General features: G+C 33.3%; 6 protein-coding genes across 9 annotated transcripts in view; 1 reads left to right on the forward strand and 5 right to left on the reverse strand.

Moving 5' to 3' along the window:
• Positions 1-1,196, forward strand: part of LOC147390449 (zinc finger protein MAGPIE-like) — a 2,822-nt gene extending 1,626 nt beyond the window's left edge. Inside the window, exon 4 of the mRNA XM_086459400.1 lies at positions 1-1,196. This exon is cut by the window's left edge and continues 71 nt beyond it. Coding sequence (XP_086315526.1) covers positions 1-809 — 809 coding nt within the window. The 3' untranslated portion in view covers positions 810-1,196.
• Positions 1,197-12,462: 11,266 nt separating this feature from the next.
• LOC147390450 (glutaredoxin-C9-like) lies at positions 12,463-12,891 on the reverse strand. Its single transcript, XM_086457881.1, has one exon. It carries the CDS (start codon positions 12,889-12,891, stop codon positions 12,463-12,465), a length of 429 nt encoding a protein of 142 aa, XP_086314007.1.
• Positions 12,892-24,699: 11,808 nt separating this feature from the next.
• LOC147390451 (MLO-like protein 2) lies at positions 24,700-30,490 on the reverse strand. The gene is made up of 14 exons (XM_086458868.1): positions 30,306-30,490; positions 29,697-29,751; positions 29,427-29,581; positions 28,806-28,922; positions 28,219-28,279; positions 27,677-27,765; positions 27,491-27,565; positions 27,309-27,397; positions 26,433-26,482; positions 26,292-26,332; positions 25,656-25,829; positions 25,493-25,528; positions 25,279-25,407; positions 24,700-25,144 (listed from the first exon to the last, which is right to left on the reverse strand). The coding sequence occupies exons 1-14, from the start codon at positions 30,441-30,443 to the stop codon at positions 24,830-24,832; spliced, it is 1,524 nt and encodes a 507-aa protein (XP_086314994.1). The 5' UTR covers positions 30,444-30,490; the 3' UTR covers positions 24,700-24,829.
• A 4,296-nt stretch (positions 30,491-34,786) lies between these two features.
• On the reverse strand, positions 34,787-42,086 carry LOC147390452 (auxin response factor 3-like). Of its 4 annotated transcripts, XM_086458659.1 has the most exons (13): positions 41,418-42,086; positions 41,022-41,078; positions 40,750-40,929; positions 40,559-40,643; positions 40,387-40,477; positions 40,154-40,318; positions 38,048-38,176; positions 37,888-37,963; positions 37,613-37,769; positions 36,231-36,755; positions 35,956-36,116; positions 35,692-35,882; positions 34,787-34,995 (listed from the first exon to the last, which is right to left on the reverse strand). In XM_086458659.1, exons 1-13 carry the CDS (start codon positions 41,721-41,723, stop codon positions 34,938-34,940), a joined length of 2,181 nt encoding a protein of 726 aa, XP_086314785.1. In that variant the 5' UTR covers positions 41,724-42,086; the 3' UTR covers positions 34,787-34,937. The 4 variants fall into 4 exon arrangements, with proteins under 4 accessions (XP_086314785.1, XP_086314783.1, XP_086314784.1 ...); XM_086458657.1 differs by having other exon boundaries at positions 35,956-36,755; XM_086458658.1 differs by having other exon boundaries at positions 35,956-36,755; positions 38,048-38,167; positions 41,418-42,085.
• Positions 42,087-57,266: 15,180 nt separating this feature from the next.
• On the reverse strand, positions 57,267-58,592 carry LOC147390453 (uncharacterized). The gene is made up of 2 exons (XM_086459407.1): positions 58,151-58,592; positions 57,267-58,075 (listed from the first exon to the last, which is right to left on the reverse strand). The coding sequence occupies exons 1-2, from the start codon at positions 58,319-58,321 to the stop codon at positions 57,554-57,556; spliced, it is 693 nt and encodes a 230-aa protein (XP_086315533.1). The 5' UTR covers positions 58,322-58,592; the 3' UTR covers positions 57,267-57,553.
• A 3,016-nt stretch (positions 58,593-61,608) lies between these two features.
• LOC147390454 (uncharacterized) lies at positions 61,609-62,709 on the reverse strand. Its single transcript, XM_086459409.1, has 2 exons — positions 62,495-62,709; positions 61,609-62,423 (listed from the first exon to the last, which is right to left on the reverse strand). The coding sequence occupies exons 1-2, from the start codon at positions 62,663-62,665 to the stop codon at positions 61,899-61,901; spliced, it is 696 nt and encodes a 231-aa protein (XP_086315535.1). The 5' UTR covers positions 62,666-62,709; the 3' UTR covers positions 61,609-61,898.
• Positions 62,710-70,983: the final 8,274 nt, after the last annotated feature.

Here is a 70,983-nt window from a genome sequence, read left to right on the forward strand (position 1 = left end):
CATCTAACTTCAACAACACAATGGCTGCTGCTGCTGGTAATATCAATTATCATTTAATGGGAACTTCACTAGGACCCAACATGGTGCAACATTTTTCTTCTATTTTCAAACCGATCTCAATCAACAATGAAGATATCGATCAGAGTAGATCAGGACTCTCTCTTTGGATGGGCCAAGGATCCCAAGATAGCGAATCATTAAGAAATAATAACCTCCCTCAATTACATCAAATTGGGTTGGGAAGTTCAGGTACATTATATAATCCTGATCCATTTGCTTCATGTTCAAATCCTCGTCAACAATCGGATTATCAATTGAATTGGATGTTTGGAAGTAAGTTCTCATCCACAAATGGAGAACTAACAAGCACTTCACTACCAATAAGCAACATTAAAGAAGTTGATAATCCTCACATTGCAAGTGCTCCTTCTTTATATAGCACTCAAAATCACCACCAACCATCTTCGACGAATATGTCCGCCACAGCTTTACTTCAAAAAGCCGCACAAATGGGCGCAAGTTCCACCGACCCATTGCTCCTTGGGAGCTTTGGAGTGAAGTGCAACAACATTCATGTTCAAGAAGGAAACAGATACAATGGTTTCTTTGGTCAAAACCCAACACCCATTAATCTCAGAACTGATCTAGAAAACTCCGTAAGTGATCTATCAACGTTGAACCAATTACAGATGTACCCTGCAAAGCGTCGTAATGTTCAGAAGGATGATATAGAAGGAGGGCAAACAAGGGACTTCTTAGGGGTTTCTCTTCAAACTCTTTCTCCATCATCAATCAATGGATGGATGTGATTAGATGATGGTTTCATGAATTACATATTTCTCAAGGCCAAGAAAAGTTGATAGTAAAGTGAGGTTGGAGGAGGGAGAGATTAATATATTATTTAGGAACTTTGCAGAGAGGGAAAGAAGGTATATAAGTGCTTGATGGAAGCTAAAAGATGTGATTAGAAAACTAAACAAGTTTATTTAAGTGAGGAGATCCATGCATATTCTCCTGAACATGAAAGCTGTTCCCTTTAAAATGTTTGCTTTTATTTTGAGAAAAGGGGATGGGTAGTGGGGGCAAAGAAAGATACCCTTTTGAACTCCATTATTGCATTGTATCATCTTTATTATGGTTGTTGTCTTTTCAAAGTTCAAACTAAACTTAGTATTTGTGTGGGAAAAAAATATGGATTTGCGTTCAAATTAGGCTAAGGTTTTTATTAATTAACTATATTATCTATCAATCTTTATTTCATATAATCATGATTATTTGTGTTGGGTTGTATATGTCTTGAATTAAGATCCGGGTCAACAGTGGATACTGTTCATCAAATACCCGGAGAAATTCTAATAGGGGTATTTATGTAGGGGAAAATGTAGCATTTAATTGGATTTCGGGAGAGGTGGGTTTGGATTGGAAAACCTAAGTTAGTAAGGATTTCACCTTTACTAAGGGTCCTTGGGCTCACCTCTTGGCATCCAAAAACATGATCCAATGCTTTAGAGTTGTAGAGGAAGAAATTCTATGAAAAAAAAAAAAAAAAATCACAGTTGAGTTTTCTTTTTAAGTTTGGGAGTAATGTGGAAATTTTTCATACATTTTCAAAAATTTGGATCAAGTTCAAAATAAATTATTTTTTGAATTATTATTATTTTATCTGAGTTTTTATGATACGTAGAGGGCTGTGGTGTTGGAGTGTTGGATTTCTAGTGTGGTAATCCATTTGAGCAAAACAACCCTTAGTAAGACGCAAAATCTTAGTAAGGAAAGGGTTTCACTAATGTATTCTCCCATTAATGAAATAATATTACCTTTTCCAAAGTTTATTAGAAAAGGAATATTTCAAAATTATGTTTCTTAACCATGCAGTTAACATTCGGTCCAACAGTTGAGGCACACTTTGTCATGGTATCAGACTTTAACTAACTTAACAAGCTTCCTAGTTCTATTTGAGCTAAACTGACTTTATAACAAAAACCAATTGGACCCATTCGGACCATTTAGACTCCTAGTGAATTTATTGGGGAATTATCAGGCTGGTGTCAAGTGGCTTTGTAGCTAAGTGGGAGTTGCATATTTGCCAATTAATTAAATTGAGAAAATAAGAGATAGAAGTTTGGGACTTGCAATGGTCGATGTCACTCCCTAGTGGTTGATTAATAATCAAATATAAGATGGGATGCATTGTAATAAAGTATACTGATGCACCATATATATCATCTTATCATGAAGATTTGACTGATTATCTTAATCTTCATGATAAGATTATTGAGAAAATATAAAATCAGAACTAAAACAAGAGATAATTCTCTTCTAATTCACTCTGTCATTTTTCATATCCTTCGCTTATTTACATTGTTCTTATTTATAAGTAAATTACATTGGATCAATTGACGATAAGAATGAGTAGATTTGAATGAATTTCCTATAGATATTAGGAAACTAATTTATCTTTAGAATTAATTTGACTTAAGTCCTCTTGCAATGCCACAGATGAATGCTGTTTCAGCAGCGTTATCTTGAAGAGCATAATTAGGAGAAAAATCAGCAGCAGCTACGTTATTTTGAGGAGAATCAGATTGAGTGTTGTCTTGAGAATCAACAGCGGCTACTCAGATTGAGCTATGTTATTTGGATCAACTTGGTAAGTCCTAATAGCAGACGCTTGATGTTGAGCTACGTTATTTGGATCAACTTGGTAAGTCCTAATAGCAGACGCTTGATGTTGAGCTACGTTATTTGGATCAACTTGATGAATCCTAACAGAATTAGGATCATCTGAATAATCTGCAGCAACATTAGAATTGTCTGAATAATCTTTATCAACAGGCCCCCTCAAGCTGGAGAGCGGCAACAGAAGAACTCCGAGCTTGGATCTGATTGATTGAAAAGAGCTTCGAAGAAGTGGTTTTGTAAAGATATCAGCAAGTTGTGCATGAGAACGTACAGATCAAGTAATTAAAGCTCCCAAAACAACCTTTTCTCGCACAAAATGATAATCTAGTTCAATATGTTTAGTTCTGCATGAAAGAATGGATTAATGGATAATAGAGTGTGTTAATATTATTACAAAACAATGTAGGTGGAGAAGCTAACAAAACCCTAATATCTCTAAGTAAGAAGGAAATCCAAGTGATTTCAGTAGTACCAGACGCCATACTCCGATATTCAGCCTCAGCACTAATTCAGGCAACAATAGGTTGTTTCTTGGCAGACTAGGAAATGCAATTACTACCGAAGAAGATTGCATATCTAGAAGTAGAACGTCTAGTAATGGGACATCCAGCCCAATCAGCATCAGAAAAATCATAAAGAGAAAGACAGCTTTGTGATTAAATTTGAATGCCAAAATCCAATGTGCCTCGAATATAACGAAGAATTCATTTCACAGCTCTAAAATTAGCAAGCGTAGGATTCTGCATATGCTGACATACCTTATTGACTGCAAAAGTAATATCAGGCCTTGTAAACGTTAAGTATTGTAAAGCCCCAACAATACTTTGGTAGAAAACACCATCAACTAATTGAGCTTCATTAATGGTAGTGGTATCCTTTACTGCAATAGGAGTGGAGATAGCTGAACACTCAATCATACTAGCCTGATCTAGAATATCTTTGACATATTGTGATTGAGATAAAAATAGTCCTTCTTGAAGAGACTTTACTTCAATTCCTAAGAAGAAGTGAATAGGACCAAGATCCTTTAATGTAAACTTTGAACTGAGTTGTTTAAGCGAAGAAGGAAGGTTTCATCATTACTCGTAATAATTATATCATCAACATAAACAAGTAATAAGAGAACCATTCTAGAATGACGAAGAACAAATAGTGACGGATCAACCCTACTACACAAAAATCCCAACTGAAGTGGATAGTAAGAAAACCGATCAAACCAAGCACGAGGTGCTTGTTTCAAGTCATATATTGCCTTCCTTAACATACATACATGGTTTGGAACCAATGGATCAATAAAACCTGGAGGTTGCTCCCTGGACACAGTTTCCTTGAGATACCCATGTAAGAAAGTTTTCTTCACATCGAGTTGTCGAATTGACCATTGAAATGTAGTGGCGATGGAGAAAATTAATCTGATTGTAGTTGGTTTAATCATTGGAATAAATGTTTCTTCAAAGTCAATACCAAGTATTTGTGTGAAAACTTTAGCAACCAATCTGGCTTTGTATATTTGAACTGAGCCATCAGATTTTAATTTTGTTTTGAAAGCCCAGTTAGAATCGTCTGAATAATCTGCAGCAACATTAGAATTGTTTGAATGATCTTTATCAACAATTATATGGTGTATCAATTACTCCACATCCTGCCTAATACTAGCTAGTCAAGATACCACAAAATCCACAAGAAAAAGAATATTTGTTGAGAAAATATATAATAACTACACCGTTGTAGTAAGATTAATTTACGCTTATACATTGAAAAGAAATATGGCTTTCACTATGTTACACCAAAAAATCATTTTCCATCAAAGCCGAAGCCAAGAAAGTTTTTGCCATTGTTATAAAGGTCCTTTGAGTGCCTCATGGCTATGTCATAATAGATCTGAACACTTGTCCTGGATCGACTTCCAGATCGTAATTGCTCCAATGAATAACAGTGTATTTTACCAAAATGGCCAAATATTTTGCAAAAATTATTGAATCAGCTGGGTCTTTTAACGAAAGGGGGTCATTCTATTTGCACTCACTATTTATACTTAGCGCACCCACTTACTTCTATACATCCCACCCCAAAATGTGGTTTAAGTGGATGAACACAAATGGTGGGTGCAATTAGACTGGCCCTAATAAAAGTTACAAATACCGAACTTTTGAGAGAAAAATCAAATAAGGATTTTTTGAACAATGGAAATAGAGCAATTTTACTCTAACTGTCACCTCCGATATTATAAGTGGTCAAAATCCTCATTGTTTCATCTGCCAAAAATAATTTCTCTCTCTGATTTGGGATTTGTTGACATTATGTAATTCAACAATTACTGCATAAAACTACAATTCAAAATTAAGAGCAAAGCAACACTGGACACCCATGGAAAATGGTATCTATAATAACCTATTGTAGCTCTTGTTAGTAGTATCTCAGCATGATCATCGAACTGGCTTAGCCAATGCGAATCATGAATTGGGGTTTAACAACATCAACAACTCGATTACAACAATCTCTTCTGGAGGAGGGATATATGTTGAGACCAGGTTCTATCAGACCTGCTGAGGAGAATCTGCACATCAATAACTACCAACTTCCAACTAACAGAATATATATGGTAGGCATTTAGGCCTTACCATGGGAAACCTTTCGCCCATTTTATAACTCCTTTGCAAAGGGATTGCTTGCCTAGTGAGATTAACAACAATATGGCTTGTGGGCTGAAACACCAATTATATTACCATCTTTCGACAAAACCACCTCAATTTCAAAGGGAAAAAGCAACGTACAACACATATAAGAAAGGTCATACAAGCAAAATTATCAACGAAAGAAAATGGTGCATAATCCCTACAACTTTCTATGACAATTTTGACAATTAACCTCTAATTATATTCAAATTTAAAGGTATTTGAATATGGACCTTATATTTTACTTCTAATCCCAGGATTACATATCATTTTGTATTGTCAGTTCAATTAGGAAAAATGAACTAATGCCCAATTATCATATATATAAAAAACAAAAACTTGAATTTCTAGTTCCAATAGATGTATATAAATGCATTGGAAGTATTGAATTTTTCTAAATAACCAAGTTGTTTAAATTAATATCATACTGCTTAATGATTTATAAGAATCAAGGGAACATGATGTGGAGCTGAACCTACTATTAGGACGTGAAACTCGTAATTCAAACTATGACATTACAACAAAGAGAGGTCAAAAAAATATTAAGAGAAAAAATGATATCAAATGACTAATTTGATTTTATACTTGAAAGATTAGTCATTGAGGTAATATTTTTACTTAGACAAGTAATTGTATAAAATAGGTGCAAGAAATAGAGATAACAATCAAAATATGCCAATCAAAAGTTAAAGGGAACACACAACAAAAAATTTACACGGTTCAACAAGATTGCATATGTCATCAATGATGATGAGGTCCTCTCATAATTTTCGTGAACCTCAGAGTCACGATCTCACTTTTTCCCCAAAAAAAATTTAGAGCCACTACTTGTGTATAGTCCACATAAAAGTGACTACATTTAAATGTTGAACACATGCTAGGGTGGTTGGAATGTGCGACCCACCAAACAAAAAAAAAATATGGTCCATTGTACCAATATGATCATATCCACAAAATACAAGGCACAAACATAATAATAATGGAGAAGTTAGAGATGGGAAAAAATTCTCATGTCAATTTTCTTGACAAAGAGAAGGCACGTGACAAAATATCTAGAGAACTAATTTTATTGGTATTGGGAAAGAAATGCATCTCAAGTTAACGTAATGGATATACATTTTTACATTCATCTTAAATCTTAAGTTTCTATTTATTAACACTACATGAAAATTGGGAAATTCATCAGGCCAAGGCCCACGGATTTTTGAAACTAAATTTCGACAGCCCAAGGCTATTGAAATTTCTCCCATCCTCCAGTAATTTGACGGTTTCGTGTTGTGTACCTTTCGAACCTTAAGAAAAATATAAGGTTTTTCGGAGGACTAAAAGACTATAGAATTTTGAGTATAGAAAAATCAAGGGTCTCATATAGGGGTGAAGGTGAGATTAAAAAGGATGGTTTAAAAATGAGATTGAATGGATTAAAAATAATGAACAGATTTTTCGTTATAGGTTGAAGATGATGGCATATTTATGTCATTTTGCTTAGTCTACAATAGAATACCATGGTCAAGGGGGCATGTCATTAGGTTGAATATATAAGGGGTATCTAAAATATTCTGGAGCGGGTATATCTAGATTGAGGCAATCTATCCACACCCTTTATAAGATTGGTGTGACAATAAAAAGTTGGTGTGGAAATAGAAGTTCATAGTCTCTCTCTACAGACTACAGAGCTGGTGATCGAAACCCTAACTGTAACCAGTGAAAGTTGAGTAAATTTCAGAGCTTCAACTGCATTTCCTTCCAATTGGAATGATTATTTCAGAGCTTCGCTTCATTTCTCGATTTTTTCTTTTGCTTGGTATGTATGTCCTTGTACCCTGTAAATTTTCTACCAAATATATAAAAATCGTTGTTTGATATTTTATTTTGGTTGATTAGATGTGAACCTCTCATAGTTTGAAAGATTTGTTTGATTTACGTTCAATCTGATAAAAAATCGTTAACATAAACTCGTAGATCAATTGGGGATAATTGAGGTAAAAATGGGTTTTTCTCGCCCTAGGGTTTTACTTTTTTTCTTTGGAATGAAAAGTTTTGTTATACTTGCAATCATTTTACAGAAATTACCAGGTCAATTTACCAACAAAAAAAAAAATTACAAGAACATTACCTAACATTGAGTCCCATTAAGATGATCAATTTTCAATTTTCCTAAGTGGAAAATTTGTTCATGTATTGTTGTACATTCGTCTTAGAAAATTAAGTAACTTTCCAATATTGGTAGTTAGAATTTAGAAATTAAGTAATTCTTTATCAAGTAGGCCTTCTTTACTTTAACAAAAATGAAAAACAAGGGAATTTAACAACATATAGAAGAGCAAAAACCTGAATGAGGTGTTTAGATGTCTATATCATCGAATCTAATCGTGAATTTTTAGAAGCATATATAACAGTTTGCTATTGATGTAATGAAACCCATTGCTCATATTTAAGAGTAAACCAGCTTTCCATGTTGTATTTTCTTTTACATTGCATCTTAGTGTTGTTCCTTGACCCTTAGATTTTTTACCAAATGTTGTTTAGATACTCATTTGTTTTGGTGCCTTATCTTGGATTATTGATTGAACAAATGGTGTTCTAAAAACATGGATAAATTCAGTGTATTTGTCACAAGAATTCAGATTCAATCCATTGTACTATGGAACAAACTTTGTCAGTAACTCATTATGATTCTCGTGTTGAGGGTAACTATCTGTCTAAAATTATGGCAGAAATTTGGAAAGTAACGGAAGAGAGACTTAAGTCTTTGAACCAATAGTCTCCCCTCCCCCCACCCCAATTTAAAAGAAAATATGACTTTTGGATTTAACCAAAACAAAAGATTACTTTAAATGATATATCATTTTACAGAACGATTACAACTAGACCAACTTCTCTAATTTAAAACCAACGTTCTAAAACTCCATCTATTTCATATTACTTTGGTGGTATTAAAACTTCAGATTTTCTAGCAATTGATGCATTCCAATCAAATTAAGAAAATGTATGAGATGGTATCATGACCAGTATGCTTTAAGAAACTACATGTTCATAGATTGAGCTTAGTATAAACGAGGATGCTAAGATAGATGAGTGAAAGATACCAACTTTGTGAGGTTATAAAGTCTGTTATGACACATATTGCATACATCTGATCAAAACCTTGTCTTTGTCTACATAAAGGCTGATTACAAGCCAATTATGAAGAATTTGCAAGTTGAATGTATTAAAAGGGTGAGAACGAGACCTGAAAGAGCATGGATTGAGGTAGTAAGAGCAGATATGAACACACTATTATTAACAACATACATGGGTTAGACAGAATTGAGTGGAGGAATAAGGTAAGTTTGGCTGATCCCCCTTTTTTTATATAAAAATTTATCCAAAAAGGGAACAATATAGAGTATAAGAGGCAGCTGACCACAAAGTATAGGATTAGGCTTGATGATGTTTTTTTGTGGTTTTACATTGTCTTATTCACAAACATTTTTCATGTCAGATGCAATATGATTGTCACACACATCTTATGCATGTCTTTTAAGTTATTTTCATGGAGAGAAATTATGGTTCTACCATAGTACAAATCCAGGGAAACATTAGATGGTTTGCAAGCTATTTTAGTGAGGTGGTCAGATGATCAAAGCTACTTTGCTATTTATGATGGATCTGTGATAGTTACCAAATCAGCTATTTTGCATTAGTTTCTTTATATTGGCTGATATAACTTTGTAATGGATTACAAATTATGTCTCGGATCGAATGTTTTATTTTGGTAAGTAAAATTTTTTATTAATAAGAAATGAGGCTGGGCGAGATGACCAACCACGAACAACCGATAACAAAAAAGGCTACTCAGATCGCAAAGAACAAACCCTTTCCCAATTTACTACAAAGTTGTCAAAGACAAGCCCTCTAAACTCAACATGAGCCTTAGACCAGAAAAAGAGTAAACCAAGGATAGAGATGATAATTGCTTGAGTATCCAAAGCCTTTCCTTCAAAGACGCGTCTATTTCTTTCTTTCCAAATTTCCCAGTAACTTACAAACAGGGTGATTGATGTAGGACATCTACAACTCTAAGTAATTTTCTAATTCTATTAGGTTTTATTTTTATTTCTAGTTCTAATAGGATTTCTATTTCACAGTTATGTTCAGAGTACAATTCCTTGTTAGTTTTTAATTTGTTTTAAATACGTTTTTATTATTTAGACTATAATTAGAAGTGTTTAGAAGTTTCCAATTTGAGTCAAATAGAATTAGAAAGTTAGTATTATGTTATAGATAAGTTAAGGAGTTCCAAATCCGAAAATCAATTATCTTTTCTCTTTTAATTACTTTTTAACTTTATGCTTTATTTCTTTGAAGCAATTATTTGTTTATCAATTAAATCTATTGATTCAAATTGATTTTGAGTGTTTCATTAAACACTACCTATCGAATCTATTAATTCACATGCTTGCGCTACATCAGTGATACTCCACAAGATCTACTTTGCCCCCAAGAAAGCAAAGCCCGAAGTAAGCCACGTCACAAAGAGAGTTCGCACTGAACCCAAAAGGCAACTAGACACCCCAAACAAGCTGAGAAAATGTGTCCAAATCTGAGAAGCCAATGGGCAAAGTAAAAGCAAGTGATCCACTGACTCTCCCGCTTGAAGGCACATAATGCAACCATTTACCCCACAAAATCCACGACGCATCAACATATCCATCATCAGAACCTTGCCTAGGGCGCCATCCAAGTGAAGAAAGCTATCTTAGGAGGCACTCTTGGCCCCCATATAGCTGCAGAAGGGAAGGTGGAATTCTCCAAAGTGCAAAGAGAACAATAGAAAGAACTAACAGAAAATAACCCGTTTTTCCCAAGTTTCCACACTAGTGCCCTCCCTGTCATCGTGCACCTGAGACGAACTCACAAGGGTGACCAACCTCCCAACTGCCTCTAGCTCCCAATCATTGACACCATGTGAAAACCGAAGTCCCAAGATTGCATACCTTGAGATCCAGAGTCCCAGATTCGAATGTTTGCCTTGGAATGTATATGGGCATTATTATAAATTATTGTTTTAAATTCTTTGCAAATCTCATTTATTGTCTTTTAATTAACAGTGTTACGAGGGATCAAATTAAACCTCGCCCATTCTCTCGCATTGTCTGTTCTCTAGAGAAATATTCATATTGTCAGTAATGCCTAATACAGTGTTTGGATTGATTGAAGATTGGTTTTCTTAGGCTCTCTCCCCTTGTCGATTTTATGGAACTTCACTCATGTGATTTGTTTGTGCTTATGGGTATAACATAATACTATTTGAATGTAAAAAGTGATGTGGAAGACCGTCCGGTGGTGTGCTCCATCATACATCAAAACATGAAGGAAATTCTCTTCGAAGATTAGATATTCAAATGGAGGGGAGTTTTTCTTTATGTCATATCTTGGCCTTTTCCTTAATTCTTCTCCTGTTGCAATGTAGTCTGGTAGGAACCATGGTCTAAAATATCGGAATGTATCGGTGGATATGTATCGGTTTCAACCAAGATCGATATGAAACATTGACCCCGAAACATTGAATGTATCGAGTATGTATTAGAATGTATCTCGATCGATATCATATCAGTTTTTTCATTAACCAAAACATTCAATAGATACAATATTTTAAGCAATGGTAGGTAACAATAGTAGAAGCAAAGCTTTTCAAGGATTTATGTGGGTCGACAATGTCCCTATCAACGGATTCAAAGTTACAATCCTAGAGATCTCTAGCAAATGAGAACAAGAGAGAATGTTTCTCCTTTTTTCCAAAATAATAAACCTTAGAGAACATTCCCCAAAATAATAGATATATACCCTGAAAAAAAAAATCACTTTTTATAAATAATTGAGTTAAGCTCCATTTTTTTGAAGACACCTTGAGTTTTCATCTTCTAAATCAACCATTTTAAATCTTGAGCTACTATCCACTTCAAATCTCAAGGTAAGATAGGATTATCTCTGTCTATAGTTACGAACTGGGTCTGTTCTAAACCACAAATTCAAACTCGAACTCCACCAGATCAAAACTTACACTACATGCCCTCATTAATAACAAATTTGTGGGTGATGTTTAACTATCATATTAGATCTCTCTGACCCGACTTGTTTTATCCAAAACGGATCTGAAAGACATTTTGATTGGATCTTCTTAGGAGTCCCATGATCCAGATTCCAGACCCTAAATTACCAAACTGGATCAGATTCTTATTCTGATCAGATCCATTAATAGCTGGTTACTTGGGCAAGCGCGTGCCAGAGTCAAAAGTGTGAAATCTGGTGCACGATAAGAGTGTGAACACATGGCGCATATTAGACTATGCAGACTCTTTAAAAAAAAAAGTAGAGATTTGGCTGTCTGGAAGGCATTGGATTTCTCTACTGGAGGTAGACAAGATTCCAAAGAGACAAAAGATGAACCTTGAATTAATTAATTTCTCTTGACCAAAAAAAAAAAGAAATTAAATATCCAAAGAAAATATATATTTGATGCAAGAAAGCTCAAGCCGTACAAGGTAGAGTTGTTTTAAGATATGAGTCACAGAAATCTGTACCACTTAATCTGGTTTTGTATACTAATCCCGATGAATTTTGCCTCAAGGTGACGTATAATCCCTCAATAAAACATTGAGTTGTGATTATACGACCCCGTCTGACACACGCACCCATCACAGAATCATAGATCATTTACTTCAGGATACACAAATTTTTTTTTAATATTATGCGTATCCCAAAGCAATGATCTATGTTATGTGATCGGGGCGTGTGTCAGGAAGGAAAGGGAGAATTAAAAAATCATTACACTAAAACATCTTATTGGAAACCCAAATTTATCAAATCATTTACTTCTTTTTTTTCTAAGAAAAAAAACATATATAAAGATCAAAAAATATATTAAATTCTCCAATATAAGAAGAAGAAACATAATTCATTAATTCTTGAAAATCCAAACAGATCAAACCCAAGGATCCACACATAAAATTGCAAAATTCTCCAAAGGGAAAAAAAAAGATCAGCATTCCTTTCTATAAAATTTGTCAAAAAAGGAAAACAACAAAGAAAAAAAAGACGAAGAAGAGAAATTGAAGTAGACTCAAAGCCATAAGGCCCCGGCTTGCTTCAATATGGGTATCAAATCGCCCGAAATATGAGCCGCCATAAGCCGATCCAAGCCTCCGAACAATCTCCCACCTATGAACAATGATGGGAATTGCGGTCTAGCATCCCTTCCTCCATCGATTGTCGCCAATTCATCGATCACAACAATCTCATCTTCTTCATCCACCTCATACATGACCGGGTTCACCCCAAGTCCAAGTAGCAATCGTTTAATAACGTGGCACATGCAACATCCTCGTAACCCAATTACTAATACCGCATTCTCGGATACCATGTTTTTGATCTTTTTACTTCTTTTAATTATATCTTCTTTCGACGCTCCCTTGAGATTGTTGAGAGTAGAGACAATTGGCTTCTCGATCGGACCCGAGAGCCATGTTCTATAAGGAATTGCTTGTTGCATATTCGAAAGATAGATGGATGGATAAACAAATTGCTAAATGTTTGATTTTTTTAACAAAACAACTTAACACGCTTCGAAAATTGTGATAAAAGGAGGAAAAAAAAAGAAAGAAATTCAAGAAATCAAGAGAAATTCATGATAAAAGGATTGATGGATGGATAGATAGATTTATCAATTTTCAGGTAATAGAACGACTTGACACGCTTCAAGAAAGATTTAGAGAGAGAGAGAGAGAGAAAGAAAAAGAAGAGAGAGAGTGTGTGTGTGTACGAGATGCCTATTGAGGGGTCGAGGGAGAGTCTTATATGAGTAATGGGGCTGGCGTTAGGAGTTGGAACTGTCCGACGTCAACGGTAGTTACGAATTTTTACGCGTAATATCTCAAATGACGTGGAATGATGTCATTCCTTGTTGGATGAGCTGTAAGTAGGTCCCACTGACGTGGATTTCTTACTTTATTATTATTATTTTTTATTAGAAAGATATATGGTCAAAGACTTTTTTTATGGTTTAGGTTCAGTAATTATTACATCACAAGGGAAGTATTAAAATTTTTCACTTTTTTTTTTTATATATTGATTGGGTTAATTCAAGTTATTTATAAGAGGGGAAAAATTAATGTTGGAAATATGATTAAATGGAAAATGTTGGAGTGAGTGTGAAATGCAGTCACTTCAGCATCACTCTAATCAAGTGGAGGAATACGATCGTTCAACTTTCTCCCAAATCTTGGGGATAAAGTTTTAATGATGAAGATGATGAAAAATCATATGTTTTAGTTTGTTATTAATAATATTTTTATTCTAAAAGAATCAAACCTGAAATCAATCCTTATGATATAATAACTTCATGTATACACCGAGAATTTGGGTTTGTATAAAGATCCAATTTGATAACTATTAGATCAACCATGTCTCAATCAGATTGGATTTCAATCCGATAAAAACTAGAAACCATATAAATGTTTAGATTAATGAATTTCTGACTTGAAAATCTTCACTTAATCTTTACTCGATTGACGTGACAAATGCACATAACCGTAGATCTTTTTTTCTTGTGTACCCTAAAGAGAAAGATCTATGGGATTCTGTGCACTTGTCCCGTCAACCGAGTACAAATCTAGTGAAAATTTTAAGGTCAGAATATCATGATTCTAAATTGTATTATATATTTTATTCAAGAGTAATATTGAGGTGACATTGGGATTTACTATGATTCTCACATTTCTAATTTTTACTCCTATCTACGGCTATCACATCAATGTAATGAAAAACAAAATCCTACAGAATTATCCTTTATTCAAATATGTGGAATTTATTTATATTTTGCTCCAGAATAAGATTTGATATGATCTAAATCCAATTCAATTGTTACTTGACAAGATTTGGATCCTAATCCAAGTGAACCCCTATGGACCCTAGAGTCATGAGGTCAAACTTCAGCTATTAGGGAACTATACTCATCCAATTTTATTAGTTGGGTCTAACTTAATTCACTTGAAATGTACAAGAAAAATTATAACAAATAAAAAAGATTAAAATATTATTTTATTTTATATTACAATATATAAATTATTTCAAATGCTAAATGTATCTAAGAGTATTTTCTAATTAAAAACACTTGTCTTTTTATCATTATAGACTCTAATGATATAATATAATAAATACACATTAACGAATCTATACAAATGTATTTTTTTTTTTTTATAATTACAAAAAAATTAATTAATGTAAAGTTGTGTCACTAATCTCGACCCTATTATCATTATAATGATATATTTTTTGAAACATGATATCCCCGTTGGTAGAGAACCAAGACCTGGTCTATCCGACAATTCATAAAACAAGCTTAACCCAGGTTTTTCAACCATAACCAACTGGACTAACCCAGTTTGCTCTTTTGTATGAAATGCCTATAGAGGAGTAAATTCTAGTTGTTGGTCTTACCACTGAAACACACCCCTAGTAGGTATTATTATAATGACATATATAGATGTGAATTACACTCTCCATATACTAGTTAATAATTTCAAAATCATATAAATACAAGCCTCATCAAATTGGATTTAGTATCATAAAATCATAATCAAATGAATTTAATAGATGATCCAATCTTTAAAATCACATCCCATCAAATCCAAGCATCCCATGTACCACCCATTTCTACCAACTACAAGCAATTGATGCCTCCATCCATACTTGCAATACTACTTTATACTTTATTTTTCTCAACTCCCAATTTATTGATTTATTAATTAAAGTCTCATATAGAATATGATACTCTTGTCTAGCTTTTTATTTGGATGGCATCATGATTTAAGGTATATGATGTCATACTTAGGTTAATTCATGTGCACGCAATCAAATGCAGCTATCATCATTTAGATCTTATCTTAATTTTCATTTTTTTTTTTTAGTCAGCAACGTGACTCTCATTTTGCCTCAGATTGGGTCCATGTCATGGACTAGACATTATTATTATCATTTTGGTTTTGTTGTTGTGTTGTAAGCATGAGGTATTAACTTACATATATTATTGGATATGTGACAAAATCCAATCCAATTAGTAAATCTGGCTATATTGTTCATCAAATCTTTACTATTATAATAAGAGAAGGTGGAACAGCGGGGTTCAACAAAAAAATTTGAAAGACCAAAATTACCCTCATTAGAAATCTTTAGGGAATATCTTTCTATCTCTACCATTTTTTTTAGAATAATGATTTTCTGATACCCCCTCAAACATACATCCTCTGACGTGGCATGTGTTAGAATTATATATCTTTTTCCTCGAGATACACAACTTTGCATATTTATGAGGAAATCTACTATTTTGACCTATGTCACATCAAATAGCGTATGTTAGAGGGAACGTCAAGATGAGGTTAATATTTATAGCATGTATAGACATTATTTGGTTCAAAACTTTAATGAAACCAAAAGCCATAACCTACCATATATTATTGTATTAGGCGAAATCGTATCGAACCAAATTATTGAGATGAAGTGTAGACAATGATGATTTCCTAGTCTTAGACCAATCTTAATTTGATTGTTAAAATGATCGATCTCATTACATGAAGTCCTATAGAGATCATCAAATGTGTCCCCATATAATTTATGATCTAGAATAATTAATGCACATGTGACCAAATTGGGTTCTCAATCTTGGTGCTCCATACCGACAAAATGCGGTAGTTGGCGTAGTGATCCAAAATTACATGGACCCAACATTTAAGTTGTTCCATTAATATTAATGGCTCTTTACATTTTGCCCGTACGATTAACCATATGGTTAGAAATTTTCAATTGTGATAGATATTGATCACTCATTTAAGTGCTGGACCCACCAATTGTGATTCATTTTAATGGCCGACATATTCCATCCACAAAATCATCATTTTACTTGAAGAGTATAAATATCTCTATTTTAAGATTTTTTTTTTTTCCTCACTTAAATGCTGTTTCATACTATTCTAAGTAAATTTTACTATTTCATGGAAAATGCAAGTGATGCGAACCCCGTTTGCGTACAAAAGATATTGACCTTACCTACAAAGTAAGAGTGCTACTATTGCCACACCAACTTTTACTAATGCCACACCAATTCTTATATTAATCAACTAAAAAAAATGAGAATAAGTTAATAAGATTTTGTCTGTGATTGCAGTCAACTTCTTCGTCTAGCTATTTATGATTAAAAACATTTAAAATAGAAATTACTTGAGATACACTTTTAGGTAAATAATTATTTGGTAGGACTTATAAACTAAGTCGATCAACAACAATTGATCCATATCATAAAGGGTATGATTATAATTTAAAAACCTTATGAGGGCAAGATGGTAATTTTTACATGTACATTTGTTTTGTAATCAATTTTCTATTCTAGGGGAAAATTGGAAGCAAGCTTCACGAAATCACCCTTCCAAATTCCCACTGAAGCGAGATACACAACACGATTACATTACCAAATAGGATCTATATGAATTTTCAATAAGAAAATTATTCCTCAACATGAAAATAAATGTGTATATAAAAATAGAATAAGTAATTATATAATTTTCTTTAAAGAAAATACTAGTCTCAAATGATTTTTTTAAAATGAAATTAATCAAATATAAGGTTGAGAAAGGATGACATTCCAAGGATTAATAAAAATAAATATATCTTTAAGAAAATTTCAGTGAATTTTAGAAAATTCGTTTATTCTTCCTCCCATCTCTCTCTCTCTTACACGAGATAATCTTCGGGACCATAAAAAATTCAAACGTCAGAGGGGGCCAACTATCATGTGACAATGGATGAGGTGGTCGATATCGTACATTAAATCACATCAAAATAGGATTGACAATTTATCAAATTAATCTGGTTGATGTCTCCTCAAAATTTTGGTACCTACAATTGATATTATACATTAATACATACATGTATATAATATAAGTAAATGTATGATTAAAGATGCCTAAATTTCTATTTTAATAGAGTTCAGAAATTAATTCCAATCCAAATATAATCCATCTCTTTATGATCAGATCATATTCATTCAAACTCGACTCAAACCAACTCATGGACAACTTTACATTTGATGTTTTTAAAAGTATACTATTTAAGTTTTGAGAGATACTATTACAACACTAACTTTTACTAACGCCACCTCAATTGTGTGAAATTCTTTGTTGAGCAATTGGTGTGGCAATAGCATCTCTCTCTAAGTTTTTAAAGAAAATATATTCAAATTTACAAGGCCCACTTTGAATAAGGGGACAAGAGCCGCTTGCGGACGGTGCGCAGTGCAGACGTAAGCGAAAGGACGGCCTTGACATCACTCATGCACTAATTGCATTTTGTATGACGTGTCAAGATAACGTTGATTTACCAGACTCTAGAGTCAAGACTTCTGATGACGTCTGTACCCATAGTTTTCAGTCACGTGGAGGCAGATGGAGATGTGGCCCACAGTGACGTTGACATGACGTATACGCGCGAGCCACAGTCAAGAAAGTTCGCTTCTTGTCATTCTCTTCCCACGTTTTCAAGATTCTATAATTGAAACTGTTACTATACATTGCGTACTACCTTATTAGCATGTACGAAATCTTGGTTGGAACATCTCCATATCTCCAATGGAGATGTTAAATTCCACTAGTTTAATTTTTAATTTTAAACTAATAAAATAGTTATTGTAGAATATTATTTTCGAACACATTAACAAGTTGACTTGATTAGCCAAACTATTAGCCGTAGTTAACACACACATTGGCATCTGACACCTTTAACAACTCCACTAGCTTGTCCAACGGAGCAAATTTGCTAGTTAAATTTTAGCTTTTGATGTTAACACGTCTACTAACTTGTCAATTGTGGATGCTCTTACATAACATAGACACTTCTGACCTACTACCTAATATACCCGTACATCAAAAATATCTTAAGGAGTCCTCTAGCCTTATTAAGTTAGTAAGAATTTCACCTACTAACTTAGTAGTTCTTGGGCTCACCTCTTGGCATCCAAAATTATGATGCGATGCTTCTGGGTTGTAGAGAACAAAATTTTATGAATTTTGAAAAAATAAAATTATTTTTCACCATTAAATTTTATTTTTAAGTTTGGAAGTTACTTAAAAGTTCGAAAATCATTCATTTTCAAAATCTAGGATCTATTACAAAAGAAATTATTTTTTGAATTATTTCTTTTTATCTGAGGTTTTTTATGAAATTTTGATGGTCGTGATGTTGGATTTCTGATGTGGTAATCCATTTGAGCAAAATGACCCTCAATAAGACTCAAAATCTTACTATGTTGATAAGGAAAGGGTTTCACTATACTAACAAATAAAACTGTCAATTGGGTCCATTTCAACTTAACGTTCTTACTCTTTAGGCAAGGATATTTCCTAACAAAGTGCGGATGGATTTAATCTAGTCAATCATTGTGTTGTATAATTGTATATTATAAATAGTTATGTGTATTAATTTTTGACAAAAAATAATTAAACATAATAAGTTCATTATTTTTAAAATAGGATGGATATCATATCACATTTTGATACAATGAATATCAAACAACTCTTAGATTTGTAATAATTTAATTATTTTTATAAAATTCAAAAATCGACCTTGACAATTTCCAAGTTTGGTATAAAGACCTCAACCAACATTCATCAATCTGGTAGAGTTGAGTTTGGGCTTAGTCAAATTAGGTCCAAGAGTAACAGAGAATTGGTCTAGGGTACAAATCATTTCTTTAGGGTCAAATTAAGGCTCAACCAAATTCAATCCCAACCCATCCTGATTTCTAGTGTAATGGATTTTAGAATTTCTAAATCATGATTAAAAAAATTCATATGTTACAATTTAAGAATCTAATCCAACTTTAAAATAAAAATGGAGGGATCCATCATCCATGACCATAATTGATATGATTAAAATGGGTGAGCCCACAGGACGATACCTTCGTGGAATTTTGAGGTGGGTAAAAAGGAAAAATAAAATAAACAATCACTGACTCACCTCACAATCCTTTGGGGTGACTTGTAAGGGTGTCAATGGGTTGATTATGGTTTTTGTCAATTTCGGATCCGATTCCAAAATAAATGAAATCGAAATCGTAACTGTCAAAAATCAAGGGTACCCATTGGTTTCGGTTCTCAAGAATCGAATGAGAAACAAAGTATTTTAAATCATTATAAAATTTATTTCCTTTCAAAAAATTAACATATTATCAATAAAATTATTCATTTAGTTATAATTTGTTATACTCAAGATACAAAGTCATGATTTTTTTCAAAAATAAAATTTTAATTTTGTTAAAAGTAATAAATTTTTAGAAGACTAATTCATTTAAGTTCCAATCGATAATTTATATAAAAAATTGAAGAATTTTATATGACATATACATATATATTTTCAAATAAAAAAATATTATATCTTTTATAGTGTGAAAATAAATTATAAAAATAAGTCAGTTTCGGCTACCCGTAGGTATCCATTGAATAGAACCTAATGGTTTAAGTTTCTATCAATTCGATTTTGTTTTAGATCCGGTTCTAATCGATTTCAATAAAAAGAGATATAGAACGAGGGGTATTAGGTAAATGGGTACCCATTAACACCCTGGTGACGTGGAACCGAGTTAGGACAACGTCATTGAAGAGAGAAGAATCCAAAATGCTTTATTAGATTTTATAAATCTATGGGAAGGAGCATTGAATGGTCCACGTTCTCAATTGCATGAAGTCCAATACACGACAATGTGGCCCCACACGATAACATGCCGACTTGATATTTTACTTCAAATTAGGTTTTTATTTTTCTACTCCGACGGGACTGAGTCAAAGTCTACAATATTTCAATTAATGTTTTCTTTGTTTTTATTTTAATTTTCTTTTGGGTAAAAAATCAGAATGCATACCAATTGCAAATATTTAATTTCAATATTTTGCATTAGGACCACATTATAGATTGATGATTTGAAGCCTCGTTTGGCGTTCTTCTAGACAACAATAAAATCTCAATTCAAGAAAAGGATTAAAAAGGTACGAGTGCGATTTTGAAGACCTCCAGAATGGACCACATTTATTTAGGGGATCCCTTAAATAAATGTGGTCCAATAGGAATCTGGGGTCTCTTAAATACAAATTTTCAAAAAAAAAAAATTATCGAAAGATATAGTGTCTTGTAGGGCTTAGAATCATAACTCAGTTAATTTGACACATTCGAAGTAACTTTGAGGTTATGAGTTCAAATCCAGCTTACTCATCCAAAAAAAGATGTAGTGCGCTGGTTGAGAGTATCATGTTAATTCACAATTGATTATAAAATTTTCCAAATAAAACAATGATCATTGATCGTCCAAAATATAAAATAATGTGTTATAATTGTAAATTGCAATTGTGATTGAGAAAGAGAGAGAGAGAGAAATTTCTTAATAAACTTACTTTTAAGTGTAATTTTTTTTATGAGTGTGAGGTCAGAATCCGGTGGACGACTCTGATGATTCTGTTACATTGATTCGAAGTCGCTCTGAATATCTCACTCCTCTCGGTGGCATGGTACTTGCCAAAATCACTTTAACGCTCAAATTAGAGAAGCAGAAGAATAGTTTAAGAAAATTGGTTAGACCTCTGATCTCTCTAAAAAATCTCATTACTGTGCTATTTATACTCCATTTCCCGTTTTTTAGACAGTAATCATGGGATACCTACTGATTCTGCGGAGTTGTTCAACTAACGAAGATATTTTGAATTGATCGTACTAGACTGTAAAGATTTCCTTCGAGATCTCTAGGATTGATGTGTGCGTATCAATCTTGCGGTTATTCTATGACTTGGTTTGCCCTACTTAGTTGACCTGGTCTCACTCAATGTTATGCTGCCCTTCCTATCAGGTTAGGGAAGTCTCTACTTTGACTTGCCTTGCTTGAAGGTCTGCGCCCGCATGCTGATTTGTACCAGGTACCACTTAATTGACTTGGACACGTGTACGACTTAGATTAATGTGCAATTATTTCTCTCTACAATAAGATACCACACCAATGCTCAAGATCAAAGGATTGGACTGTTTGCATTGAAGATCTTAAGTTGTTGGATTGAAGGGATAAAAATAAAAATAAAAACTTTGTACGTATTATTAGAGTAAGCTACAAAATAAATTATCAAGGACAACACTCCACTAAGATTTGAACCCACAACATCCTCCTAGACACATTTTACTCAAAGATTTTAAAACCAATCGAACTCAAGACTTGGACAAATTGACTTAATTCTCCAAAATTTTAAAGTGCACATGGTTATATAATTGTAATTATTTACTGGGTCAACTAAAATAGTTAGTTGACTAGATAGACTCGACTGGAGTGGCGTGCCAAAACATTCACACACCAAATATAAAAAAATTCAGGCAAAGATGGAGCATCATGATTTGGGTATTCTTTCCCTGTTTGCTTTTAGAAAGATAACAGTGAGATGTTTGGCCATCACCACCATCAATAAAAAACCATCACCTTTAATTGCATAAGGAATTTTGACCAATAAATGATCTGATATCTGCCACGTGTCATTTGAACATCAAGAGAGAGAGAGAGCGCAATCCATCATCAATTGGAGATCTGCATAGGGCTGCAAATAGGGCAGGTTGGGGATCTGCCCGGGCCCATTTCCAACCTGATCTCGGGTATAAAATACTCAACTTAAGCCGAACCCATGTTGGGTTGATCGGATTGGCTCATTCCTCATTAATATGAGATAATTTAATAATAATAATGGCTAATATAAAGATAAGTAATATGGGAAAAAATATATTTGATCTACAATTATTTGTCTTAAAAAAGATGATGCCGATGATTAACTAAAGTTTTAAATATGAATTGTAAATGAAAAAATATATATATATTTTAAAATATTTTAAAATTATAATCATATTAAGTTTGGGTTCCACGAATCAATGTCCGAGCCCAATCTGATTTAATTTGGTCAAATTTTTTACTTCCCAAAATCCAATCCCGGCCCTAGTTAAATGTTGCCAAACTTGACCCAATTAGGTTAGGTTGAACCCATTGGATTCGGATTTGGCCCGCCCAATTGCAGCCCTAATATGAATGAAGAAGGATTGGGGGTAGGTTATAAAGTTTATTTATTTTGTTTGATGGATAAGGATTTAAACCCAAAACCTAAAAGTTTCATTGCAATTTGTCAACCAACATAACTATAGGTACAAGCCCTTACTCCAATCACCCACCAACTACATAATCAAACTATAAGTTAGTTGAAGAAGTATATAACATGGATATATATTTGGTCGAGATGAATCGAATTTGGAGCGGGTGAAATGTCTCTGACTAATGTATGAATCAAATTTTTAACAATTTAGTCATTATGTCACTTGACATACTAACTAAATGACTACAAACCCATCCTTTCCACAATGGCACTTTGTAGGAATGTGAGGATATTTCTTCTCATGGTCTCCGGTCCTTACTATTATCAGCCCATATTGGAAGAAATGGCAAGATAAGGCTTTAACATAAATACTCTTAAGACCAACAATCCTATATTCATCGAACTTGGGACGTAACTTAAGCATCCTGAAGAGAATGCAAGGCAGAGTGACTTTGGCATCGAAGCCAATGGTCAGATGCATCCGCCACATGCATGTTGGACTAAAGCAAAAGTCATGCAAGGTGAAATAGTTGTATATGCCCCATGCTTGCAAAGGCGAGGACTCAGAACCAAAATAGGAAGCTCTGGCACCCAGGGACGAACACATATTTGTTTTTTAAACATCTTATTTTAGAAGTTTCAAATTATTATATAATCACAAGGTCACACCCCTTATATAACAATGTTATAGAGGGTGCCTTCTTAGCTAAATTGATAATGACGTGTGGAGAGTTGATCCCATGACCTAGGTTCAAATCCCATTGAACCCACTTTTGCGTCGACAACTAACCACCTTGCTTGCCCCGTAAACAAATGTAACAATGTTACACAAAAAAATTTTTGATAACCGTGTATCCGTATAGACCGGGGACTGGGCCCCTATCTGGGCTTTTCCCAGGCCATAGATCATGATCTTGTCCAAGGACTAGTTCCGGGGCACGTGCAACACGCACACATCACATGCAACAGGTAATCGAGGGTGCACCCTCGTGGGTGGCCCCTGAGGAATTAATGCTCATACTGAGTATTGACAATGTTACATTATTATTACAACACTAATACAATAACGCCACCTCTCATGACCCTTCTTCCATTAAGACGGTTGGTGCCTCCAAGTTTTGTTGTACTAAACCAATCATGTAAAATCAATTAGATGGTAGGACTATATATGGGCCCAATTTTTTATCAGACCTCCCAGAATGGACTGGGTTGGAGTAGTTTATATGGGCCTGTTAATTAATAGACAATATAGGACCAATTATGTTTAGGGCCATACTTGGGTTTCGGAGTGAGGCCAATTGGGTGGGCTAGCCCGAATATGTGACAAACATTTCCCATTTGGTCTAGGCCAAACCCAACCTGTTGCCTACCTGCTTTAAGGGTTTCAAACCACCCATTACTGATGTCATGAGGAACTACCATTTGCTTCACAGATGACGACCGGACCATTAGAGAGGCCAGGTATGGGTTAGTATTTTTAGGTTAGATTAAGATCAACCCATTTAAGGCCCGGACCAACACATTGATAGCCCTAAAACCTGGTAGGGCTGCCAATGGTCAGATCACACCCAAAATCCAATCCAATCCAATCCAATAATTTGGATATGGATTGAGGATTTGGATTTCGATAAAAATCCGATTTGACAAACTATCGGAATGGTTATGGATAAATCATGTCTTGATCTAATAGTCCTTTGATCCATTAAAATGTGAGAAAGAACATTATATAATTTGTTTAAATATATGAAGTTTATTTATATTTTGTTATATAAATTTGAATTCCATCCAATCCAATAATTTGGATCCTAATATTGAGTATCCAAAAAAATAAACTAATCTAACAATGGTCCTATTCAATTCCTTGGTTTAGTTCCAAATACGAACTGATCCTGATCTAATTGATCCAACATTGACCCAATCCATACCGGACCTGTTCTATTGAGAGCCCTAGCCACACAACATAAAGGAGAGGATGAACCACACATCCTATTCCTTCCTTTAGAACCCTTATCAAAATTGATCATACTTCGATTTTCAAACCCAATTTTGCAAAAACCATTTAAAGAAGTTTTAGAAATGTACTTAATTAAATTTAAAAAATAAAATCCTAAACAATAAATGATCAAATCATAATTTGGACTAAAACAACATCTCATATACTGATAATACCATCTTTTTTGTGTGGCTAAGAAGTATTACATGTTTCCTCAATTAATGTACAAACTTTATTAGAACAAAATATCCCTACTGAAGTCTCTTTGTTCCTCATTTTTGTTCAATTTACCATCCAAAAGAGGCCTCCCCATTGTACACTTTTTGGTTGTTTGACGTCTGGTTAACTTCATTTTCTTCCACTATTTCAGTTTGTGGTCCAACCTCGGATGGTGGATGATCGACTTCCACAGCATCAAACTCTTTTCCTTCCGATAACGAAGTGTCGATAGGACATGAAGGTGAAGGATCCCTAGAAGGTGAAGGAACGGTTGATGAATTGGTTATACTTGTAGCTATACTACGCTTAGCCGTGGTGTGCCAATTCTTTAGACCCACGATCACCCGTTCTGTGAATACCGCCTTCTTCATCGATGATCCCATCTGATGATGCAAATTTAATTTTGATGAGAGAGTGAGAGAGAGAGAGAGAGATGTTTGGGTGGGCCGGGTCAAGTTAAACCCATCTGAATTAGCTTCTTCTAATAGATGGTGAGAGAGAGATATATTATTGTTACCTGTGTGACCAAAGCGTATAGAGGGAGTGTTACATATCCACAAAGGAATTGAACTAATAAGCCCATGACAATCCTTAGAACGATATCCTCAGTCTTACTATGGAAGCAAGATCGAAACCCAAACTTGTACTGTAATTTAAACAAGGTTAATTAATTAGAAAATTTCATACAAAATATAATCTATTTTTAAGCTGATCAACTTCAAAATACTTACCCATGTCCAACTAAAGAATGCCAGTTGAAAGGAATTCTGTAAATAAAAAAATAAAAATCAATAATTGAAGCTTAACATGGAATGATGGATACTTGTATAACTATGAAGTAATTAAGGAATCCATTTAGTTCTTGAAAAAATGAAATTGTGGTTTTAATTATACCTGGAATAGAATGAAATGCATAAGGTGAAGAAGCAACTGAGGTTTGCCGAACCAGAATAGATTGTCGTGGGGCTTCACAAGAAAAGTTCCTCTAACAACATTTGATATATCACGACTTTCCAAACACATTTCAGTTATGATCACTTGTAATTTCGTCCCGATCAATAAAAGAATCTGCAAATAAAAGATACACTTATTAATATTTACTAGGGGAATGCATATATGCTTCTTAAACTAATGACAATCTTAGTTCTATCTTCGTTTTTATCTTTTTATTTTTTTTATTTTTAGAGATGTGATCACTAGACTCATGAAAAGAACTCGTAAAGAAACACAAAATCCATTAATCCAATGAGTATCCTTGGGATACCTGTTTTATGTGTCTTACGGGACTTCGTGTTTACAAAATTAGGATTTTGTGTTTCTTTATGAATCTCTTTTTGTATGATTCTATGATCCTATCACCCCTTTTTCAATAATGGATTTTTAAATATTAAACAAATTTTATGATGAAAACAAGAACATTTATTTATAGGAAAATGGACTAAGTATATGACTATAATAATATTGTATAAAATTCAAGTTTAAAAGAGTATTATAAAATAAAATAAAAAATCAATTATTTAAAGGGCTTACCAGTAAAGGAATAAAGGGCAGCCAAAAATAGTTATAAAATCCTGCAAATTAAGATAATTACAACAACAACAACAAAAAACAAGTTAGCCTCACGACTAAGTAAGGTAGATATGCATCTAATCCAATAGAGCTCATTGTTACCATGTGCATGGAAAAATATAAACAACACGGAGAAGAGCCAAATCCATAGACTGCAAAAGAAGAACAAACAAAGAAATTTATGGGTTGATGATTAGAAAAAGAGTAAGGATCTTATTATTTGTTACGAACTTACGACCCCAAAGCGATCATTAGGGCTAATTAACTTTCGGTACCTATAATATATAGATGTTTTTGGTGTGGTGGTTAAGTTCATATATCATTTGGTATCAGAGCAAGCACCAAATCTTTGAGTTCAAATTTCGGAAGGAATGGTCTAGAGCAATAGATTCTAAGAGGCCATGCCAAAGAAGAAGAGCACCAGAGTGAAAGCAGCCACAAAGTGAGCATCAAGGGTGGAATGTGGTCTTGGAGAACGAAAGAAGGCTGATACAATGCGAAAGCCGCCACGCATATGGCCTAAATGGGCTACATGGAGCCCGAAAGAAGGGTACAAGAGTGAAAGCCATCACAGAGTGGCTGTCATGGTCATAGGCTACACGGAGCATGGTGGTGTGTTAACCAAAGAGATAAAGGCTCAAAATTTTGCACCATTAACACATAGGTGGGCTTTTGGTTTAATGTTGGTTGAGTTTGCATCGTTTTAATTAACATATATTTGTCTAGATAATTACCTTATTCCCACAACCACCTGAAAGTCTTCATCCAGAGCTAAATGGACTACATGGAGCCCGAAAGAAGGGTACAAGAGTGAAAGCCATCACAGAGTGGGCTGTCGCGGTCATAGGCTACACCAAGCATGGTGGTGTGTTACGAAAGGCTCAAAATTTTGCACCATTAACACTTGGGTGCGCTTTTCGTGTAATATTGGTTGAGTTCGCATCGTTTTAATTAACATATATTTGTCTAGATAATTACCTTATTCCCACAACCACCTGAAAGTCTTCATCCAGAGCTCTCCTAAGAAACTTATGAAAGTCAAATACATGGGCTTCTGCAAAATGAGCCTAAAAGAAGAAAAAACAGAATCATAAATTTTAACAACCAGATAAGGTGAACCTCTTATGTTAATTTAATTGATAAGTCATCGATCAGCTTACCTTAATGAATCCATTTCGAAGAATGAAATAATCAGTTTTGGAAACAGACCCATAAAATTGTCTAATGAAACAAGCCTGCAAGAATGTTGATGGTAATATATATATGGTTAATTAGCTGAAAATGAAAACCAGATGAGGAGATAAAAAAGAAGCCTATATGTAGTAAGGTTTTTAGGGAGACTTAACAGGCCAGAGGAGTATGGGGTGATTCGTCCAACACTTCAGATGTCTCTTTGCAAATGATGTTTGATGTGTGAGTCTGAACCTCCTTGGATCTAAATTGTTTAGAGAGTAATGTTGTTAAAGATGACATATAAAGAAAAATCAAGGAAGAAAATTCAATAAGATAGAAAAAGAATGATAAAGAAACATTATTTAATCCTTCCTTTGCCTGCTTAGCAAAAAAATAATTCTATTTATGTTCTTGAATAAAATACCTTTAAAATTTGTCTTAGAACACTCAGATTTTTATATTTTATTTTTTAAATTTTGAATTTTTTTGGAGGATGATCTTCATGTTTGAAAGATTATCCTCACCAAGAATTGGAATTCAAAAAAATAACCATGTGGACCCACATTCCTATTAACCCTACCTTATAAATATAATTGGAAAAAAAAAAGGTATAATAATGATTCTCTAGAAGATCATGAGATCAACCAATCAAAGAGAAAGTAAAGCACAGAAAATGAAACTAGAGACCAGATTAAATTAATTGTAAGTAAATTACCATTAGAGAATTGATATTCTAGGGTTTTTGTCTCCTCTTCCCAATATCTCCATCGTCTTATCTATGTAATTTCACATCAAAAGGAAGAAAAGTCAAAAAGAAAAACCCCAACTAGAAAGGACAAAAAAAAAAAAAACATTTTGTCGAGGTCACCCATGAGATTTAGGTGCTAAGAGAACTTTCATTTCTTAACCATTTTTCATTATTGGCTGCTATATATATTTGATTTTAATAAGTCAATGTTATTGACAATGGGGTGGGAGCAAGTTGTAGCTTTTGGTCAAAACTAAGACTTCAATTCTATAACAAGATAGTGAATCATATACTCACGTGAGTTAATAATTATCCAACTCCAGGTCTCCTTTATGTGCCACATCATACACTATGTTGGCCCAATATTGCCTTTGACTGATCAATTAATCAAGCTGATTTTTGTTCTATTGGTCTACCAAAGGGCATGCAATGCAACCATGTTAAGTGGGCCAATAAGAGGACATAAAGTTGGGTAACTATCTAACTCCCTTGAGTATAGGATTCAAACCCTTTAACATAAACCATGAAATAAAAACAATTATCTTGACACGTACCTTGGCCACTCCAAGACCGAAGGTAAGAACACATGAGATAACATGGAAAAGTGCCAATGCAAAGATTAACATTTGAAGTTGGTTAACACCTTCACTTGACAAAAGAGAAATCTTTCCCTGCACAAAAGTCAAAACATGATCAAGCATAACAACATGGAAGTTAATAATAATGATTGGAAGTTAAAATTAATAATTATAATAATAATAGTAATAATAAATCAAATTTTGTGCAATTGTCTTGTATTTTTTTTTTTCTATTTTTTTTAGGGTTACTAAAAGAGAAATTATGTGATATCTTTTCCTCTGTACCAATTCTGAGTTGACTGTTTGACGTCCAAGAAAGGCTCAAGAAGGAGTCGTTCCCAGAATTGCACGAGATTAAAGTCACCCATCCACAAAGATTTCGCCCTAATTAAGTACCAATTAGTTAGAGTTTTATATTTTTTGCATCAATTTTCAAAGTGAAACCTTTGAAGTAATGGGCACCATTTAATTAACTTTGTTCATGATCATCATCCTCTTATCTCAAAAATTTGGGGTAGGGTGCACGAATATTGTTCCTGTCAATTCAATTGTTCTATCTAAAGTAATTTCTTTTTCTTTAGTTTAACCAATTCATACCTCCGGGCAAGTGGTGTCTTCTTCAATTTCATCTGGAAGATCTGTGTCTTCACAAGGGAGAAAGGTATCTCCGACGCTCCTCGAGATACATATCTTTGAAATGGGAGCTTGGCTGACAGTTAGTAACAAAGAGATGAATCCCAAGAGCATCAACTCTACACTCAAATTAAGGAACAATAAATAAATAGATAAATAAATGATCTTAGAAATTAAAGAGAAAAAGAAGATCAAATCAGAAGTTTGTTAATAGGTCGTAAACATTACTCTCACCTGATTTTATCTTGTAAAGAGCCTTATTGATTGACTTCCTCCTTCTACGCAATAACTGAAAGAAATACGATTAAAATTTTCATATTAGAGAATATTTATGATGAAACCTATAACTCGATCACTGATCCCATTTGAGAAACTTTGAAATCCAAACATAAGAGGAAAATATCATCATATGCACACACACAAAAAAAGACCTAGTGGTTGATTAAGGATTTTAAACCCTAAACTACATTTCCTTTTATATTTTTGATAATTTTCTTCATGATTTCTTCATTTCCACTTCAATTTGAAAGTTACTTTTATCCATGTAATACCCATTTATGAACCATATTAAATCAAACAGACAATCAAAAAGCAATAAGAAATAAAAATAAAATAAAAACTGTTTTACATGTCACATGCATGAATAGTTTTGCGTCATACAAATACATATAAAGATTTTAAATGGGTGAAACAGAATTTAAAAGAAGAAAAAAAAAAAATATATATATATATATATATATATGTGAGGTTGATTAAGAACAATTAAGTGAATCCAGATATTTACAAAATATCAAAAACTGAAGATAAATGATGGTGATAGATACATAGAACACATGTATATACCTTGGTTAAGACATGGAAGGCATGTTCAATGAGGATAGAGATAGCAATCAAAACAAAGCAAACAACTGCAACAGCCCATGTTGGTGTAACTTCAATAGATGCAACCACTGTTGCTTCTACTTCTTCTTCTCCAGCCATTATATATTCTCTCTCTCTCTCTCTCTCTCTCTTAATGAAGATGATGATGATGTTGCAAAATCGGCATTAAATGAATCTCTTGGCTTTTTATTATATTTATAGTCATTTGTAGTGTCAAATGGGTCGTTGAAGAGACCACTTCACACGTTTTTTGACAAACGCGCCCTTAATTATTTTTGCACTTGTACGAATAGCACGGAACGATGACTGTCAAACATGGTTTTGAAACGCCATCGAACATGTCAAATTGACTCAAATAAGTTGGAATCGTCTAAATAGCCACCCAGTTAATTTTTCATGAATCGGTCACCACGCTTGATGACAACCTAGTTGATTCACCTGGTTTTCAAACTCAGAGATTTATTTAAATCTCAACCAATTTTCTTAAGACTCGGATGAGTCGGTTTGGATCGGCAGTCAAACTGGAGACTGTGGGCACCGATCCAACCCCAAGAACCGGTTCTCTTAAGCGAGTTGGGAACCGATTTTCTCCGAATAGTTCACTTTTTTTTATGGAATTTTTTATCCAATTGTGTTGTACGTAAGGGGAAACATCACGTGCCTACGTGTCAAAAAGTCAGTAGAGAAAGATTTGTGGGTCCACAACACAACAGCTCCCAACGGCTCCTTCGCGGAAGAAAACTTTTGCTGACGTAATGGATCATCGAATGGGATGTGTAGGAAAAGAACAGCTACCTATACATCTGGAAGTTTGGGATGTGGAACGCTGACTATTCGTATAGCAACCTACAGTGTCTACGTGGCATCACAGAAGGATTGGATATTGTTTATTCTCTTCTTACGATCAAGAAAATGATCCTCAATTTTTCTCTTTAGATGGTGTTGGAGTGACATTAAAAATGACATCGATTCACACATTGCTGATGTGGACGTGTGTATGGAGTCATAGATGATTTTCATAGAAATATGTTCAATATATATATTGTTATTTTATCATCGTATTTTTTAATCGCCCGTTAAATCTTATTAAAAAAAATATTTATTGTACATGTCTGAAAAGGTCGACCATATCACTTGTCATATATCTTTATAAAATTAAAAATAAGTATAAAAGACATATATACTTAGTAATGCTTAATCTTCTATAGAGACAATGTACTTTTTCTTCCCTCCAAGATTTGCACTTGGTCAATTATCTATGGAAGAAGATTTATTAAAAGAGAAGGGTTTGTGAACTTAATCTTTTATATATAGATGAAGTGTCTCTGAAAAAAAGATTGTGAATAGGATCTTCCTTAGATGTTAGAATCCAAGTCTTCATAAAAGTAATAATCTAGGCTTGTAGAAGTGGTGTACGCTTATTCTTCTTAGAATTGGATTCTGAATTCTCTTAGGGAAAAATTATTAGAATCTACTAATAAAATTACTTTTATATGTATTGACCTAGAGTGGAAATGACATTTTTAATTATGTTTTTAATTTAATAATTTTTGTTAATTCTTCTAAATATCAAAATGGCATGCCTTACTCTTAATATGGAGTGTTCTCCTATGATTAACATTCAAATAATAAAAATAGTGATGATGGGTATATTTTTTCTCTCTTAGTTTCATACTTGATTGGTTGCGAATGATGTTTAGATTTGTAAATGATTGCTTGGATTGCTTGATCATTTAAAGTGGCTTTTATGCATTTTTTTTTTCCAGGACTTCATGCTTTATTGGTTATGAAGGTGATTCTTGCTTTGTAAATGTTCATTTGGTGTTTGATTTTTTTTTTTTTTGTAGAAACTTTTTTGTAGATTTTATTCTTTACGAACTTCACATTTGATTAGTTGAGAATGATTTCTTAATTTTCAGAGAATGACTTTTAGACTTAATCTTCTCTTAAATTCGAAATCCAAATCTCTCTTAAAGAACATTGATTCATCTCTAAAAGAGGACTTAAGAGATTCTTCTTATTTAGATGGAGAACTTCTGTCTTCTAAGATAAATTGATCAAAAGCTCCTCTCAAATGGGACAGGGTTTGATATTTATATACTTATATATAATAATTTGACTTTCCAATTATACCTTGACTTAATAAATTTTGATTAGTTGGTCTAAAATTTAATTTGGTCCAATTTCAATTTTAAGGATTTAATGAAATTTATTGAATTGTACTTATTCATCTAAGTGTAGAGTCTTTTAATGTGGATCACTTAAATTTGTTTGGATCATGAGTTTTATTTGCGAAAACCTAAATCCGAGACTTAGAAGGCTTATTCCCAATAAACGAGGCCCAATTTGGATTTATGGAGCCTTTTAAAACTTGGGCACACATTAACAGTACCCACCGATGACTTTTAGGAGTTAATTAAAATTTTGATGCCTACAGAATTACATGCTCAAACCATAGATTTTATCTACGAAAATTGAGACTCCTATGATTTGAGGTCTATTGCGGGTCCAATTTGGATGTCAAACTTTTTATGATTCATGCATGAAGAAATGTGCGGATTTTCTACAATTTCCCTAAGTCTATAAATGGCTTCTAAGCAGTTCTTATGTGAGATACTTATAGATATCAACTGATTCAAATTCCATGGTCCACAACCAACCGCGAGAAGTCAAGGGCTCATGTGAGACAACTCATCTACCTTAGAAATTGAACAACTTCCAAGTCATTGCGAACTCGAAAATCTCTTTGTAAAATAATGGGTTCACACGCATATACACTGCGTCACATTTTATTATTCTTCTTTGAAGTCACAATTAATTCATGTTTTTCCAAATCAATAATTTAATTTGACTTATTTTTTAAAATATATAAAGCATATGTTATATTATATGTAATATAAATTTGAGTTGAAAATGAACTCATATGTTGGTTCACACACAATCTGTCTGTATACATGTAAAATCCTATTATTGTTGGGATTGATTTTAGAGATGTGTGCTGTATTATCGAGATACGACTTTTAACTTGAAGATTGTATTTTACATTTAACCGGTCGAGATAAAAAAGTCAACATATGAATTCCTTTTCCATGAGACTACAGATCTCAATCTTATAAATTTTATTTAATATCTATACTATTATCATGAGAAAAAGACATTTGAAATGGTTAGACATCAAATGCCCCTACTTTTTTCATTTTGAACATAATTTAATCAAAGTCATTTTAGTCAAATAACAAGAAAATATCAACCCCAGACCCTAGTCATCTTGATAAGTTTCTAAGTCTCTCCACTTATAACCAATTGATTTTGAGTTAGATCTCAAAAATTTATCATAGAGTTAGAACGGGTCTTTCTTTCCTTCACGTCACTCAGCTCATCTCTACATGTTTTGCCCAATCAGACCCACACGTGCGGGGGTGTGTTGAATTTAGTCTCACATTAACACAAATTACCTTTTCTCTTCATAAGCTATTCAACCTCTCTCATATTCAATTGGTTTTGAGTTGGACCCCAAACTTTATCACCTTAGTTTATTTTAAAATTTATGAACATATCCTTTTTAATTTGAATATGTAGAAGCTTTTTTTTTATACATGTTCATTTGCACATGCCGCCTTCTAGTCATATTTAATATAAAAAGACATCTTTATAATTGTTTAGTATTATTATTATGTTTAACACATGAATACATATTATTTTTTATAGGGGATAAATAATAATATATACGGAAATTTGTTCATTCACCACAATTAATTTTAAATATTTAAAATATATATATATACTCTATTATACTACTTTTAGGTATCTTTCTTTTTTTTTTTTTCCATTTATCCTATGAAAGACATTTTGATTGATTTATTTATTTTTAAATTCATTCCTATAGAAAAACTTTCCGTCCCATGAAAATGGTTATAATCCCCTTTTGCAAAAATAAAAGTGTTAAATCTATTTAAGAGTTTATGATATTTTTCAAAAGATCTTTTATGTGGGCTTCATTTTAATTATTTTAGTAACTGTAAAAATTATATTTAAACTTTCTTAAATACCATTAATATTTTATTTTTATAACTAACAATAAGATTTAAAAAAAAATAAAAATTACAAGTTTTTAATAGACAACTTTTCTACTTGATCATCAACCAAAGTACTTATTTTGAATAATTCTTACCAATGCAAAAGATCCAAAGATGCTTAAGATACATACAATAGGCACTGACTAAGCTTTGAAAAATACATATTTATATTATATTTGATATGAAAATATGTAATTTTGTTTAATATTATGTTAAATATCTAAAATATACGAATAGAATAGCTAATTCTAGGTTTTGGGTATCGTTGGATTGAATTTGGGTTTCTCGACGATCTAATACCCATCTTTCTCATTAAAATTCAGGGGATGGGTTTTCTTTAGAAAATAGTTTAATCTTCAACAAGAATTATCACAAACTAAGAACCGAAATAATAAATCCACAAGAAGGGAAAGGCAACAATACTTAGTATTCAGTAACTTAAGCAAGGAGCAAGGAATTGAAGTTAAATTCAAATTACAGTGGGAGAAGAGAAGAATAGCAGCCTCAGGTGCCATTATTACCATTGCATCGTGTGAGTGTATATCAAAATTTTCGAAACAGTGTTGCAGAATTCCCTGCACAACCATTATCGTAATAGCTGGTTAGTAGTGCTTAAAGTCACCAAGTTGGAATTCGGGTTTAAGACGATAAGGGAGAACTTCAGAAAAAATGAGAATAAAACCGGAAAGAAACGATAAATATGATGAATATATAGATTAAACGTTATGAAAAAAAATGTAATATCTGCAGTATTAGAAATCTAATCTAGACTTTCAATATATTTTGGAGCAAAAAAAATACTATTGCATGTCACATGAACGACAACAAAGTCTAATCATCAATGTATCTTTTGAGCAAAATAAAACACTAGTGTAAAAATTCAAAAAATAAAAAATAAAATATCATCACATCAAATATTATCATTAAACAACATTTATAAACTAAATTACAAACAACCATCATAGAAATTAACCAGTTGAAAAAAATGATTTATTATTATTTATTTATTTTTTGGCAAAATATGGAAAAAAGGTTATTAAAAAAAGGCGTTTATTTTAAAAAGTCAAGTTTTTTCTTGTTGTTAAACAAGACTTTAAAAAAAAAAAAAAAAAAAAAAAAGTTTTTTGTTATCATGCTATCAGTGCAGATAAAGTAGAAAAAGAACAGACTCAATATTAGAATAATGAGATTGAACAAGGCATATAATCAGATTAAGTTGTCAGAAAAAATTTACAGATTGTTCGATAGAAAAGTATAGTGATGCTACTCACAGCCATGGATCGTCTCCAACGATCATAACATGATCTGCATGATCGGTGTAAACAACTTGCCATCCTTTCTTGTAATCGTTCAAAAGTCCTTCCATATTGAACATCCGCTCCAATACGGTTATTAGATTAGCATACCCATCAAGCTTTGTGAGATCAACTACCCTGTCTACAACACTTCCTTGCTTGTGAACCTGTAGATTTTATCTCGTAACAAAGTATAGGTGTAATGAAAAGACGTGGGTTTTAAACATAGAATATGCTTACTTTGGTACAATTGCTTTCAGATGTTTTAGCTGAAGATGGAGATGTAATTGGACTTGTAGTATCCTCTTCATTTGTTACATGGGTTTCCTCGGTTAAGGGGAAACCGAAGAGTCTGCAATGACTTTTACCGTTGGAGACTAAATGTTGATCCGTCCTTGAACCTGTTTGAGTTAAAAGAGAGGGAGGTTGATGCAGAGAACCTAGTTGATCATGCTCTTTAAAAAGATCAAGAGAATACATTCTTCCCGAATCTTTTGTGGTATTATGGGACCTACCATGGTTACCATCCTCCCCGTTCTTATTACAAATGGCATACGCAGAGTGGGAGTACGTAACCGGAGGACTTGCATGTTGGAACTTTAGCACAGAAGATGGGGAAGACACTTGTAAAGATGGGGTAGGTGGTTGCACATGAGCATTGTAACCCTGAGTCAACATAGACCATCCACTTTGAGGGATAGACGTGTGAACCTTCTCAAGCGTTCCAAACCTATCATTATCGTGGGATCTTCTGAACTGCGGTTCAGGAAATATTTCTTGACCTTGCAAGACCTTATGGAATCGAACAGATTCTCCAAAGCCTATGCCCTTGTAGGGAATATGAGGACTTCCCAGAGGGATTTTAACGCCACTTGGTAATGCAGCCATCCCAAAAAAGTTCGAACCAGGAAGACATCTCCTTGTTTCGGATGGGTGATGATTGAACACATCATAATGATTGTTAAAACCCAAAATTTCTTGACCTTGCAAGACCTTTCGGAACCTTAAAGATTCCCCAAAGTCTGAAAATCCAGTCCCATCTGTTAAAAAAAACAAGTTTATTACATTAAACTGGGGAAATGAAAGTGCAATATCCATTTTACTTGGGCAATAGAATTGCTTTTTTTTTTTTATTAACTAATACATGTTTTCTTTAATGAATTTATTAAAAAGGTAAATGGGGAGTAGACTAAATATATTAATTTTGTACACACCATTGTGGTCATAAAAAATCATGTTACAACATTGGAAATTTCCATAATATAAAAATATTTAATATAGATATTATAGTAAAGATTCAGACCAAAGTTTTCTAACAGTGCCATTTTTATGGAAAACAAAATTAAGGATTGAAGTTATGAATTTGAAAATTTCAAACAAAAAACAAAACTACTTTTTAAAGGGGAATATGTAGGAAGCTATGGTTGGTTGCAAAATATTAGTTTGGCAGTATTGTAAATCTAGGGAACATACAGGATAGTTATTAAGGTGCTCCTCAATCCTCATTATTTAAAAAACTTACTATCATGAATTGATAGTCAAGGGGCACTTTTGGAAAGTGGAAAAAATGATAAACGTTACTGAGGCTCTGTTTTCGTTATGATAGTAGAGATTAAAATATAGAAAGAGAGCTGCTATTGGCATCCCAACTTACTTTAAAAAGAAAAAAAAAAAAAAAAAACGTCAATGGCTGAGAATATGTGAAAGTTGTGGTACCAATAGAAACTCTCTCTTGGTCTAGATTTCTACTTGTTAGATTTAGGATTTCATATGAACCTAATCCTAATTGTAAACAACCGTTGAATGTGCTATGATGCTTTGTTTGTTGAGGTAATAACTAATAACTAGAACCAAACTTTTGTAACCTAATCCTAATGTTTGTAGGGGGAGTACCTACCTTGAACTGGAAAATCTGGTTCGGTTGAAGGCAGATTAATCCTGGTTCTCTTCGAACCAGGTGCCAATAAAATGCTGGAACCCGAGCCAGACGGCTCAATCTCCCATGGAGAAACTCGGTTGTGTCGATTTAACTCGACCTGATCATCCCACCTTACCTGTGAAAATGATCACCTTCTCTAAATGAGGCATGGGAACACAAAGGATATGGGTGTGATTAGAAAAAAAACATATAAAAATCTAGAATTCAGTTTTCGAGCACCAAAAGAAGCATACTGATATGCATCTCCACTTCGAATCAGGCCATCTAAGAGGATCCATATCACTAATCTGAGTCACCTTTCCAATGTATCTGTTAAAGATAAAATTAGTGAATATAGTCGTTTCCAGATTAAAAAAAAATGCAATTTTGAAGAACGTGTTGAATCTTTAAAACCTTCGCTCTGCTGCATCCTCAGTTTCAAATCGCATTTTGATCCTCATTCCTATAGAAAATGAATGATCCAAGCTCTTTGCGAATTTACAGAAAGGTATTATGAACTCCGAAGGGCTTGCCCTGCAAGAACTTGAAGTTCAAAGGAATTGATGTGTCGACAAGACTCTCACCAAGATACATCAAAATACTAAAACCATACGATCAGATAATTATTAGTGATTTATACCCACACAAAAAAAAACAACGTACATTTTATACACATAAGAGAGTCACCTAGCAGGATCAATTAAACTTAACTTTAATACATAAGAGAGGCTTAACTCGTGGCTTATACTTGAGCAAAGATGGTGTCAATAGGGTCTATGGATAAGTGCAGAGAGCTGGATTGGTGTCTGAGCCCCCATGCAAGCTTGTTGCAAGTGCGTACAATCACGTGGGAGAAGCCTTCAAATGCTAGCTATGTGTCTTGGGGATGAGAAGAAAATGGTCAACTATCTTTGATAAATTTTAAGGGGTCAAAAGACTGCATAAAGAAGTGTTATCGACACAAGAATGTAACTTGGATATGGTCACACTTTCTCATTGTAATCCAAGAGAAATGAACATCATCTTCAAAGCTCAATCAGAATATGACAATGTAGATGCATCCACAAGACTTTCCTGGGTACTCCAGCCTATTGGATTGGGATTGCACGTATTCTAGTTATCGCTAGTTATTGGGAGGTGATCTTTAGGGTTAAGAGAGGATTGAAATCAGGTGAAAAAATGGAAGGTTGCGAGTTGAATAAGAGGTTTGAGAATTGTAAAATTTGATCTCTCTTGTATTTGTTCAAAACACATAGTGGAAGTTCTTGATCATCGATGCCCGTGGACTAGCTGTAGTTGTGAACAATGTAATTTTATGTGTTTTAGTGCAGTGGTTGATTGTTGTTTTTTCTCCTTTTTTTTGTCACTGTTATTACAAGTTGTTTCCATTTCAATCATTCACTTTATTCCTAAATCCTAATAACTAATATCATAGTGTAGAGGTGTGCCAGGTATTAATCCATAAAAATTGGTATATGAGCTACATAACTCTGTCAAATGGTGCCAAAGATGGAACTAAGAGCATAGAGAGCTAAGAGTCAAGGATGCCGAGGTAATAGGTTGGTAGTGGAATGTCAGCGGTTTGGGAAATCTTAAGGTTTGAATTCATCAGGACAACAAAGAAGCAATCTCACAAATAACTATGATGTGGCTAAGGTCATGGAAACTGTTGGAGACAGGGATGCTTCTAATCAACTGGAAGTTGTCTTTAGGTTCCGAGGAGAGTTTAGTCTTGATAGACAGTTGTGATCGAGACCAGATACATGATACCAAAACCACACATATTCTCACATAGGTCATGATCCAAAAATTACAAGGATGTGACGATGGCACAACACCAAACTCTTAGAGATAGTCAACATGAGCTGAGGTTGAAGAGGAATTTAATCTCTTGTTCCAAGTTCATCAAAAATGTTGTGGTTGTGAAAAATTCTTTAGTAGACATGATGAGAGTTTTGGCTAGGAACTTGTTCAATCTACTGGGGACTACAATAACTAATGAGGAAAGTGAAGTGCACGGGGAGGTGGTAAAGCTTCAAGGACCTCCTAAGAGCAAGAGAATCCCATGGAAATGAGAACAACTGAAAGAATCATCTCAAACTTTGGTATTGTTATGTAACATTAAAAATGATATATAAAAAAAAACAATCTAGGATAACCAGTCACTTGGAACAACCAAAAACATTCTCTAAGCTCAGCCTTACAAAATATAAAATCAAGATTTTAATTTCAGCACATTCCCAAAAGCCATGAGACTTCAAGCAAATTCAAACATTTAAAAATCCTGGCTGAGAGCTCATAAAATTCCCGTAATCTTAAAGAAAAACCTCAAATTTTCATAATTTGAGGTTTCAATTCAATCTCTAGAAAGACTAAAAATTTTGTGGAAGTTGAGTTTTTTTTTTTAAAGGATGCTGAGATTTAAAAACTTAATACCAATCTCCCAATCACTTCTAAACCACCATCTAAATCATATCACATTAATCTTCATGAACATCAATCAAAAGGTTTTATTAATACCTTGGAGTATAATAAATGTTAAAGACACTCCTTGTAGATACAGCCTTAGCAACAGCCATGAGGTTTGTCGGTTTCAAGCTCTGGCTACAAAGGACCGAGACAGGAACACCGCCTTTAAATTGAGTTGCCCTCCGGATTCCCAATCTCAGTTCTCCACTCTCTCCCCTGCCCAAGAATCACTTTTTCTATTAAAAGGGTATTCAAATAAGATCATTATATTTAGGTTAGTATACCTAAGAAAAAGCACGGCATCCCCGGACACGAGCTTCTTCTTATTAACAAATGCACTCCAACCCGTAGTGAGTAAATGTCGCCTCGGCTGACCTGAGAAAGTATACATTTTGACAATCGAATCTATGGTATCAATAGGCAAATACAGAGAATCTAGTATTCTTCCCAACATACCCCTATAAATGTGTCGAAACTTCCACTCGACACCATGTAAATCTTTTGCTACAAGTTCTTGTGAAGGCCTTTGTTGTTTATGATCCTACAATAATGATCTTAAAAAATCAACGTCACATGGTAAGGGGTACATTACAGAATTGGTTCAATTAAAACATCTAAAACACTATAATTTAGTGGAACAGCATTACCAAAGGAGGGAAGCAATCTTCAGCGGCTCGTCGAGGGACAGAGAAGCCTCCATGGGTACTCGTATCCGAAGCCGTAAGTGTCTTGCAGAACATGTGAGGTGTCATTGACTTGCTTGCACCCTCAATTTCATCGTCTTCACCCCTCGCTTCGATATCGCCTTCTTGAAATTTTTTCTCAATCTTTTTAATATACCAAAATTTCAAGTTTTAAAAAGAAATCAACTAAGTAATTCAATAAAGGAAGAACGAATAACAAAGATACACTTTCTTACCTGACTCTCAAGAGCCAAAGAGACTTGTGCGTACACCTCATCACTCGTAGCCTCCGCCTACAATAAAAATCCCCAAAAAGACTTGGAATTTACAAGAATTAAAAAAAAAAAAAAAAACTGAAATTCTAAAACCCTAAAATAATTATAAAAAAAAAAGACTCAAAATTTACAATAATTTTGCAGGAACAAAAAACCCAAAAAAGATTCAGAATTTACAAGAATTAAGCAACCAAAAGAACTAAAATTCTAAAACCCTAAAAAAATTATTAAAAAAGACTCAAAATTTACATTAATTAAGCAGAAAAAAACTGAAATTCAAAAACCGTAGAATAATTTTTAAAAATTCCCAAAAAGTCTCGTAAAACCTAAGAATAGTTTCCAAGAGACGGAACTCACAAGAAGCTTCACATCGACAACACGGCAAAATACATGAGGAGGGAGATCATAAACCATGGATGGCGGTAACTGTGAAATATTCTCCAAATGCCCTTGCGGAAAGTACACAACAACACTTCCCTTCTTCGGCAGAAAAACAAGTGGTCCTGCACAAGCATGCCAGAGTTCCAAACACAACTCGGAACGAGTCTCTGAAGCTGAGGAAGAAAAAGAAGAAGAAAGCAATGCTGATGCAGCAATAACATGTTCTTCTTCTTCCTCATCATCATCAATGGCGGTGTTATTAAGATCTATTAATCCTCCCATCAAGAACAAACCCTAGAAATCAAACAAAAACCCAATGATGAAGAAGAAGAGAGGAGAAATGGGTCTTCGTTTGTTGGTGATGAGAGTGGAGGATTAAAGCAGGAGGAGATGAAGCATTCATGTCTGCATTTCCAAGGTAACCTGTGCTCACACCTTGGATTTTTCCAAAAGAAGGAGAGTCAAAAGAGAGGACCATTAACCTCCATCCGCCCCATCCGTACGTCTTACCCTGGGTTTTTGTTTGTTTTTGTCTCTCCCTCTCACTGTGTGTGTGTGGACGGTGTGATGGTGGACAGGAAACGCAACAGCTGCAGAGTTGCAGGAGTTGCAGCTCAGCTTTGCTATTCTGACAAAACTGTAATAAAAATTAAAAACTACCGCTTTATTTATTATTTTTTTAATAATTATTAATTTAAAAAATATATAATATCTCAACTGAAAAGACGTTTTTTCAAGAGGAGTGTAAAGACAGTAGAGTAAGACTCCCTAAATTTTCGGGTTCCGTATCCGTATATTATTCTCCTATTCCTATATATATCTTTTCACAAAATCAATATTTTGTCCCATAATAAAAAAATTAAATAAAATACTTGTTTTTACCTAAAAAGTTATGAATGGTATCAATATTTTAGGGATATGACCAAAACGGTTATCTATGATGTCAATATTTTGTCTTATAGTGTCTTAAATAAAATAATTTTTTAAATGAAAAATACCAAAACGATACGCCTATCATTTGTTCGTTGAATGATTAGCGTGTAGTTTTAAAATTACTCGAATTGAATCTTTTTTTTTTTTTTTGTTTTTTGACGGGGTGTTCAAATACGTAAGCTCGACTAGAATGGGCGACACAAATGGTCTCTGAGAACATTAGATCTCACCTAAATCTCCCAGCTACATCCAATACCCCACAAACCACAATCACTCAAATCAAGCAAGACATGATAAATCTCTACATCCAATACCCCACAAACCACAATCACTCAAATCAAGCAAGACATGATAAATCTCTGTGGGTGGCTAATGGGATTGGAATTTAAGACTTTTCCCTTTTTGGAGGGAGACCCACACCACTATGTCCAATACTCATTGGTTATGTTAGACAAATGATTGAAGAATTACATGAGATGTGATTAAACTAGAAGAATCTCACAAGGATTTACTTGAGAAGAAAAATAAATGATGATCATTTTGAATAGTCTCATATTTATAAAGATAAAAGAATTTTCGACGCTTTCAAGAGCTGTGAGATCAAAGGAGTTCCAATAGTCGAATGGGTGTCTCTTTAGAGAGATTGAACCATTGAACTCTCTTGATTCAAATCAAACCACGCCTTTGTTCATACCCGAGCCAATGTCTTATTCATGTGATTGTCAATGATCCCTCCACTGTTTTGCAGCTCATTGAAATTAATAAGTTATAATACATAGGGTTTTATCCCATGAGTAGAATTAATTTATTAAGTTATTCCCAACCAACGTAACTACTTTTCTTGTGTGGAAACTTCTCTCACTCTTTTGATTTGCACCATAATACAGTGGACCAACAGGTTGCTCGTTGAGTTGATTAGATTTAAAAATCAAGGGTTTGGTTCATGCTCGACTAAGCCCTAACCCAAGTATTGAAAGGGTAGGTTATACCTTGATAAGTCCTAAAGCCCTAATGGGCTCAAATTGATTTTCGAACTTCATAATAATATTAGTTAATGTAGGCCCCTTTTAAAGTCGTTTGGTACTACTTTAATCAGTAATGGGTCCTATTCCTATCCCTAGTGGAAAGGATTTGTCTACTTCACCATGTTTTAACTTGAAAGCATCCCAAAATTTCTTTAAAAAGAAGTAACAAAAAAGTAGCAAGATCCCTAGCCTCTCCATCTACAAACAAAAACTTTAGTGTTCATTCTCATTCTCATTCTCATTTTGCCTCATTTTAGTTCTTTCCCTTGAAAGGATTGTATCAACTTTAATGGTAAAAGAATAATCCATGTAATTAAATGTTTCATCTTTCATTGTGTACCCATTAAATATTAGATATATTTAAACAATCCAATTTACTCTAGTGTTTTTTCTTTTTTCTCTTTTCTCATTCAAATCCTATTAAGAATTCACCCATTTAATTATATATAATAAACATATATTAGAGGGGGTGGGGCATTGTTAGACTCTAATTAACTAGGCTGAATTGTTTTCTTAACCCAACCCAACATTTGTGGGCTCAATATAAAGATCCTCAACTTCTTATTTTTAAGTGAAGTAGTAGGCCCAATTGACAATCTTTGTACAACCATATTTCTAAGAAATTTATCAAAAGAGTTGTATACATGTGTGGTATTTATGTATTTTTACCAAAATAGATATCCATTTTATTGTCAACCTCGACCATGTTTTATATATTTAGCCTTCTTGTGAACCTTGACCATGTTTTACGTCAACAATAAAAAGATAAATTCAACAACCATTTGGGAAATATGAGTTCATTTTAGTTTTTAATAATTGATTTACCATCTCGCAATGGAGATCGAAGTCTTCTCAAAGATTTTGTTTGTTGAACAAATCTTGTTCCTCCATTCAACTATGTTCACATCTTTTGTTATTGAAAATGTGTTTGTATACGTTTTCACTATCTCAATCCTCATTTACTTGGATCTCCTTATTATTGTAAAACTTTCAACTTGTATATTCTTTCTAATTAAAGTTGTAATCAAATTTCATTGAATGTGTTTAAACCATCTTAATTAACTTTCTTCAAGCCCATGCCAATTACCATTCTATAATTGATTTAAAATGTTGGGAGGACGGGGTGGGAGACTTTGGACATACTATTTTTTTTGGTAGTCCTTGGACATACTATCTTTGGAGGGGAATCGTCACTCAACTCAAATTTTTGGGGGTGATTTAGAAATGCCACACCCAAGTAAGCCAAAGATAAGTCCTTGTAGGTTGTCGACGAGGGGGTGACTTGAACTCAATATCAATCTCTATCTTTTTTGGAATGAGGCCTTGGCCACTACGCCCAACACTCGTTGATTATCGATGACAATTGTAAAAATAAAAATAATATATATATGGGTCCCGTTCAGCACCAAACATTTTGGCCAACATTTTAGCCAACCATTTTTGTTCTACATGGGCTAGAAGTTTTGGAGTGGGCTGATTTTTTGTGAGGATGATCTCTACGGTGAGGAGATCATTCTCACAAAAAATCAGCCCATTCCAAAACTTCTAGCCCCATGTTTACAAGTTGAAAAAGCGTGGCCCGTCCATTTCTTGTAAACCATTTTTGATGGTGTTAGAAGTTTTGGAATGAGTTGATTTTTAGGGCTGATTTTTTGTGATGATGATCTCCTCTCCGTAGAGATCAACCTCATCAAAAATCAGCCCATTCCAAAACTTCTAACCCATGTTTTGAAAAATGTTTTGCCAAAATGTTTGGTACTGAACATTTCCCTATATATACACACACGGTGAAAGTAACCAAGTAAAAGATGATTTTAGAACAAAAATATGTATTTTTGTATATCCTTGGCTTATTGAGGTATTCAATTCTCTTCTCACTGGTACTTCATTTATGAAAAAGAATAAATATATTTTCTCTTGTTTTTTGTTTTTTTGTTTTTTTTTTTTTCTTCTTATCCAAAAATATATGTTAAAGCCATTATTGACAATATCAATGGATTGTAGTTTGCCCCCCTACAAGAAAAACCATGGACTCTCTCTCTCTCTCTCTCTCTCTCTCTTATTTATTTAATTAGGACTCTCACCACACTATTATAAAAATACAAAGAAGCAATTGGATTTAAAGTTGGGACTTATCACAAATTGTGTAATTTTAGTAGCGGACCATCTAAGCATTGAGGAATCAACTAATGTATGATACACATTTATCATAGATACCAATAATCTTACAAACTTTCTTTTTTAAGTACATTTTGTTTAGTCTTACTTTAAACTTTTATCTCACGGATCTCTTTTAAAGGAAACCAAAATCAAAATGTAAACTCTTTTACATTTGATTGACAAAATATGTTAACAACCACAATTGATGTAAGGGGACAGTTAATCCCAGCCATTCTCAATGGACCACCTAATGTGTGACATGCATGTATTACTCAACATCATCATCGTTAAAGCCTTAATCGTAAAATTTTGGATTGTTTGAATAAATCTTATATTTAATTTATTGAGTTCAGTCACTCGTTACCTTTTCTCTCTCCTTATAAGCTCTTAGGCCTTTTTACTTATTACTAATTGGTTTTGAGTTGGATCCTCAAACTTATCATTGTATTAAAGTGGGCATTTTTCTCCTCCACTTCATCCAATCCAGTTCATATCTCCACATGTTTTGGCTCAGTTCGACACACACTTGTGAGGACATGTTGAGTTTAGTCCCACATCATACACTCATTGCCTTGCCTCTCTCCGTATAAACTCCTAGAATTTCCACTCATTGCCAATTAATTTTGGGTTGGACTCCCCAAATTTATCTTAGTCAATTATGTCAAAAATCATTTCTTTTTTATCAATAAAGTCACGTTTCTTCCTAATAATGACCTCAATGAAGTTCATTGTATGATTAGGAGAGATTTGAATGGTTACTCCTATCTCAAGATGGAACCTTTTCTTCTATATATAATCAGTTGGGATCTACCTAAACTTGGAGTGGGGGGAAATGAAGAAACAGCATTCGTATCCACTCTCAGAACTTCAATCAAGTTTATTTTTTTGTCTTCAGCTGCTACCTTAGAACTTTAACTTATACATTTCTTAACTGGAATCATAATCAACTTTCGTTGTACATGACTAAATCATCTTAATTGATTTGAATACAAGACTTAAAATACAATCCCACAAAAAAGGGCTAAATGGTCTCTTTAATGTTCAAAGTCATAAAAACTAGTTATTGAGATCGAGATTTTTGTGATCCCATAAATCTTTTATTGAAGAATCCTTGTCATCATCATCATCATCATCGAAGCCTTGAAAGATTTTGTTGTCTGGAGAGTAAATCAAAGTAAGCGCCAAATAACTCATAAAACCCAATGGATTCAGGATGTAGGACACATGAATCATAATGAATTTATTGAATTGCAAGCCAGAAAAAACCTAGACCCGAACCTAGTGGTTCGGACCTTATGGTAATAAGTAATAATCCGGACAAAACAAGGTAATTATTACCATTCAATGCCCACACCTTTTCTTTTGGCCTTTTTTTTTGCACTCTTTTGAGTCTTTGTCCCTTAAATATTTTTTTTCCTTTGAATGTTTGTCCCTCAATTTTGTATCCTTTCCACCCACAACACTGCACATATTTATTTACATTTAATTCATCTTTTACCCACTTAGAAAACCCACAAAGCAAATTTTCTGTAACCTGAACCCATTTGTATACTTCGAGCTGGGTTGAGTCTAACCAATTCTGGGTCACATTGAATTCTAGGCCATCACATTGATTGTTATTAGTTGGCAATTTATCCAAAAGGGGGTGAAAGATTATGCCCCTTGAGATTGATGGGTAACAAATTTTTTTTGCAGATTTGGGTAATTCTTTAATTGTTGAGTACTCTTATGCACAATCATTAATGATATATACATTAGAATTGAAGCCTAAGAACTTGTTTGGGAAATTGAAAATCGGGTCAATCAAGGTCGATCCTGGCCTCGCTGTTTTAAACCTTGTTTAGTTACTCTATCGGACCCATATTTTTGGATCTCACTTAGATGTCGGTTGTCGTTTTTCTACAACATATTTTAAAGAGTAATGATTTTCTGAGAATGCCACGTGGAGGGGTCAGATTATCATGACTCCATTTTAAATCTCAACTCGTGATAATGTTATTATTTGAGATGGTTTTGTAGTTTTGGACACCTTTCAATTTTTTGGTGCCAACTTGTATAATATTGAAAATGTTTTGTAAATGTGTTTAATCAATGAAATTTACAATTAAATATTGGAGATAACATTGAATTAATAAAATTATTCAAGTCGAATATTTTATTCTGATAATTAAAATACTTAAATATTGCCTATACACAATGTTTTGATGGGCATTATTCATCATTATTGTGGAGACCATTTTTGCAACACTACGAGATAAGGGTACGTGTCCTTTTGGGAAAATAATCATAAGGTAAAATATTGTGCTACTAATTGTAAGTACTGTAGAATCACATTTTGAAAATAAGGGTTGGTATTTGTCGAGGTCTGTGTAAGACCTGAATAAAACGATAAACAATTACAAGGAAAATGCGATCTCAACCTAGTCCAAGACATTGAGCAGACATGATAGTAAAAATTGAAAAAGTATATCCTTACGACAAGATAGGCAATATAATTCAAAATACAAACTGAGCGTAGGTATGAAGGTAATAATAGCTCAGGAAACTCTCATGGATCGATTGATTCAAGATCTTGGACTCAAGAGTGCAATCATAATAAGACAGATTTTAATGAGTTAAGCGTTCTTCCCCTGTGTCAAATCCTCTCATTAAATACAATATCTAAAAGTATTTATCAGAACTTAAAATAAGTGTGACATTTTCTAACTCATACATCCTTAAACAATGAATTATACCAACTCAACATTAATTGTGCTGAGACAATGCTAATAAAAAATAAATATCAATATTAATAATACATAGACATAAATCTCAAATAAGAATCAAATAACCTCCATCCAATTCATCCCTAACTATCATGGCACCTGGACTAATCGTGTGATGACACGTATTCCTGAGTTTGAATTATAAAATCTCCTCTCAAAGACTGAGAAAAGGTTGCAAAATCATTCTTAAAAAGAATTAGAAGGAAAATTCGCTATGTACATTCACTATTCATCATCTTTTCTAAAATTTTCATCATCTTCTCCTACTTCTACTATCACTGACTTAATTTTCGGAGGATCATTAACAAACACCACACTAGACCTCTACGTTATGCCTTCAATTGCTTAAGAAATTAAAATCATGCACATCAACAACAACAAAAGAATGAAGCTTGAAGACCAAGATCTAACCTAAAGATATTATTTATCTCGAGGAGTGAAAGTTCAAAAATACCTCCAAAATTATGAAGAGTAAAATAACCTAATAACTGAATATCATTATCATCTCATGCTCTTTACTTAAAGATATTTATATAATCATCACATTAGCGAATCCTCGTCACAGAGTCTAATCTTCATCATTTTGTCTAGTATTGCTGAGGTTGATGCGTAAGGTTAAAAAAAAAGAAAAAAAAAAAAAAAAAAAAAAAAAAAGGTATCTCAATGGATCATAAATCATGCACATTAAAAAGTTTTGATCGCCATCTCACTCTTTTGAGATATTTTGGATTCAAAGTTCAAACAATCATTACCTATATATTAGAAACTGTTAAATGGGCAATTATATTTCAAATATAACCATTTTAAAGAAAATTATGATCCATCTTGTTATAAAAATAAAGAGATTTTATTGTTATACCAACATTTACTAAGAGCACACCAAGATGTGTGATAATTCCTTAGTGATTTCACATGAATTAGGATGCTCTTAGCAAAAGTTCGTGTGACAATAGAATCACTCTAAAAAATATATGTTATACCCACATAACAAAAATAAATAAATAAAATTATTAATTGTTTATGGTGACTAGAATTTTGAGAAGAATAATGGTGAAGTGGCCTCAAAGATTGTATCTCACTTCACACATCTTGACGTGAAATTGTATATAGAAATTATAGATGCATTTTATTGAGATACGAGTGAAAAAACATCTATGATTATCATCCACTTTCACATCAGGATGTACGATATGCGATAAAATCTTGAGGTCATTCTAGCACCACTCTTCTGTGAATAGAAAGTGTATGTATAGAACTAACAAATTTTTTATTTATTAAAATGTAAATGATAAGGTAAAATAAATATATTTTGAGAATCGCCACACCAAATTCTTCTCAGACCACCATAATTCATGCGACAACAACAAAGCTATTAACACACATCTTGGGGTGTTCTTAATAAAATTTGGTGTGACAACTCACTCTATTTCTTTTTTTTTTGTTGATTTATATATGAATTGGTGTAGCATTAGTAAAAGATGGTGTGGCAATAGTAGTTCTCATTTTAAATTATGCTATTTTTACTGTATACGGAGGGATAAATAAAATAATAAGATATTTTTAACATTTTAAATTAAAGTAAATAGAATAAAATATAATTATAAAACTATTATCCTTTTAATAGAGAGATTAAAGTTACAAAATAAAATTAATTATTGAATGTTAAAAATGATATATTTAAGAAGCAACAAGTGGCTGTGGTGGTGTCTACTGACAGACTGTAAAGCATAGTCTGTAGTCTTATACAGACTGGAAATCAGAAGGATTGATGTAACTTTGCAGAGAACCCTCGACTTTTACGCGGGTGCTGCTGTCACTGACTTTTCTGCAGCGATTTGATACTACGACCTCTCATCGTACTTTCGTCATAATCACTCTCTCTCTCTCTCACTCCCCCAACTAGTACGGTTTCGACCATCCACGTGTCCTGATTAGAGGATTTATTTCATCTTTAATAAGATCCAATTCTCACGTGACCCCACAGCCTCACCACCCACATTTACCATGTTAAGGTTTGGGAAAAGGAAAATGTTCAAATATGAAAAATATATATATATATATACATGTGGTTATAATTGCTCTCCATTGTTTCTTCTTTCATGGACCCACATGAATATCATATTTGATGAACAAATCATACAATGAGTTTTATCTCTCTTTATTAAAAATAAATAAAATGAATTGACTTCATAATTAATGATTGAATTATGTATTTTGATGGTATAATTAGATCACTAGATTTTTTTTTTTAAATTAAAATAAAAATTGTAAGATTGTAATAGAAAATGTAATTTACAGACTAGTAGTTCGAGATAAATGTAAGTAAGAAAAGAAGAAAAAAAAAGTAGAATTTGTCAAAAACCCAAGATGGATATTGTGGTAATAAATCTACAAATTAATTATCAAAGTCTAAAATCATAATTTAACATGCCCATTATTGAGATTTGTTCAAGATTAGTGCAGTTTGTTAGGAAAACAACCTTCACACCACATCATAATTATATGTGTATGCCTCGAAAATGAACGAAACTGGTATCAATATCTTTTGGGTCCTATTAACGTGTGCCCTTAGGCACATGTTAAAGTGCAATAAATACACTTTGGGAGTAGGCATTTGAGGTCATATTGGTAATTTTTTTATATATAGTATTTTCGGTACAACATTCAATTTCACAAGTGTAATTAATGCACTTTAACGTGTGCCCTTAAGGTACATTTTTAACAAAATTCATATATTTTAAATACTAAACATTAGAGTAATTTGATTACAATTGAAGGAGTCCCTTTGAAAAATAAAAGCTCTTGGTTACAATTGAGATTTAATTTAATAAATGCTACAAAATTCAAAATATCTAAAGAGTTGATTTTAAACCTAATTAATTACGATGTAAATCTCAAGAGAAAATATTGAAGTAACATTAAAATTGACATTGATTCTCACATTGTTAATGTGGATACATGTACAAAATCATAAACACTTTTCCTCAAATACAAATGAAAAACATTTATGATTGTATGTGCACCTCCACATCACTAATGTGGGAATCAATGTCAATTTTGATATTACTCCAATATGACTCAATCTCGAGATATATGGATTTATCATAAAAATCTCCCCACTCCATATACCGACTAGATTGAAATATTATTATTGATTTTTTTTAAATTATAAAATTTAAAATAATGAAAAATAAATAAATCGGTGATACAATACCAATTAAGGCTTGGATAAAATACTTCAATTTTAACATAGTGGGCCCAATCAAACTTACAAGATCAACATACTTTTTATAAAAGGGTATTTTCGTTATTTTATCACAATTAATATGTATATATGTAAAGGGAGTCAAGTCTTGGAAACCTCACCTGCACGATCAGGCATCTTACGTTCAGTGTCTTTATCGTTATTAGTTTTTAAACTATTTTGTCCAAACGCAAGATGGACACGTGGTTTCTTAAACGAGGGCCCACAGAAATCTTGCCAAAAGGAACTAGACCTGTCTTTGTCTCTTCAGAACTTGTCGGCTACTTAAGGTTATATCGCTTGGATGCGACCGTACATCCACCAACGGTCAAAATTTTGCATTAAAAGTTGTGAAAAATAGTAACGTTAGGATATATGAAGGACCTAAAAAGATGAATCCTCATGAAATTAAAATTCTATAAATGAAAAATATGCTTCTCTACACATACACATCTGACGTGGCATGAAGTAGAATTATATATTTTTTTCCTTTCTTATACACCGTCATGCATATTTTATGAGAATGTACAATAGTGTATCCGAAGGAAAAGATTTATAATTTTTTTTTTTTTTTTTTTTTGTTGCTAACCATGTGTCTGGCCAGCTTGCACGTATCGCGACTAATCTCAGGGAGGACTACCATAGTAACCCACCGCCATGGTGTTCTAGTTAAATCATGAGAAAAATCTAAGAGGGGAATCAAACTCGTGACGTGCGCCCAACCCACAGGTCACGTGCTCGCCCTTACCACTTAGACAACCCATGGGTGGGTAAAGATTTATGATTCTAACCCATGCCACGATATGAAATATTAGTTAGAAAATCATGGCTCATGTGTTTATATGTGAATTATTCGTCTCATTTTAAAAGTTCAAAAATAAAAAAAATTGGGATATTATTGATAGTGACAATGAAGGTGATGATAATAATGATCTGAGATTATTATTTTATTAGTTTAAAAAAAAAAACAAAAATCAAAATTAAGGTACAAATAATCAGTTTGAAAAGTTAAGGTGACATCTTAAATAAATATAAAAGAAGATGTTATTATTTTTTAAAAGATAAAATAGACATTTGTCATCTAAAAAGATGAATTCCTCCAAAATTTTGAAGTATGACTATTTCAAAGTCGAACTAGTATTAAATTACAGGTTTACACTTTACAATATATAACAAGTTATAATAACAATTTTTTCGGTCAAGTTTTATAAAAATTCATAAATAAATAAAATTTCTGTTTTTATATTGTTTTTTAACTTAAAATACATGAACCATTCAGAATAATTCAATATTCCAGAGAATAATACTGTCCTTCGAAAAAATGAAAAATTCGTGAATTAAAACGGGAGATCACTTACAAGGGGATAGACACTGCAAGTAAGGGTTCATAAGCTAATAGGCCAGGCCATTCGCAGCCCATGCAATTTGGACGCCAAATTCCAAACCCAAGCTTGGCCCGTTTAATTGATGGGTTTGGGCCTAGAAAAATATTTATGTCCAGCCTAACCTGTCCCACAAGTATTCAGGGTTATTTATGAGTCGATTAGCTAATAGGACGGGCCATTCATAGCCCATGCTAATTGGACCTCAAAATCCTAATCCAAGCTTGCCTGTTTAAATTGACTGGTTTGGGCCTAATAAAATTATTTTGTCCAGCCTGGCCGTCCCACAAATATTCAGGGCTATTTATGAGTCGACCCAGGTCAGACCTAATTTTAAATATAGCTTTATCTTGTACATAAAGTTACACGGACCTAAGGAACATGTAGAGCCTGGATCGAGGCCTTCATTTGGATCACTTCAACTTCCATGTTGGCCCAAATGACACATCAACCATCTAGATTTCTCGTTCTTGATTGCGTTTAAAAAATAAAAATAAAAAATTTGCATTTACCTAACCAAAGACTTTAAAATAGACGGCCAATGAACTCTCAAATTTAAAATCCAAATAGAACAATAATTTTTTTTCAAGAGTTGTTAAAAAATTTTCTGCTCTACATCCACGTGGTACCCAATCATGTTTTTGGGTATCACATGCTCATGGGGTCAATATAGATTGGTGATCCTTTGGTCCATGCAACCCAATTCACATGGTCTAGCGCAATAACTAAATGGGCCTAGTAGCACTACCCAAATCTGGTCCACGATGAGCCAAGCCATTACTTATGCAATAGTGATATGTGGAAATAGGATTGTAAATTGGCCCGGCCAATTTTTCCCTAACTTAAAATATGAAGTTGTGGTCTTTATCTTAAATATATATTAATGAAAAAATATATTGGTTTTAAAACTCTCAGTACAACATGGTCCCAACTTGTCAGAAAAAATCTAACCGTCGATTGAGATGGTTTGGTCGTATTCAACGAATGACTATTACAATCTCTATCAAAAGAAGTACTCATGTTAAATGACCTAAAACAGTAAGTAGTGAGAAGGCTTAAAATTAAGAACTTAGATAGAGGCAGTGAAAGCTAAAATAAGGCGGTTTTGTGTTGTCGAGACATGTTACGCTATGGGTGGAGATTAAGAGGCACGAGAAATTATTTTTCCTTCATCAATTTCTAAGACAACTAGAAAAGTCTGCAAGGTCTAGGAAGCTATCAATCGCGAATTCATACCATGTGTACATAATAGGAAGTCTTAGTTTTATAGTTTGTATTACAGGTGCAACTTGGTTTGGTTCAAATTGAGAATCGAACCAAACAGAGAGCTTTGGATTGGTTTGGTTCAGTTTATAATGAACTTTGGTTAGGTTCTGGATTAACAAAATAGAGAACCGACCAATTTGATTTGGTTCTTGGTTCATGCCTTCTAAGAACCGCATCCCTATATTAATATAATTATAAATAAATATTATTAATCTATTTAATAAATTATACCTTTTTTTTTTTTATGGATAAATTGATTAATTTTTTTTTATAGATAGTTTAATGATATTTTTTGGATGGATGGGATTAATGACTTTCTTTAATTAATAAAAAAAAACTATTGACCATTTTTTCTTAATGGATACATGAATTTTTTTATTGATGGATAGATAAATGACTTATTATATGAGATTTCATATTCATATCTATTTATTTTTCATTAAAAATATGTTGATTCAATTAGGTTTTTAAGATATTGGCAACTCATAGAATCGAACTGAACCAAACCAACCTTAACTCAGTTCGCGTTAATTTGGTTCTATGGCAATTTGGTTTGATTCCGGTTCTCATTTAATGGAACCGATCTAGGTCGGTTCATTTCCGATTTGGCTTCAAACCGAACCAAGTTACACCCCTAGTCTGTGTAGACTTTAGATGTTAAGATTTTTCAATGAAAAGCATCTATGGTTCCTTCACACTTTCATATCAGGATGTGCGATATGAGGTACAATCTTGAGGTCACTTCATTATTATTCAAACCAAGTATTTTCATATATACAAGTTTTTAAATGTTCCCTTCGTGTTTGACTCTTAGATGGCGAGAATGAATTATTTTGACACTTCATCATCAAGTTCATGACCCGTTTTTATTAGAGGGGATTGTGGGTTGAATACTTGTCAATAGCATTATACTACATAAATAAATTGATTTAAGAACAATACATAAAGAAAAGTAAATCAAGATGTAGCACACACAAAACACAAAGATTTTTACGAGGTTCCTGCAAGATTGGGGTATTTCTACGAATCACACCAATTTCACTATGATGAGAAAATTTGTAGTTACAGATTACACATTTTCACCGATAATAGATATATATATATACTCCTAGGGAAATCTAACTGGGGTTTTACATAAAAATAAATAAAATTATGAAAATACCCTTGGAAAAATTCTTTAGAGGATTCCACCCCGGAAATACCCCAAGAGATCCTATTGGGACGTTTGTAATATTCATCCAAGAATGTCAATAAAATTCAAATTTCTAAAATGCCAACCCAAATTAAATATTGCATTGGAAACCAGAAACTAAATGAAGAAGTCAAATGTAATAAACAAACAATCAAACAAACTAAAGATTCAAATAAAGAATTGGTTGTGCATAATTAAGAATATAAGTTGCTTTCAGTGTCAATCTGCCCAACTAATTATTAAACTACAATATCGTTTGAACTAGAAGGCCGTGATCTGATACTAAACCCCTTGACCAGTACTATCAGGCTCCACAATTTACCGTAGTTGAAAAAAAAAAAAAAAAACTTTGGGACATTAGATCTCATCCAAATACATTTCCATGAGCTCATATGGTCCCTCAAAATCTAAAATCGTGGAATCTTCAATTTCAATCTGCTTCCCGATTTTATTAGATATTTTTTTCTTGACTTGGAAATCGGGCTCATCCTTTTCAAATGTAGTAGGTAAAATCTCTTCCAGGTATCCTTTTGACCTCCTTCTCCTTTGACATGGTAATTTGGATAAAGGGGTTCAGTATCAGATCACGTCCTTCTAATACAAAAAATATTGTAGTTTTATAATTAGTTGGGAAAATTGACACTGAAAGCAACTTATATTCTTAATTATGCACAAGTAATATCCTTTAATGATTCTTTAGTTTGTTTGATTCTTTGTTTTTTATTTGGGTTGGCATTACTAATCTTACTTATTTGGGCTGCTGGTTTCCAATGCAATATTTTATTTGGGTTGGCATAACTAATCTTATCTAGTCTTTCCACTCAATCTCAGGTTATATCTTCAGTTAAGGCTTGTGCCTTCGTATATATGTTTTCTTACTACCTCCATTCATGTTTATGTAAAAGAATACATGGAACATTTGGATCACCAAAAGTTCAAACAAAATGCCTAGGCTCATATGAGCCCATTGACCTGGATGGGCGATGGAGTCAGAATCATCCGCATAAACAATATGAAGAAAGCCCAAATTTGTCAGCCCAAGGCCTTCAATTTCATAAAATTTGACAGACAAAGGGATCAAATTAGTGTCGAAATTTATTTTGTCAATTTTTTTTTAACTGGCTGAAATCATCAAATTAAATAAAGATGGAACAAATTCAACAGCTCTAAGCCCTCAAATCTGGGAACATCAAGAATTTCGAAGATCTTAGACTGTCAAAATTCAATTTCTAAAATTTGTGGGCCTTGGCCCATCTAATTTTTCTGTGGAATTTTTCAGTTTTCACATAGTGAGAAACCCATGCTTGAATAGAAATGTCAAGATATTTCAGATCCAAACATGACCATGGTCTTTTCATCTTTAGGCCTAATACCCTCTTTTTTAGGTAATTTTGTTATTTTATAAAAGTTTTGTTTCCTTAATAACATTAGTTATAGAAGTCAAAATCAAAAACAGTAAATTTTGCCTTACTTCTTATGTTAAACAGTTTCTATTTTCATGTTTAGTTTATTTTTACTATTTTTATATAGTTTTGTTATATTAAACCTTTCATTTCGACTTTTGGCAATCCAAACCTTCTATGAATTCTTTTGCAACTTGTCCTACATCACATGTATTTTTAGATATCTTGAATTGGTTGTAACACTCAATCTAACTTGGGCTATAGATCATTGATCTTTGATGTACGTGGCCAAATCGACTTAAAAGACTTTTCTTTATTTATATCCTCTTAAAGATTCAATCTTAAACATTTTGGAATTTTTCATTTTTTATTTTACCCTTCTTAATCTTACCTCTCATCCATCTCTCATGCTTGATCAAAGGTAGTACATATCAACTGAGTTATACTAAGTTCCATAATCAAAGTAAATCAGATTAAATCAATCAGTTATTCGAAATTTAAATTTACAATGATTTTGACTTAGTCATATAAGATCTGTTCTTGGTTTGAACACCAAGATTCTAAACTTTTAACAAAAATCAAGCAGTTGTGGATTGACTTAAAAGAAGAAACTCATTTGAATTCGGAGAAGGAACGAAGATTGTGTTTTGTTCTAATACCCAAAATTAATATTCCCAAGCTCTCGTATGATCTCCATTGCCTCGTTGCTTGGCGATCTTCATCCCCGTGTTGATGCACCTAATTAAACTCCATTACCATTCTTTTGGTTTGGACTCTGATAATTATGTAATGGGCATGAATTGGAGTCAAAATTATGAAGAATCATAACCAGAATCACTGATGAAGCAAACATCGGGACTGGGCCGAAGATCCAAAGCAACAATGTAATAGCAAAGTAATGCGCTCGAAGCCCAAGTGAAAAGTAATTGCTTCCTTTGATCACGTCTAGCGTCACATATTTCACATCTACTTCAGAGTTCGGAGTGGTCATGAGGAAGTTTGCATGGACGAAGTGTCTCACGGAATGGATGAACGATGCGAAGGCTAAGAGGAAACAAGACAAGAGGCTGATGTACTTAATGACAATGGTTGTGTTGCTCGTGTCACCGTAAACAAGATCGCTTAAGAATATGTTGTGGTCAGTACTTCCGACCCATGCCCCAATTAACGAGCTTAGAACGATGGAAAGAGAAGCCAAGTTTGATGAAGCTGTTATGTTGCTTGAGATCACTGATAGAGCTATCGACATATCCTTTGAATCAGCCTACAAAAAAACCCACTATTAATAATATGAGATAATTTAGCTAAATTAACGATGAAAGAAGATGGAAATACTGACCTGTTGCATGAATCTCTCAACCCAAGCTTTCTTGTTGTGATTCTCATATCCAATGGCTGTATTATCAGGACACCTTAGGATTCTATAGAGGAGGAAGAGATGGTAACCAAACATGATCAATAATCCACATGGGACCAAGAAAAGATCAAGGTATTTCTCTTCCCAATTCATCTTCTTTGTTAACTAATTTGCATTAATTGGGAGAGATGGCTTTATAAACTTAATAACAAAGGAAAAAAACATCTCTCTCTATTATTTTAAAGGGTTTGGCTCTTTGACTTTTTTTTTTTTTTGCGCTTGAGATTGGTGCCCAGAATATCGGTTAGGTGTGGGGAAGTCTCCAAGAGACAGCTTTGAAGTCGTAGATGGATGGCACAAGGGCCTAGTTTCATTCTTTTGTTGAAGTAACGGTTATTATGTAATTTGAGTCGTATGGGTTTCACTTAAAACTCATAAACAGCGTGGCTAAATAATGGCTAACATGTACGGATCAGAGGGACCCAACTTGCATTTATCCCCTACATGCATCCAAAAAAATGGGTACCCTGGCAATTTACTTATTAGAAAAAAAAAAAAAAAAATCTTGACCACGTAATATATATATACATGCATCCAAAAAAATGGGTACCGTGGCAATTTACTTATTAGAAAAAAAAAAAAAAATCTTGACCACGTATATATATATATATATATATATATATATATATGCATCCAAAAAAATGGGTACCGTGGCAATTTACTTATTAGAAAAAAAAAAAAAATCTTGACCACGTAATATATATATATGCATCCAAAAAAATGGGTACCGTGGCAATTTACTTATTAGAAAAAAAAAAATTCTTGACCACGTAACATATATATATATATATATATATACCTGCATCCAAAAAAATGGGTACCACGGCAATTTACTTATTAAAAAAAAAAAAAAATCTTGACCACGTAATATATATATATCATATATTGGTAAGTGGATATAATCTTAGAGAATTAGTTCGATAGATATTGGGATAGAAATGAGCCTACGGTCAATCAATTAAGATAGTTAGAGATGTTCATGAAAGAGAACAAATGGTACGATAAATCAGTTCTGAGTTATAATTGATTTCCATAAGGATGGCTTTTGAGTAGGGGCGAAGCTTGGATTTTTCTGTAGTGGGGGCAAATTATGGTTGATTGTATAGTGAAGATGAATGATTTTAAGGAGAAATTAAAAGATTTTTAGTTAGAAATTGAAAAAAAATGATATTTAGATCATTTTAATTAATATTTGAAAAGTCCCAATCATGAGGCAATTTCATCAACAAAAAATTGAAGAGGTGCAAGAGTGGGGACAAATGAGACATGTAATTAGTTGAAAATATAAGGATGTCTTAAAGTCCTGTGGGGGCAAAAATTAGAGGGAGGTGAGGGTGTGGGGGCAAATGGGGAGAGAGATGAGGGAATGGGGACAAATGAGACATGTAATTAATTGAAAATATAGGACATCTCAAAGTTCTGTGGGAGGGCAAAAATTGGAGGGAGGTGAGGGTGTGGGGGCAAATGGAGAGGGAGGTGAGGGAGAGGGGACAAATGGGTCATGTAATTAGTTGAAAATAGAGGTGTCTCAAAGTTCTATCGGGCAATTGCCCCCAACTAGTTCCACCCTGCTCAAAGCCACAACAGTGGTGTTGGTTCAAGTCCAGAATGTTAAATGGTGAGTACAGCGTCCTTATTAGGACTATAATCTTACCAAATTAGTAGGATTAGCCCCAATCTGTAACAACTTGATTAGAACGCCATAGCCTTAACAAAATGGGATACAACGAAATCTCACATGTAATTAAAATAATAAAAATTAAGAAACATCATTTTGTATTTTCCAAAATTTTCTTGGATTTTTTGTTTTTTACGAATTATTCTGAATTAACCAAATTGACGAAGCCCCCACTGCATAATTACTTCCCAAACTTTGTTACTATGCTAGTGAGTTTCAACGTCCGACTTGACTTAACCCCAAACCATATTTTTGGTCTTGGGCTCAAAATTTTGGCCCAAATGTTTGATCATAAATGGCTAAATAAAAAATATAAATTGGCAAAACCGGGGTAGAACTAGTAAGGAGCTGGTGGGGGCAATTGCCCCAACAGAACTTTGAGATATCCTTATATTTTCAACTAATTACATGTCCCATTTGTCACCACTCCCTCACCTCTCTTCCCATTTGCCCCCACACCCTCAGCTCCCTCCAATTTTTGCCCCATAGAACTTTGAGACACCCCTATATTTTCAACTAATTACATATCCCATTTGTCCTCACTCCCTCACCTCTTCAATTTTTTGTTCGGTGACATTGCCTCTTGACTGGGACTTCTCAAATATTAATTGGAAATGACCTTAAATATTATTTTCTTCAACTTCTAACTAAAAACCTCTTAATTTCTCCCTAAAATCATTCATCTTTATTATACAACTAACCATAGTTTGCCCCCACTACAGGAAAATCCTGGTTCTGCCCTTGGTTTTGAGGAAAACTAGTCTCACCAATTTAGTAAAATTTCACTTTTACCAAGGGTCGTTGAGTTCACTTTGTGGTGATCTAAAATGTGATCCATTGTCCATGATCTAGAAGACTATGGTGATTGGTTATAGGATCACGAAAAATAGGAGTGTTTTTTTCCTTTTTTTTAATCTTTCTATAAATGCTTTTGATTTCTTTTCAAATAAATTCAAGTTTATTTTTATTTTTATGAAGTTTAGAAACTGTAGGGGTTTCAGGGTCCAAAAACTCAGATCAAGTTTTATTTATTTCTTTTCAAATAAATTGATTTGTTCATAAAGTTTAGAGTTTGTGAGTTACTATCCAGAACGGTGTCCCGTTCCTGAAGAATGGTGTTTACTTGGCACAGTTTTATTGGAATTCAAAAAAATTAGATTGCGACTTGTTTAAGGTGAGTTCAATAAAAAAATTTGCTAACTTGATCCTATACATGAAAGTGTACCGAGTTGACTCACTGTTTTCGTCACATGGCACACATTGATAATTGATTTAGTGCATTGGGATGTACTATGTTAATTCACTACTTCTGGTAGTATGGTGTGGCATGAAAATTGTTTTATTTCACAATGGGTGTATATTGAGTTTAACTCTCTATTTATGAAATCTGAAACTTATTTTACTACTTTGTGAATCATCTCATTGTTTAGTGCCATATGGCATTCATAAAATTGGGAATTGATTTCTTGGGTAACATTAAGTTAATTGGAAACTAAATAGTCGATGTCTTGCAGTAGAGACCTACTCTCTAGTCGAGAGGAACTGATGCCTAAATTTCGGATTTGATTATCGAATCTAATCTGGAGTCAAATTTGATTCCTAGACCTAAATCAGGTGGTGACTCCAACCCAATCCCCAGAGGGGGGAGGGCTCCCCTCTCAAGATCTGCGGCGCCTTCAATGAGTTATACTAAGTTCCATAATCAATGCAAATCATATTAAATAAAATTGTTATGGAAATATAAAATTTACAATGATTTGACTTAGACATATAAGACTTGTTCTTGGTTTCAACACCAAGATTTTAAACTTTTAACAAAATTCAAGCAGCGGTTGTGAGATTGACTTTGAAGAAGAAGCTCATTTGCATCCGAAATCCTAGGGATGAAGATTGGGTGTCCTTCTAGTGGCCAAAATTAATATTCCCAAGCTCTCGTATGTTCTCCATTGCCTCGTTGCTTGGTGATCTTCATCCCCGTGTTGATGCACCTAATTAAACTCCATTACCATTCTTTTGGTTTGGACTCTGATACTTATGTAATGGGCATGAATTAGAGTCAAAACGATAAAGAATCGTAACCAGAATCACTGATGAAGCAAACATTGGAACTGGGCCGAAGATCCAAAGCAACAATGTAACCGCAAAGTAAAGTGCTCGAAGCCCAAGTGAAAAGTAATTGCTTCCTTTGATCACGTCAAGCGTCACATATTTCACTTCTACTCCGGAGTTGGGAATGGTCATGAGGAAGTTGGCATGGACAAAGTGCCTTACGGATTGGATGAACGATGCGAAAGCCAAGAGGAAACAAGACAAGAGGCTGATGTACTTAATGATAATGGTGTTTTTGCTTGTGTCACCGTAAATAAGATCATCGCTTAAGAATATGTTGTGGTTACTACTTCCGACCCATGCCCCAATTAACGAGCTTAAAGCTATGGAAAGAGTAGCCAAGTTTGTTGAAGCTGTTGTGTTGCTAGAGATCACTGATAGAGCTGTCGACATATCTTTTGAACCAGTCTGCGAAAAAACCCACTATTAATATGAGATAATTTAGCTAAATTAGCACGAAAAAAGATGGAAATACTGACCTGTTGCATGAAACTCTCAACCCAAGCTTTCTTGTTGTGATTCTCATATCCAATGGCTGTATTTTCAGGACACCTTAGGATTCTATAGAGGAGGAAGAGATGGTAACCAAACATGATCAATAATCCACATGGGACCAAGAACAGATCAAGGTATTTCTCTTCCCAATCCATCTTCTTCGTTAACTAATTGGCATTGGAAGAGATAGGGTTTATAAACTTAAATAACAAAGAAAAAAGATAATATTTCTCTTTATTAACTATTTTAAGAGTCGTGCTGGGGTGACACTGGATTTACTGTGATTCTCACAATTCTGTCGGTGACATACATACATAACTGTAGATGGTTTTTACTTGTATCGCGAGGAAACACATCTATGGTTTATGTGCACATCACACGTCAGACTTGTGAGAATCACAGTAAATACCATGTGTCATTCCAGCATTTTCCTTATCTATCTTATCTTAAATGGTTTGGCTCTTTCACCTTTTGTTCTACTTCTTGGGATTGGTCCCCAGAGTATGGGTCCCTAGAGTATGGGTAAGTCTTGAGAAAGTCACGAAGAGACGGCTTTGAAGTCATAGATGGATTGCTTGCAGCGGAATTAACAAGGCCCTAGTGTCATTATTTATTGAAGTAAGGATAAATCTGTAATTTAAGTCATGTGGGTCTCAATTAAAATTCATGAGCAGCCTGGCTAACATGTCAGGATCACAAGGACCCAACTTGCATTTGTCTCCCACATGCACCCAAAATAGTGGGCACCATGGAAATTTAATTTATCAAAAAAAGAAAAAAAAAAAAAAAAGATGGGTTGACCATGTAAAATATAAATATATTTTGGTAAGTGGATATAATCTTAAAGAGTTAATTCGATAGATATTGGGAAAGAAAGGAGTCAAAGATCAGTATATTAAGATAGTTAGAGATGTGCATGAAAGAGTTCTAAGAGAACAAATGATAAGATAAATCAGTTCTTAATTATAATTGGTTTCCATAAGGACAGATTTTGAGAACAAATGAGTAAGGATGGATTTCCTTATTGGCAAAGTAAGATTTTGAGTGTTACGTTGTTTTGCTCAAATGGGTTATCACATCAGAAATTCAACATCACAGCCCTCTAAATTTCATCGAAAAACTTAGATTCAGAAAAATAAAAATATTCAAAAAATAATTTCTTTTGAATTGGATCCAAGGTTTTGAAAATTGATGGCTATCAAACTTTCAAATAAAAATGAAAAATGGTGAGGAATTAACTTTTTTTGATTTTTTACTTTAAAATTCATAGAATTTCATATCTACAGCTCTGAGGCATCATGTTTTTGGATGCCAAGAGGTGAGCCAAAGACCCTTAGTAGGAGTGAAATTCTTATTAACTTAGTAAGGTTAGCTAAGGGACTCTTTGAGAATTTATATTTTATATCTAGTCATGTATGATCCAAACATTTTGAGGCTAAAATTTGAACTCAAGACCTAAAAAATGGTTTGAGCTTACTTACATTCTCAAGCCTAGTCGATTGTGAGTCAAGTTGGACTATCGGTCAGCTCAACGCATTGAAACTCACTAACATAGTAAAAAAGTTTGGATTCAGTAATTGATTGAAAAGAACTTATTCAGAAAATGTATGAATAATTCTTGCAAACAATAAAATAAGGCAAAATTGATTGAAAATCCTGTCACAAGTGAAAAAGACCATTAATAATCCTAATTTAAAGAAACTTACACGTTGAAAATTCTAAATGTGGAAAAAAAACCAACATTGACGCGGATTGAAGTAGTTATCTAGAACATGATTTAAATGGAGGAACAAGATTTGTTTAGCCTTCACAATAAGACTTTGATGATGGTGATGTCGATGACTAACACGTGGAATAATTCTTTAGAGAATTTTTTATTTCTTCCCTAAGAACTTTCACGTGATTTAGTATTTTTTATTTGAATTATAGATCACTAAAAACAAATCATTGACTTGGAAAATTGATATTTTCTTAGCAACTTGAATGTGGCTTCCTTGAAATACCCTTAAATTCTACATAAAGACTAAAGAGGGTGGAATGGTTATTTTTTCAATAAGAGTCAGATAGTCTAGAAAGGCCCTCTAACCTATTCAAAAAGCTTGACCATATTACTTTATATTCCTTGGATTATTTAAAGAAGATTGATTTTATCTAAGGTTGATTGAACATCATAAATCAGAAAGAAGGGCATCTCGAGATAAGTATCATTCAAGATCTCGAACTAGATTACTGGAATAAATCTTATTTGAGCCAAAGTTGGGAAAAATTTATAAAGATTATATGGCAAATACGACTGTCAAGTCCAACAAAACAAAAAAAAAGCCGGCTAAATTCTAAAACCCAGTGTAAGCTAAATGTTAAGAACTCGCAAAAAATCATAGAAACATCGATGCTTAACTCCATCAAGGCTATATATATGATTCACAAAGATTTATTATGGAAGAAAGAAAAAAAATTTATATGTGCATCATTTTTTTCATATTTGCTTTATAATCGTTTTTGTTACAAAATTCTGGCTTGAGTGTTATAGTGAAATCAATAAATATTTCATGGATGCAAAAATCAAGAAAAAAATAAAAGTTGATTTTGAAAATTTGGGGCAAATCACACGTTGTGTTTCCTTCTATCCAACTAATTTTTTTTATTATATATTTTTAATTATTTTACGACTCAACAGTATTAATCCATGACTCCCTTTTTTTTTTTTTTTTTTTATCTTTATTCAAAAGCAACATTTTTCTTGATAATTTCTTAAAATCTCAATAATTGATTGTAAAAAAAAAAAATAATAAGGATAATTAGAAAATCTTTACAGGGAGCATTATAAAGGTCATTTTACTCATTAAAAAGGAAAAAAAAAATTCTTTTAATTTGATTAGTATGCATCATTTAAATAGTACTTAATAAGTAAATTCTGATTTCTTGGGCAAGAACTTTACAACGATGTCTTCACTAAATCAATATTCCAACAATGTAACTAAAATTTTAATTTTTATGAATAATTTCCTTTTTACTGAGTTACCTATGAAAAATAGAGATCTTATTATTTAAAACGAAAATAAATTATAAAAACCATACTATAATTTGAGAGTCAAGTTCATTACACAAATCTAATGGCTACAAATCACCCATCATACTGATTTTTTAATGTAAATTGTTATTGGCACACCGAATTTTACTTCTTACACTGCAATTTCTTAAATTATTTGTCGTACCTGAATTAAAGATTAAAACACACCATTTAAACATTACAAAAGATTGGTTCAAGTTATTATTTCAACATTAGAAAGCATTATAACGCATTCAAACAACTTCAGGATTTGTTTACAATCAGGACTAGGATCATATAAAATCCTAAATCTAACAAAAAGAAATCCAAACAAAGAGATTTTTTATTGGCAACCCAACTTTTATTTAGTTTTTATCATTATTTTATTTTTAATTGGGTTGTAATAAATAAAGGTTGGGGTGTTAATAGCAGCTCTTGTTTTTTATTTAGTTTTGTATGATAGTGCATGTTATGTGTCCAACCTGACGTAACGTAACTTAACCTAACCTGCTGTTTTGTAGTGCCTGACTCAATAATCTCGATGATAAATGAAGAGAGCTTCTATTGCCACACCAAATTTTACTTAGAGTATCCCAAGGTATGTGTTATTAATTATATATTGGTCTCCTATGAATTGGGGAGTTCTATGTAAAAGTTGGTGAAATAATAGAAGCTCACTAATGGATTAATTATTTAGTTTGGTATATAGTTGAGGCATCCAGTAAGGAAAAAACTTTGAAACGGAAAGCCCCTTCAAAATTTTGAAGGAACCCTTTTCATTGGATTACACACGGCACTTTTAAGGAGTATTTCAAAATTTGGCAAAAATATAGGGTGTGAAATAAATTCAAAACACCACGTGTCTTATAACGAAGAGGGTTCCTTCAGATTTTGAAGTGGGGATGTCTGCTTCAAAGTCAGACTCATCTGGTAAATATGGGAAAACTCCACTACAGTTTCTACCCATTTTTGTTTTGCAATGCTCGTCCTGAGTCCAACCTTACATAATTTAACTTAAACTTACTAATATTTTATAATTTTGTTACTTTCATTGGGAGAGATAGATCCTCAATTCATATATTGGAGGTCATTATGGGCATGATGATTGAATTTTTTTCCTCTCATCCGTGGGTTTAGACAATTTGCCAAACCACATAAATCTTGCGTTCTTATGTGTTAGTTTTTTTCCTTCTTATTTTTACTCTTGTTATGCTTTTGCACAACAAGATTTACATGAAAGATCATTTTTTACCATTAATTGGGGTTTTGTACACAATCAATCTTCATTGACATGACGAAACCATCTTAGTTAACTTTTTCTTAGTTTATCGTCTATCTGATTTACCCTTATATTTTCTTCAATACATTCTTTCTATATATATTTTTCTTTCTAATCTTTCTAGTCATTCATCTCAATATCCTCATTTCCGCAACGATCAATTTATTTATAGAATGCCTCCTAACCGTCCATCATTCAACAACATAAAGTATAATGGGTCATATTGTTATCTTATACAAATTTGTTTTGTGTAATGATTTTTTAATTCAACTTGACAGGGTAACTCAAAACTCAACTGACGTGTACCTTGCAAGAACCGTAGATTTTTCTCTCAGGATATACAATTGTACATCCCCATAAAACATGTGCAATTGGGTATCTTGTGGGGGAAAAAATCCATGATTCTTGCACCTGCCACATAAATGAGTTTTTGAGTTATTCTATTAGGTTGAGTTACAAAATCAGCAATCATTTGTTTTTAATTTGATTGGTATGCGTCGGTGCATATAGAACTCAAGAAGTACACCTCCACTTTAACCATCTCAATTCTAATTTTTATATAACATGAGTTTTATCCATAATCAAATGGACATCTTATTATTTATAACAAGAAAAAATTATATTACTTAAAAGAAGTATTTAATGAATGTCATAAATAATATGATGTCGGTGTACATGTGCATTGTACATGTCCCTCTTCTATCTTCCGAGCGATATATGTTCATGTATTACACATCATCAAACCTGTTGACTCATTAATATTTCAATCATATTTGGTCGTCACGCAATGTGATTGACGATTTCTAGTCGTTAGATTGGAGTATTTCATAAATTTTAAACTCAATATTTTACTAATGGGTTTGGCTCATGGTGAAAAATGCCTGAATCTGACAGCTAAAAATTATCCATCTAACCTATTTTTAATTTATATTGGGTTGTGTGGCCTTAACCCATTTATTTCTTTATTTAGTAGTGCCTGCGGTGTGGCAAAGCTGACCTAAACTGATCCTAATGTTAAGTGTCGTGATAATATGATTCACCAAGTTGCATACTCAATCGACTCCCTGACGTGGATAAGTTCGGGAACCTTAAGTGTCGTGATAATATGATTCGCCAAAGTTGCATACTCAATCGACTCCCTGACGTGGATAAGTTCGGGAACCTTAAGTGTCGTGATAATATGATTCGCCAAGTTGCATACTCAATCGACTCCCTGACATGTATAAATTTGGGAATCGTAGATCTGTATGTCTTGGGAAACATGATTACAATTTTTTATGGGGAAGTGCAATCATGTATCGCGAGACATATAGATCTATGGTTCCCGAACTTGTCCGGAGTTGATTGAGTATGCCACATGGCAAATCATATTATAAGGACTCTAATCTTAATCCTAATCCCTTTTAACAAACAAATTAAATAAAGGAATATAAAATAGAAGAGCAGACAACTTTCCAAACGAATCAGCCTAAAACAGGCTTTAGTGTGGGCATTTTTAATACTTTATTTGTTTTTCTTACTCTTGGCATGCATGTCAAACATGTCTCACATTTTAATGAAATTAAAGTTGCCTTCCTTGACATTTGATTTGGACAAAACATGTCAAAAATCTACTTTTTGACTTCGACAAAATATAGGTGGGAAAACAAATTATAGGTGGGAAAACATAAATGATGGGTGACTTTTTTTGGGATAGATGAGCAAGTACTACAATGTTCAAAGGACGACTAGTCATCCATATCTTCAAAAATCCATTGAAGAGTCAATATTCTTCCTTGAATTTTTGAGGATCTAGAACAATTAAAGACTTTTAATTCAAGCATAACTTACTTTTTTTTTTTTTTTTTTCATTTCTGGTATTCTACACCACTTCTTATTACTTCATTAGATTTCTGGTGTATGTGTTTGTTTATTAGCATCTCTCACTATTTATATTGTAGAAGGAGAAAAAGGAGTGCAATTTTTTTTATATTATTGGATTGCAATTATAGTGACAGCTTGCAAGAAGGATTTTTTAAGTGATAGGGTGCAATTGGTTAGAGATGATTTGTACAAGTCTCCCTCCCTCTCGTGACATGATATGTGTTAGAATCATAGATTTTATGTCTTGGGATACGCATGTACATCTCTATAAATATGTGTAATTGTGTATCCTGAAGAACAAAGATCAATGGTTCTAGCACGCATCACATCAGGAGAGTATTTTTAGTATGCCATGTGGGAGAGTCAGAAATTATTACTCTTTTTGTTTTTCTTACCAAATTGAATGTTCAACAGAGTTTGTAGATATTGAAAAATAATTTTTGAAAATGGTTTAGCGAAGATCTATTAATGCAAAAGCAATTCTCAATGAAACTCTGCTGCACCAAAATGAGGTCATAGTGACCACAATAAGTTTAAAATGAGTCGAGTTTGAATCGGATCTGAATATATCCTTATCCATATCCATATCCGAATTTCTTATTTGGATATGTATTTGACTCGAATCCTATTAATTAAGACTATATGTAAATCAGTTTGCTTTCAGTAAACTTGAATCCGTATTTGATTGAGATCTTGTTAGTTAAAACTATATCCAAATCAGTTTGCTTTCATTAAACTTGGATTCATATCCGACCCAACCGGATTACTTGATTCAAGTAGATCAATTGGATAATTTTGGACCATTCAACATTTTTTCACTATATTTCTTTTATAATTGATATACTATATTATTTATCATTCTAATTCTTTTCTTTTATAAGAATTCATGTTATATTAAAATAGTAGAGAAAAATATTTTGAACAACATAAAAATATAATTTTCACAATAATATATTATTTGGATCTAGACAGATATAAGGATTGATCCATATCTGACCTGAATCCAATTTGGATTAAGGGACATCAACCCATTATTTATCTAGATCTACTCAAAAGGTCCAAACCAACTAAATTCAGATTGGGATCAGTCAGATTTCGGATAATATCCGACCCATTTTATGCCCTGGACCACAATGCATTGGGCAAACTCTAAAAGAGTGTCCGGATTGCCTTGGATTTATCTGGCACACATAAGACAAAAGATGCGGAGGACGGTATCTGTTGTCCTTCCAACTTTAGGGGTACCGTCCTACCCTGATCTGCTCCACTGTGTATTTTCTCATTGAGTAATGATGTTGGAAGAAAGAAAAGGGTCCCCCAATTAATCAAGAATACAAGTCTTCTCTCTTGAGGACCCTCATTTGTTTAAGTTTAATCTCTTAATCTACCGTGGTAATCTCCAAAGTACAAAGATAACATTACCTCTTTGGGCATAAAATTTATCCCAAGGCACAATGTGTTCCTTCAAGATGCCAAAAATCTGATATTTAGAAAAAATCATGTGGGATTAAATATAAATCAAGTTTTTAATCACGGAATTCTGGACCTGTAAGCTTGACTATCAAGAGCGAGGCAACTGGCCTCTTAGAGCACCATATCTCGCCCAAATTCCACAGGACATGCAATATCCCCAGATTCATGTTGATCTTTATTATCTAAGGTTGGATTTTGGCTTATATAGAAGGATTGGTTTAATTATAGTTGGAAAAGAAGTTTCGAAAGACGATGATCTTGGCTTGACTTTTAGGGAAGGTGATCGACTAATACAAAACACTAATGATAAATTGGAGCGGCAAAACATACGTGGTCTATACACAGCTAATGTAACAAGGGCACAGAATGGTTGATTTTTTCGTTGTGCTTCTTGAAAAAAAGATTTAAGATTTTGTGTCATTGCCGCGTCAATCGTGCACAAACCATGTATGTTTTGCCACACCGATTTATCACAGCTCAATACAAAAGGACTGGTTCTTTTACGTATGAAAAAAATATGAGTTGCAATTTTTATACTTAACAATTTTTACTCAATGTGTATGCGGCTGACATGGCAAGGGCACATAACCATAAATCTTTCTCTTCGTCGTACACAAGGAAAACGATCAATGGTTCTATGACCTTGTCACGTAGCCGAATGAAAATTTTCGAGTCAGAAAATCATTGGCGAAAAAACATACGAAGGATGGTCAATCTTGACTTGACTTTTTTATAAGTAAACTGAAGAAGTGAATCCCCATTAGCACGGTTATAGTAAGATGAAAGCTATGACCATAAATTCAAATGAT

This window comes from Akebia trifoliata, chromosome 11, assembly GCF_017979445.1.
Source record: "Akebia trifoliata isolate Shusen 1 chromosome 11, ASM1797944v1, whole genome shotgun sequence".
NCBI classification, from domain to species: domain Eukaryota; kingdom Viridiplantae; phylum Streptophyta; class Magnoliopsida; order Ranunculales; family Lardizabalaceae; genus Akebia; species Akebia trifoliata.

What these genes read in the sequence shown, in the direction of transcription:
- LOC147390454 (XM_086459409.1), bottom strand. Translation starts at nt 62,665, where the DNA reads ATGGATTGGGAAGAGAAATACCTTGATCTGTTCTTGGTCCCATGTGGA. An exon ending in TTGAGAGTTTCATGCAACAG is followed by an intron (nt 62,424 to 62,494) that starts GTCAGTATTTCC and finishes GTTTTTTCGCAG; the next exon opens with ACTGGTTCAAAAGATATGTC.
- LOC147390453 (XM_086459407.1), bottom strand. Translation starts at nt 58,321, where the DNA reads ATGAATTGGGAAGAGAAATACCTTGATCTTTTCTTGGTCCCATGTGGA. An exon ending in TTGAGAGATTCATGCAACAG is followed by an intron (nt 58,076 to 58,150) that starts GTCAGTATTTCC and finishes GTTTTTTTGTAG; the next exon opens with GCTGATTCAAAGGATATGTC.
- LOC147390450 (XM_086457881.1), bottom strand. Translation starts at nt 12,891, where the DNA reads ATGCAACAAGCAATTCCTTATAGAACATGGCTCTCGGGTCCGATCGAG.
- LOC147390451 (XM_086458868.1), bottom strand. Translation starts at nt 30,443, where the DNA reads ATGGCTGGAGAAGAAGAAGTAGAAGCAACAGTGGTTGCATCTATTGAA. An exon ending in TGCCCTTTATTCCTTTACTG is followed by an intron (nt 25,830 to 26,291) that starts GTAAGCCCTTTA and finishes TTTTATTTGCAG; the next exon opens with ATTCTTTTATTGATCGGGAC. An exon ending in CATTCTTTAGTTGGACATGG is followed by an intron (nt 25,408 to 25,492) that starts GTAAGTATTTTG and finishes TTTAAATTACAG; the next exon opens with TACAAGTTTGGGTTTCGATC.
- LOC147390452 (XM_086458657.1), bottom strand. Translation starts at nt 41,723, where the DNA reads ATGGGAGGATTAATAGATCTTAATAACACCGCCATTGATGATGATGAG. An exon ending in GATGCCGTGCTTTTTCTTAG is followed by an intron (nt 40,319 to 40,386) that starts GTATACTAACCT and finishes ATTCTTGGGCAG; the next exon opens with GGGAGAGAGTGGAGAACTGA. An exon ending in GAGGATGCAGCAGAGCGAAG is followed by an intron (nt 37,964 to 38,047) that starts GTTTTAAAGATT and finishes TATCTTTAACAG; the next exon opens with ATACATTGGAAAGGTGACTC.